Source organism: Nelumbo lutea, chromosome 4 (genome assembly GCF_056320005.1).
Source record: "Nelumbo lutea isolate HS-2025 chromosome 4, American lotus-T2T, whole genome shotgun sequence".
In the NCBI taxonomy this organism is placed as follows: domain Eukaryota; kingdom Viridiplantae; phylum Streptophyta; class Magnoliopsida; order Proteales; family Nelumbonaceae; genus Nelumbo; species Nelumbo lutea.
Window position 1 is genome coordinate 36,007,088 of NC_142687.1, and position 60,948 is coordinate 36,068,035.

General features: G+C 37.3%; 2 protein-coding genes and 1 pseudogene across 3 annotated transcripts in view; 1 reads left to right on the top strand and 2 right to left on the bottom strand.

Annotated features, from left to right (window-relative positions):
* The window catches only part of PUX2 (plant UBX domain-containing protein 2), an 18,072-nt gene extending 15,927 nt beyond the window's left edge, over positions 1-2,145 (bottom strand). The window contains exon 1 of the mRNA XM_088986390.1: positions 787-2,145. Coding sequence (XP_088842516.1) covers positions 787-1,674 — 888 coding nt within the window. The 5' untranslated portion in view covers positions 1,675-2,145. The remainder of the gene's footprint in view (positions 1-786) is intronic.
* Positions 2,146-13,890: 11,745 nt separating this feature from the next.
* Positions 13,891-14,893, bottom strand: LOC148855193 (tetraspanin-8 pseudogene; annotated as a pseudogene).
* Positions 14,894-17,505: 2,612 nt separating this feature from the next.
* On the top strand, positions 17,506-60,513 carry LOC148855194 (putative serine/threonine protein kinase IREH1). Of its 2 annotated transcripts, none has more exons than XM_088982503.1 (18): positions 17,506-18,560; positions 28,104-28,174; positions 28,296-28,478; positions 28,649-30,019; positions 40,517-40,689; positions 40,951-41,197; positions 41,450-41,542; positions 41,628-41,768; positions 41,871-41,963; positions 53,841-54,051; positions 54,176-54,261; positions 54,582-54,670; positions 56,562-56,613; positions 56,711-56,767; positions 56,884-57,057; positions 57,147-57,224; positions 59,904-60,096; positions 60,183-60,513. In XM_088982503.1, exons 1-17 carry the CDS (start codon positions 17,828-17,830, stop codon positions 59,985-59,987), a joined length of 3,936 nt encoding a protein of 1,311 aa, XP_088838629.1. In that variant the 5' UTR covers positions 17,506-17,827; the 3' UTR covers positions 59,988-60,096; positions 60,183-60,513. The 2 variants fall into 2 exon arrangements, with proteins under 2 accessions (XP_088838629.1, XP_088838630.1); XM_088982504.1 differs by having other exon boundaries at positions 17,529-18,560; positions 28,104-28,168.
* Positions 60,514-60,948: the final 435 nt, after the last annotated feature.

The following is a 60,948-nucleotide window of genomic DNA, read 5'->3' on the forward strand; positions in this document are numbered from 1 at the left end:
ATTGTAAGAAGCAAGTAATGATTTAAAAGGGAAAAATAAAAGAAAGAAAGCAAAGAGATGATAAATCTATTCATGTAGCAAATAATACAACACAATCTAGTGATCAAAAAAATAATATAACACATTAAACTAAACGATAAGTCAAGAAATCTATGAACTTAATGCATATATAGATTAAAAGAAATTTTTGGAAGCCTATTGTGAACTATACAACAGCATATAACTGGATATAATGAAAGCCAGAAATATTAGAAAACAACAGTAATAATTGTGACAACTGAGAATTAACAGAAAAAATGATAAATCCAATAAACAATCAAAAGAGACAGTCTGGTAAGGGACCAAGCATTAAATAAAAGGGAAATAAGAAGAGGACCAAAATGGCAAGAAATCAGAAAACATGAAAATCATAGAGGAATGTAAAGCAACTATGCTGTATTGTTGCAGTAAGAGAGTAAATAAAAAAGAACATGATATAGAAGAAAGATTTATCAAAAAAAAAAACATGATATAGAAGAAAGACTATGTATAACTACAGATAACAAAAGCTGGAACAACTAAACAACAGCAACAACCATGACCACCAGAAATTAACCAAAAACTGGTCAACAAGAGTAAAATTGATGTAATAGGTCAAAATATTGAAAGAAAATGGAGATAAATATATAACCAAAAAATTGAAAAATTAATATACCGTACAACATGATAACGTAAAAAGCGTATAATGACAAAACGAATCAGGACTTGGTGAAAATATTACAGCAGATAGTTCTAGCATTATTATACCTGTCTATCAACTTTCTTCGAGTCAACTGAACTGTCTCCCTCAGTTGAATTTGCACAAGGCAAATCTTCTGTCTTCCGTGTTTCCAGTAATGATATTGCCTCTTTGATCAAAAAGATCTGCTGCTCCAAAGGAGCTTCCATCACTGCCCACATTTCTTCACCTTCTGCTTGGAGTGCAAAGCCAACATACTCCATCAACTCAACACCTCCTACCACATCACCGATAGCCTCCTTTATCTTTGGATTGCCCATTCGAATTCTTCGAAACTTGGCATTTTGAGGTTCCTGAACAATATTCCTAAAAAGCTTAAGAACAACCTCCACAGATCCTTCAGATGGCCGTCCAGAAAGAAAGGCACCAATCCGACCCGCCAACTCATTTCTTGACTCCATCTGAGTCCCATCATCCTGTAATTCCCCAACAACCTGAGCATTCTCAACTGAGCTACTGAGGCATCTCTCAATATGTGTGGACACCTCCTCTTCAGACCTATACGGTTGACCACAAACTGGGCACTCAACAACATTTAGCGAATACCCATTTTGAGAACGTTTCCCGGAAGTGATTAGAGAGTCAAAGGGATCGAACCCATTCGCCGGTATGCGATCGGAACTGGGGATACTCTGAGGAGTTGGCTCATTCTTTAGTCTACCATCAGAATTCACATTGGTATTGGGTATCGACGGCCTCGGTTTTATGTTCGACGGAGGTAAGTTCTGCCTTAAATCACCATTCTGGGATGGACGCGTAAGGATTGGATTAGCCGGTCCGGACGAAGACGAGCCCAATACTCTCCCCCGTCCCCTGAATTTATCAGAAGATGACGATGAGAATTGATTGTTCACCTTCTTCATGAAGCCCTTGAATTTGTCCTTCACATCGTCCATGGCCGAGCTCTGAATGAAGAAATGAGAAACTCAAGATAACGAATCCCAATCAGCTCAGTCAAGAAACTATCTGCAACCTTTAGACGTTTTAGATTGGAATTGAGGACGGTTCCTTTTCGAGAAACCGACAAAGGAGAGAGCTAACGAGCAGAAGCAAACAAGGAGCAGCTTTGTAATTTGTAAATGGACTAGGGTTTCTTCCGAGTTTTAACGATCTGTTAGCCCTGGGAGAGGAATTAGAACAGAAAACTGTCGAGAACTGCGTAGACTTTTCAGGAATAGCGTGTCGCGTTTTTTAACTAACGGTTGAAGATTCCAGGAAAGTGGGGTTTACGCGGCCGACGTCGACCATGCGATTTTCCGACCGTCTGATCAGTTACGGTTAGCGTCGTTTACATCTCTTTACACTGTCGCATCAGCAATCACCTAGCGACAGGTGTCGCGTCCAGAGAGTAATGACTGATCTTGGACACTTGTTACACATTGATTGGTTTATATAAAATGTTGTAAAGAATAAAAGGTGTAGGAGATTGGGACGGATTCGTTGTTTACCGGCTGGATATTTTGTTTAATGACGAGAATACCCTCATCGTTTTGTACACGCTCGCGTTTTTACTTGACTGTCCTGTCGCTGAGACGAATCCACCCGTTCATTACTTGTGAGATTGCATCATGACAATTCCTCTCATGATTGATGAACGGGCGGGAGCACTCACACGGAATAAAATGGAGTATTTGCCCCTTGTGTGGATTGGGCTGGCGTGTTCATTGGGAATCCGGATCAGGATTCAGCGTAGGGTCCCAACAAGGGGTGATGGTGACAACATCCGAACAGGAAAAGGGAGATGTTCTCAATGCACGGTTATAAAGGCTTTTATAATTCGTTCATTTTATATCTGGTCATATGAGATCGGCTTCAGTCAGTGCAAGCCCGTGTTCTTACGAGACTGGATTTGTTCCTCACACCGATCTCACACACACATTCTATAATGCATTAGTAACATCTCATGTACTTATAAGTTATTCATGGAAGATGTTCAAAATGCACGATGGATATGCCTATGGGGCACCCATTATTTTATTTTGCAAAAAACTGTTCATTTATTCAATCATGTATACATTAGTTAACCTTTATTTTTGTTAATTTCAAAATATCCTTGTTCGCCCTAAAACATTATTGAATATCTCTCTCTTACTCCAACGATTGAACCTCCATATCTACTTCCTTTTAATCATTATCATTTTAAACTCCCATGTGCAACACATGTACACTTTTACTAGTAAAACAAAGTATGAAAATATTCCCAATGCAAAGCTATAAAGATTGTTTGAATGGTATTTGTTGATAGCTAGACACATCATTAGACACTACATAAGTGAAACATTAAATAAACACTTTTGTGTTAGGGGAAACATTAAAATGAAACTTCCCCAAATGGCCGACTAACATGTAAACCAATAAAAACATTTATAAGAAAATAGGTGTATGAAATAACATGATGGGATAAATGCCCACATGGCATGACCTAACACCATTTATCAAACAAATAGAAGTCATACCAAACACCCTAATAGTTAGGTTCGGATATTTATACTTACTAGATATGGATTCAACTCGAATCGGATAAGGAAAACAATTCATTTGGGGAGGAGAGAGTGGGAGAGACCCCTTCTTAATTGTTTTATTGTAGATATGGCTGACTACATCGTGATAACTACTATTTTTCCCCTCATTTTCTTCCCCATTTTGAAGATTTGTCCAACATTTTAAAGACTTAGGTTGCATTTGACATTCCTTGTTTTAAAGACTTGTCTATTTTTTCTCCTATTAAAGTGCCCTTTTAAGCAATAAATTTCTAAAACAAAAAAGAGTTACGTCCTTAAAATAAGGAATGTCCTTAAAATAGTGTGGCTCGTTTCTTGGAATCAGAAGGTATACAAGAAGATGCATTGGAAATAGCTATAAATCCTAATTATGGATTTTTTTTTTTTTTTTGCCTTTTTAATAATGATAAATGGCCAAATGATTTATTCACAAAATCTGAGAATAAACATAAATGTTATTCTTGCTTCTAGTCTATGGGCACAATGTATTTTTTTCCTTGTTATAAAAAAAAATGCTGGGAAATAGTTGTTTCTTTAACAATAGGTCATTTTAAGGTGATTAGCAACCATTAATGCTATGTTTGGTTTGAAGGAAAAAAGTAGGGAAAGGGAGGGAAAGTTAGGAAAACCTTTGCAAACCTTGTATAGGTTTCCCTCACTTTTCATACCTTTTTCCTTCAAACCAAACATAGTCTAAAGGATTAGGCATAGTAGCTACTTTAACCATATTTGCTTTAAAGGAGATTTGCTTTAACCGCACCAGTTGTTTGGGAAGACTTGTAAGTGCACATGTGATTTGTATATGGCAATTCTATATGATGATAATGATAGTAATAAAGTATCCAAAATTTTATATAATTTATATTTATATATTGTTTCTATACTTGTTTTTTTGTTTTTTATCACTAATCGGATGTAAATTGCAAAATCAAAATCTGATTACATAAACACCCCATCCAAATATATGATAATCAGATCAAGCTACAAAGTTTCAGTTATCATTGACAAGCCTTTGGTTACTCTTCTTTTTTGTTAATGTTTTTTACCTTTATTATGTATCTTTTTTGTTCATTTTTCAAAAAAAAAATGTAAGATTTTGAATAATGGGAATTGAATGAGGTGAAAATTAGTAGTTCAATTTACAAGTTAAACCTCGCAACTAAATAGGGACTAAATTCAAAAATCGAGGGCTGGTATGTTCCAGCATTGACCCGGAATCAAACACTACAACCATCATTTTGGGGAAAAAGGGGTCAAGGGGAAGTTATAATACAAAAAAAATGAGTATATTATTCAAAATAAAGTTCCACAATCTTATTCATATTTTCAATAGTAGTTTAAATATAGAATTGTGGATGTGTTCAATTTTTTTTATATTTTTTTATATTTTTATGTATAAAAATAATTTAGATATGTCACATATACTTTTTGTTTAATATGATAAATATGTGATATTATACATGTGCCTAATTTTTTTGCAAATTTTATGTATATTTTTTTCATTTTTGTATTGTTATATTATATTAATTTTTATTATTTATTTATGACATTAAAGGTTAATACATTTGACCCAAAAGTTGAACTATTGATCTTTGACAAAGAGTGAAATAATTTTATCTTTGGTTAGTTCTAAATTATGTATTTAATTTTCAATATCAATAAAAATAATTATTGTTTATTACACTTATTTTTTTAATTTAATTAATAAAAATATCATAAATGTGTCATTTTCTTACACTTTTATAATTTTCTATATTTATTTCTATTTTAAAATTCTATTATCTAATTATAGCTTCATAGGTTAATCAATTTGATTCATATTGTTGAATTGCATAGGCACCACTTGGATAAATAATGGTTTTTTTAGTCTATTTAAAATATATAGGTTTATATTGTTAAAAATATTGACATAGATCTAATTAGTAGCATTTATTAGTGAAAAATAACTTAAATATATGGTTTAATAAGAAAAATGTGAGTTAATAACTTAAGTATAAGACTTAATGATAGGGGATTAAATGAGGTGGAAACTAATAATTGAAGTTACATTTTCAACCCTTACAATTAGAGATTAGCTAAATACATAAATATGGGCGTTTTAGTAGCCATTAAGTTGGCATTAAAGCTGTAATAAAATAACTTTTATATCATTTCTCAAACAAGGAAAGAGAGGACAATTTAGTCCAAAAAAACTTGCACTCTGCATCCACACTTTTATATATATTATAGATTTTCAATAACCACTATTAAATCTTGCTTTAAGCATGGTATAGTCAGGTCTTCCTTCACCTTTTGAAGATTTGTTCAATTACTATCTTTAACTATTTCTATATGGTTGAATATATTTCTATCTTTTTTAATAGGATTATAAATTTTATCTATTTATTTTAATTTTTAAATGAAATAAAAAAAGTAAAAACAAAACAATTGACATCATAAAAAGTCACGGGGAATGGAGATCCATGTGGGGATAGTGATAGGGATAAGTGGATAACTTTGTCCCCATTGGTGGAGACGAGGATACCCATGTACTTATGACCAAAATGTCTAAAATACTCATCCCCATGTAATTATGACCAAAATGTTCATTTTACAAATTTTCTCTACATATGAATTGTTACACCAAATCCTTCCAATCTATTTTTTTATATTAACTAATTTTACAAATTTGCCCCTCATATCAATCACTCAAAGGTAAAGCTACAATTTTAAATTCTTTTTTTTTTAGTTTTCATAAAGTTTGTATTGTTCTATTTCTTTTTTGTAGAAACCAACCTCAAAAGTAATTATGTTGGTATTTTTTACACAATTTTATGCTTATTTTTAAATGACTAGTAAGTATGCACGTACTTTGCACATGGCAATTATAGATGATGATAATTATGATAATAATTTATCTATTTTTTTTACTTTATATATATATATATTTATTTATATTTATATATATTATTAATCAGATGTAGATTAATCAAAACCTGATTTCATAAACACCTCATCCAAATATGTGATAAATAGAGCAAATTGTGAAGTTTCAAGAATCTTTGAGAAGCCTACTTCCTTGGCTATACTCTTCTCTTTGTAATGTTTTATCTTTTTTCTTTTGATCATTTAACAAAAATATATATAAGATTTAAATAGAGGGAATTAAATGAGGTGAAAAGTAGTAATTCAATTTACAATTTAAACATTATAATTAAATAGAGACTAGATTAAAAAATGACTATTTTAGTCAATGTTTCAAAAACTAGACCATAATGAATGATCGAACCTTTTGGCCTTGGAACCAATCAAGTCACTGGTTCCATTTTGGCCCTATACCACTATTTTACAAAAAAAAAGAAAAATGTTGAAATGGTTAGAGAACCATTGACCCAATTGGCTTAGCCATTAAAATGTTCAACCCAGTTAATGGTTATCATGCTGCTTTCAAACTAATTCCAATTTTTTTATTTATTTTAAAATAGAAATTAAAAAAATGAAAAAAATAATTCCATATCTCATAATCTTGTTTGATTATTCCCAATGGCCAAAATTAGTTAGGGTTTTTAGTTTTTCCATTTTGATTTTGAGTTTCTCATTCTTTTAATTCTTTTTAAGTTGTAACAACAAAAAAAAATTACAATTCTAATAGAGAAATAAAAAAATCAATTCAAGAGATGAGAGATTAAACATCGATTTTTATATTAAAACATGAGATACACCAATGAAGTAAATGATCTAAGGTTTTAGAGAGATTTAAAGAGATGAGATAACGTAAGAAGAGAGCAAATGGTGTAGTAGTGGCGGTGATGATGAACATAGAGATAGCCGCCAATGGCGGTTCCTCCTCCTCCTCTTTATTCTTCTCAAGGCAAATGGCTCTACTTTATAGCAACGATTGGTGAACATGGTGACAACCACCTTTGACGACACTTCCTTCTCTTCTTTTTCTTCATCTTCTTCCTTTTTCTCAATTCTTAGCTTTAACCAATCACCTCATCCTCAAAGTCTAACAATCCCCTTGCATAATGATATATTACCAACGTTTTAAAAAATGACAAGGAAACGGAATCGTTCTATCAATCAGCTTTTGGGTTGACGGTCTGATTGTCCGGTTTGAACAAATGGCCAGCAATAACAAACAAATTAAAAATAAAAAATGATCAAAAACCATTGAACGGGTCGATGGTTCGATCACCCGGGTCAACGAGTTGTTGACTTTTTCAACGGTTTTGATCAAAAACTGGGTTTTGAGTAAAACGGAACCGATTGCTTGAATGGTTCCCAGGCCAAACGGTCTAACCGTCCAGGTTGATGGCAGTTCAAAAACCTTGATATATACAATGGACTTTAACCCACTAAAACTGAATGGTTAAACCATTGGCCCAGAAACTGAAAGCCAAAGTGGTTCCATTTCTAGGTCATTTTTAAAACCTTTTTTTGTCAAAAGAAAGTTTCACAATTTTATTCATATTTTTAGTAGTAGTATAAATATAGAATTATAGGTGTGTTCAATTTTTTATATATTACAGTTTTAATATTTGGTTTAATATGATAAATGCATGATATTATACATGTGCTTGAATGCTTTTTTTTTGCAAAATTTATGTTTTTTTTTTGTATTAATGAATTTTATTATTTATTTATGATATTAAAGGTTAACACATTTAACCCAAAAGTTGAACAATTTACTATTAGTTTTATATATCATTTTTGGTTAATTCTAAATTATGTATTTCATTTTCATTATCAATAAAAATAATTATTGTTTATTACACTTATTTTTTAAATTGATTAATAAAAAGTATCTTAAATGTGACTATTTTTTTATTTTATATGTTTATTTTTATTTTAAAAATTTTACTACCAAACTATGACTTCATAGGTTGATCAATTTGATTCATATTATTGAATTTCTTAGCCACCACTTGGATAAATAATTATTTTGGAGGCGTTTGGCATGTCTTTTTAAGAATATCTTCAAAAAGCTCAAGACCTCAAAAGACTGATGAGCTTTTGCAAGTAGATCTTTAAAGACCAAAGACTCATTGGTAGCAATTTTTTTAAAGATCTTTTCAAAAGATAGAAAGATTGAAAGATTGTTTGGCAAGCATACATGTCGGTCCCTCTTACATACATGTTAACGTTATGTGCAGGACCTAATAACACATTCAAACATGCAAATATTACTTTGAGTCCCACTTACGCATTTATCTACACAAAATATTAAGGGGCCATTTGGCAAGTCTTTTTTGAAAGACCATCTGAGAGCACTTGCAATCAAAAGATGATGTGAGTTTTTGCATCAAGATCTTAATAGTTTGAAGACTGTTTGGTTAATGCGCGTCTGTCCGTGCAAAGATGAGTTAAAAAAAAAAGACAAAAAGCTACATTTAAAGCTTCGCAAAAATAGTTGAAATGGGCTTCCCACTTCTTTTTGGGGCTATGGCTTTCGACAGCTAGATCTTTTCCCTACCAAAGGGAAAAGACCAAAATGAGCGCTTCCAGGCTTCTAAAAGTCGACAGCTCGCGCGAAAAGACGCGCCAAATGGGGCATTTGTTTTTGAGCTAGTTTTAAAATATATGAGTTTATATTGTCAAAAATATTGACATAGATCTAGTTAGTATCATTTATTAGTTAAAATAACTTAAAATATAGGATTTAATAATAGAAAATGAGATTTAATACCTTAAGTATAAGACTTAATGAGAGGGGATTAAATGAGTTGAAAAGCAATAAGACTTTATAAATGGATTAAATACACAAATATGGCCATTATAGTAGCCATTAAAACTGACATAAAAGCTATAATGAAATGCCTTTTATACCCTTTATCAAACAAGGAAATAAAGGATAATTTTAGTTAAAAAAAAACATCACACTACACCCACACATGTATAGTATAGATTCTACCAGAGGGGGTCTATTTGCAATTGTCATAAAGTTCAGGGAAGGTAATTGCAAATACCAAATTTTAAAAATTGTTTTAGCAATGGTCTAAAACTTAAGGGAGTTTTTAGCAATGGTCTAAAACTTAAGGGAGGTTTCAGCAATTTATGCTTAAAAACCCTTGAAAATGATAGTTGCTATTTCTTTATTGGATTGTTTCAACAAACTACGTATAACACGCTTTCTTAAGGATAACTTAAACCACTCACGTTTTCTACATTCTAAAAAAAAAAAAAAACTTCAAATTAACAGTTCATGGATGTCTAACACACTTCTTAAAGATAGTTGAATTTGTCTAAAAGTCAGTCCAGATCAAGTAGGCACGGTGTCATTGTAAGCATGCTAAATGGGCACTTTTAATTTTTTTTTTGCACCTGTCCCATGAAATACCCCCAACCTACCCTTGAAAATGATTAAAGTCAACTTTTAACAGTTAGAATATTTATAAAGTACCCGCTGAATGTGTTTCCTATATTGTGCCTATTGGATCTAGTCCCTTTAAAAGTGCCAAAGAAATAATAATTTGCGACGATTCAGTAGTTGAGATGGTTACTCAGCAGATAACAACTTCGGTGCTCACACCGTTCACACAACCTTTTACAGCCATGCATTGGAAATATCTCTATACTTCAATGCTTTTTTCTCATGGGGAAATATTCCTAATACAAGGCTACAAGGGATCGTGCAAACAATGTAAGCACCGTCTTGTGAGCACTGGAGCTGAATTCTACTTAGTATCCCTCCAAATAAGGATGACTAAAAATGCAAAAAAAATAATTAAAAACAATAATTCACAGATGATTCAGTAGTTAAGATGGTTATTGGGCATCCCTGCATATAAGATGGTGCATAATCAAGCCTGCAGGAACACCGTGATGAGACAGGGTTTGGCCAGTGCAAGCCTATGCTCACACCATTCGAACAACCTCTTGCAACATTGCATTGATAATATCTCCCATGAAGTAAATCACATACATATGGAGATATTCTTAATGGAAGACTGTTTAAACAAATTTTGCATTGGCTGAAGCCCAACTCCTCCATGATTTGATAGTGGGTCTCACTCTCACATGCACTTTGTTCTGTCCTCACCTTCCATTCTCCCCAAGTCCCTTGTAATAATGTATACCATGTAAATTTAGTATGACCTCCCATTCTCCTCAAGTCTCTTGTAATGTATACCATGTAAATTTAGTGTGAATTTGTACGATTCGTTGAGGCAAATTTTGCCAAAAACCATGGAGGAATTTCACAAGTAATCTCTCCAATTCCTTGAAATCACATGAAAAATGTGCATATAACCAATTTAATGGGTTTAGTTGCTTTTGATCAAACCTAATTTGGAAGCTGATGTTACCAAAAAATACATGGCATCTATTGTTTGTGAATTTCATCTCAATGGTAACTCAAGCAATCAATTTTTCTAATAAAATTACAATCTCTTATTCAATTAAAAATTGAACCTCTTTTGAACTCTAAATTCATTGAACCACACACATAACTACTAAAATTACAACTCTTTTATCTTGTTATGTGGATGATTCATGAGTGCTTTACATCATTATAGTTTTTTAATGGGTCCATGCGTAGTGATATATGCTTAGGAAAGGTCCTTGAAGTTGGCCATAAGATAACAATGTCGATAATTAAGTGGATAGGGTTTCACTTCAAATTCCATAAAATGAGAGCAATAACTACCTCAAAAGACATCAACCAATTGTTGTTTGTTGAGGTTTCATATGTTGATCTTGCAAAGAAATTTGGGTTTTAAAATAACATTCTAAGCATTGTTGCCAAATTAGAGAATAAGATTAGTAAACCTTTAATCTTCCAACAACAACAAAATGAGTATCTCATCTCTCCTCTATTTTCAGAAGTAGAAGCCTACAACAGCCTAACCCATAATTATGGGTCAGACCCCTAATGGCACATATGGTTTTGGGCTTGAAATCTAGGGCCCAAATTGTTGTACCCACATGCCACAATGCCATCCTAAATTGGAGGCCCAAAATTAATTGTCTTGGGAAAAATAAAAAGAAAGGTGATCCTCAGTGCAACTCCATGATGATATAAAATGCAAAGTGTTTCTTGAACACCTTTAGGCTTAAGCCTTTTATTGCATGCATGCTAAATGCATAAGCACCTCACATGATCATAGACACATGAAAAAGGCATAAACAAAGTAAAAGAGGCAACCAAATTTGTTAGGTCTTCCAAAGTATTGTGGAAATTACAAGCCATAAATGGGTTATGGGTGGATGTTTAGACAAAAGAGAGGTCTCTTCTTGGAATTATTCAAAGAGTTAGAGAGGAGATCCTCAATTAATGTTTTGGAAAAGTAATAGAACCCTTTTTAATATAGTCAAACATATTGAATACATGAAAAAGCTTATAATTTTCTACCCCAAAAAGAAAGAAACAAAGAAGCTTATAGCAATATCACATTCAATTTAAGTTAAATAAAGTTGAAAGCTTAAAATTGTTGAAGTTTGAAACAACTCACAACAAATTTGTTAATATTATTGATGATTAGGCCTATCAATGATACTTGAAAACCCATGGCCAAATCTAACGTTTGTTGTGATTATATTGAATTCACATTATGTGTTTATGTAATTGGATCGGATTTGGATTTTGCAATATGCATTCGATTAATAACCGAATCAGCTTCATATTCGACTCTATCTGATCTGACCAAAATTCAAATCCAATTATATTATAATATTTATTGATTTTAATATATAAGTTTTATATACATGTATTTAAAATTATAAATAATAAATATATTCTTACATTAATTTATTTTATATAAAGTTGAAAAATGGAAAGTAATTAACTTTTTGATTTTTTGTATTAAAAAAAATAAAAGCAAAGCCGTATCAAATCCGAATATGATCCGAGTCTATTAGGATTCAAATTTGAATTTAAGGTCTTCAAATCTGATTGGATTTCATATTAGATTCGAATGCAAATTTTCAATTATTGGATAATATTCGTTCCAATACAACCCTATTACCACTAGGGCTGTAGTTGAATTGGATTCGAATTGAATGGGCAAAATTTGCATTCGATCCAATTATTGGGAATATATATCAAAGTCTAAAATCTGATTGAATTTAAATACTCATATTCAAATTCAAATCCTAATAGATTCGGATCATATTCGGATTTAATCAGACTCGGATCATATTCAGATTGATCAAGTTATTCCCTTTTTTCTTTTGGTAGAAGGTCAAAGATATTCTAATAATCTAATATCACATTTTTTTGGCAGCATAGGTTTTTTGCCTTGATATATAAATGTCATACATGCCTTGACGTCATGTCAAAATGACCATTCCAAAATTTTGGTCCATTTATTTATTTTATTAATTTTTGTCCCTTACTTTCCAATCAACTAATGTTGGGAACGTAATTAATCCATAGTTTGAATTAATCCATAGATTGATAAATAGTTTGAATGGAGACCATACATTGTTTGAATTGATAATTTAAAAATGAGAAAATTTATGATACAGAAAAGATATGATTGGGAAGAGTTTTGAATTAATAAACTGAATGATTTGGACATTAAATCACACATTTGATTTGGCTTTATTGATCATAACTTTAGAAGTAGGTAAAATTAGTGTAAAGAGTTTTCTACACCATCCCGAGTGATCATAAATAAATCCTAAATCTTGCACAACTACTATCATGCTTTTTAAATATTTGTCACTAAAGAATAAAACATGGAAAAAAGTTTCTTTATATTCTTTCTTCCTAATATTACCCCATTATGAATAAAATTTAGCTTTTAAGAATCATGTTGTCCAAAATAAAATCTATACATTTTTTTGATACCATGTCTATCTAGCACCAGCATAAATCCATTTGCCTTAAAAATGATAAATCATATTTTTGACATTTAAAAATACAAAAGTAAAAGACAAATATAGAAGAAAACCACTCCATTTTTTGGGTGAGGCTCTCATAAACAATAATAGCAACCAGTAGAAAAACAATTAAGATGTCTAAAAGTCATTAATAGTTGTATAGCATAGGCTGAATATAAAGATAACCTGCCATAGCAAAGTTAGTCATTTTATTGGTACTAGTAAGCAAATACGTGCATTTGCACGTGGTAGTATCTCTAAGACAAAATTATTTATAATTCATGAGTAGTTTTGAACGATAATTTCTGAATAGTTTATGAAGTGAGAGTAAATGACATATATGACCGTTGTGTGCTTAGACAAGAGGGATAGAAAATTGATGGCTCATATCATGAGCCATTTTCATGGCAAAACACTAAAAGCAAATAACAACGTTATGGCAAAGTGAATTGTAGAAAACTGAACTTATAATCTAAATGGGATCTCAGGAAAGATTGAGATATCAAAATTGAAATAGCAAGAGAAATAAAAAAACCAATATTTTACCAACCCAATGTTGAGCAATTAGTCAAAAAGAATATTCATGTTTCAATCAATAGTTTTCTAATAAAATCCAATTATAAAATGCAGTGAAAATCCAATCATACTGTCGTGGTGATAGATGGTAGATACCCAAACCACTGTAATTTGTACCAAGGAGTGAAGGAAATTTTCTCAAATGTCTGTTTCAAGGAATAATGCTATCAAACAGGAAGATAGAGGTAGGAAATCCAAAAATGGGAGGGGATTTACCAAAAAGTTTCATGATCAAAATCCCTAAAGTTGATAAAGAAAAGGGAAGAAAAAAAAGCTGATATAGATGAAATAAATTTTGAAAAAAAAAAAGTACTCACATTCAGATTTGTACACAATGAATAAATAAAATGATTTCAACAAGGGAATGATGTTACACACCTGAATTGATGACAAGTGTCGAGCATAAAACTGTTCAACTGTGTCGGTGGCATCGCTAAGGCTATTGTAGACGTAACTATTCATCAAGCAACTCTTGATCTTGTTCCAAGTTTTGTTGTTGTTAACCCTCTTCTGCAACCAATTTGAATAGTCCCCTAATTTATACTCCTTATACCCTTTATACGACATAACATCTCCTACACTCTTGTTAGTCACCACGAAAGCAAGGATCATGAAGCAGAAAAGAAGAACAATGAGGAGGAACATCATACAGAGGTAAATCCAGAGAAGCCATAAGACCTGTATCATGCACCTATGAGTCTGGCGAGAGACATCAACAAGAGAAACACCCCTGAGCAATAATGGATTTCTCGAGGAACTTCTCACAGTCAGTGCTTGCTCTGTTTTCCGGCCATATTCCACCTCCCAAGATCAGAATCAAGAACAAAAAGACTGCGAACTTCATAATTCATATTAAGTTGTTACTCACTCGGAACAACTTCCCTCGTTCTCGAAATATCAATCAATCTACTATAATAGCAGCTAAGATTAGGAAAATATATATATATATATATATATATATATATATATATATAGAGAGAGAGAGAGAGAGAGAGAGAGAGAGAGAGAGAGAGAGAGAGAGAGAAGAGACGATGGATTGAAAGGAATACATATAGTTACTTTTCGGGACTTGAGACTTTTGTCGATTCAACACTTATTCATACAGTGATTTCATTGAAGGATGTGGAATACCTTCGGTGTGTCTGCTACAACAGTGGTTGGCATCGGACTTCTCTCCAACTCCAAGCTCAAATGGAGAGTAGCGAGAATGGGGAGAGATTTTGGTTCTGAGCATTACCTAATTTATGGGTGGTTATATGTGCGCATTTGTAGACAGGTGATTTGAACCTCATATGTAGAGAGTATGTCGATAAACCACTTCAGTTAATTAGAGTGGTTAACACAGCTTCTAATTAAAGTGGGTCACTTTTTATAATGTGCATACCCACTATCATGTTCTTGAAACTGGGTTGACAGGTGTCCAAATGGTTGGAAAAAATGTTTTGAAATTGGAATGATAAATACTATTGAGCTTTTTCTTTCCTAAAATTGAGGAACCTATCTAACCCATGTATAACAAACTAGACATAACTAAATTTGAACTTTACATGCAATTGAAATTCTTTTTCATGCATGATTAGAATGCCACGTGTTTGATTAGAATGACAAATATACCCTCAATATTGTTCATCAAATGCTAGACAAATGGGGGTAGAATTAGTCCAATGAAAGTCTAGAAAAAAATGGATTTGTGCTTTTATTAATAGTATAGATATAGATTTTAACGATATATCCGAATCCCCTATAGGGGTGTTTTAAAGGTGACTGGATTTGCTCCTCACACATTGTGCATAGGGAACATCTTCCGTACTTATGTATTATTATTTACGAGAAATGTTCCCAATGCATGGTGGGATGTGCCTGTGATATTGTTGTGAGGTGCCCTGTGTGAGTAGCAGATCCCAATTCATTTTAAATACGCAACAACACACTAATAATCTCTCTCACCAAAGCTAGTGGTTATGGCTTGTGGGAATCGAATCCCAGTGAAACAAGTCAACTAATGTATCGATTGACATGGTGTTCGACACCGTGTTCATCTCATGGACAAGACCGTATTGGGACCATCCACGGGATGAATAGTCGTTCAGTTGGTCCACACCCCAATTTTTCATCCATGACGAAAACTCGTGGTTAGTGCTCGCCCACACTATTTTTGATCCCTTGCTTCACACTCTCCCTTAAAGGCTGAAACCCTATTGTCTATTTCACATTTTAATATTTGTGTAAAAAAATATTAATTATTTTAATTTATAATGTTTTTATCAATAAAATAATATTTTTAAATATTTAAAATATATTTTTTAAAATTTTAATTATTTTACTATTGTTTTCATAAAAAAATAATATTTTATTGGTTAATATAAACTCATTGATGCATTTTCAATATATTTATCATATAAAATAAAAAAAATAGATATTTATGATTAACTGTGTAAATCGAGGTTTTCGAACCGCCGTTGACTTGGACGGTCATACTATTCGGCCAAGGAACCGTACAGGCAAGTGGTTTTGTTTTACCCCAAATCCAGTTTTTGGCCAAAAACTGTTGAAAAAGTCAACAACTGATTGACTTGAGTGCTCAAACCATCGACTCGTTCAACTATTATTGACCGTTTTTTTTATTTGTAATTTGTTTGTCAGAATGGGTCGTCCGTTCGAATCGGAAGGTCAGGTCGTCAACCCGGAAATTGGTGGCCAGAATGATTATGTTTCTGAGTCATTTTTTAAAACATTAGTGTAGATAATTCATGAATGTATATAAGATACATGAAATCAAAAAGTGTGGTGCATATTCGTCCACACTATGCCTACAGAACACCACTATGGGTGTGAACTAGTCCATTCCACATAGTTTGTCCATAGTTTATAACAGTTATGAACTGTGATGTGGTGTGGATTGATCCTTATTACAGAATGTAATGTAAAACAGTTTACACCCACCAATTTCTCACCCACACCATAGAACATCCCGTAACTATTTCAGCCACCATTACTTGGCATTGGAGAAAAGTATTTGGAAAGAAGTGTGGATTTACAAATACCCATGCCAATAGTTTACAAATTGCCCGAATTGAAAAACTTTTATGGGTTTGGGCTTAGGTTAGTATGCAAGCCCATTGAACAAATGCTTAAATGCTCAACCCAACCCAAGTTGAGAGAGAGAGAGGGATTAAACTTCAAAGAAAAAGCTTAGGTCGAAGGCTAAAACTTAAACGAACAAGATTGATAAAAGAAAATGATTCACAAATTCACCATTGCGCATCTTCATGTTTTTGCTTCCTATATTTGTATAATTGTATTCTCCACTAGCCATGTTTGGATTAGTGTAGAAGCAAAATTACTTAATTCTCCCCGTAAGAGAAATGCTCAACGGGGTTTGAATTTTGAAAACCGAGAGAGTTTCAACGTACCTTCACTTTTCAAGAATTAAACGATTTTAACCCTATAGGCTATATCTACTCACGAGCGCGGGATCAAAATGGGCGGTAGGTCCTCTTTCACCGACTTTTGCCACGTGGCAAGTTAAAATTTCCAACAGCCTCAGGCCGCAACCATGCGTCACGAAAGAAGAAACCAAGGTGTGAATGGCCTGACCGAGCTACCGGACCCAACCACCTAGAGAAGTTGAGAGTTGAATTTGAGACTTGAGGATCCATCCTAATTACCTAATTATCTAACTAACCAGTAACTAATCACAAAGAAAATCAAGTAATTAACGACGACTCAGGGACATGTCAGACAGTTCACACTAAACCAAGGACATCAGGGTCAATTCAGGAAGAAGAAAAAAATTTCCGATATTGTAAATTTATACATGAATTAATAGTTCCACCGGTCATTTTTAAGGCAGTATATCCAGTCATACCGTATTCTTTGGCACATCTACAGCCCATATCTCTTCTAATTTTTTCATTATCTCTGCTCTGGTAAGAGAGAAATTCCTTGGACTTTCAGAGTTCAGAGCTACCCCCCCAGTTCCACACTTCCACCCGGTTTCCCCCTCTTTCTTTGTTCTAAATGTTTTATCTTCTTGTTGTTGATCTCTGGAATTAGGGGAGATTTGATTTCTCTGACTAGGAACTCAAGTGGGTTTCCATGATTCATTCAGCAGCCCTGCATCTCTGCTAGGGCTGCAGGATTGTCTAAAAAAGGGGAGGAGGCAAAAATGGTTTTCAAGGGGAGATTTTTCTCCTCTAAGAAATCAGATTCTTCAAGCCCCGATGGATCGAACAGTCCCAAAACCCTAAGTTCAGATTCGCCCAACAGATCCGAGAAGAAGAAGGTCAAATCCACGAAGGATGATCAGCAGATCGGTCTCAGTGGCGGGAACTTTGGTGTTGGGTGTCGTCAAACGCATGTCAAAGATGGCAGGAAGCAGCCGCAGCCGGAGCAGCAGCAGCAGAAGAAGAAGGAGATCAAGGGCAAGGAAGTTCAAGCTTCATTGAAGTCGACTTCGGCGGCAGTTTCTAGTAATGCTTCCAGTTCGGTTTCGAAATTGCGGAAAATGCCTGAGGTGAAAGAGGGGCCTTCGGCGGTCGCGCCACTTCTGGCATCGTCGCTTGGGTTGAATAGGATAAAGACGAGATCAGGGCCGTTGCCACAGGAGAGCTTCTTTGGGTTCCGCGGGGACAAGGGGTTGAATGGTGCGAGCAATTTATCGAGGCCTGCTACCGATGGGTCTTCGCCTTCGACTTCCTCATCGGCAGCTTCCGGGAAGAACATTGGCAAGAAGAAAGATGTTCAGAAACTTAATAAGGACAATGCTTCACCTGGTAGTTGGATTGGCAATGGCAGCAATTGCGATAGCATGTCGACTGGGAGTACACAATCAAGGGATCAGAGTCCGAGTGTCCAGGTCAGGTCCTGTCTACAGAATGGTGACTCATCAGCCGAAATGGGTATGGATCTTTTACAACTATTTATTTCTCTACTGTCGTTCATTGTCATAGTAATTATCTTATCTCTTCCGCTGTATTTAAAATGTGTAATAGTTGCCTATACAACGAAAACAATAAGAACCAATGGAAATTTTATTCGATTGTCCATATCGTATTCAAATATGTCCAACGCGTAAGTAGTTAGATGGCTATGCAACTTTTTTTCTGGATCAGAAACACTAAGAAGTATTGCATTGAGTTAAGAGTTTAAAAAGCTGGTTTGATTATTTTTTGTTGCACCCTTTGGCCTAGCAAGAATTGAGTGGAAAAGCTTTTGGCTAAATATCGCTGACCCTCCCTTTACTCGAAATCTTGAAAATATTTTGTTTGAAATCATTTTACCTTTTTCCTATTCTCTTCTACGACCAGTTCATGAAGTTCCTTTTGGTGGAGGTGGCTATTATTTATTTATTTATTTATTTAGTTTTTGATTTTTGTGGAGGTGGATATTTTCTCACCAGTCTACAATAGCAGCAGGAGAAAAAAGGAACAGAAACTTCCTCTGGTTAAATGTGACTCCCCTGCTTTTCAGACTTAAGCAATATATAACTCAAGCAGTGTTAAGCACAAAGAGGCGTGATCTTCTACATAGGGGTTTCTTGTGCTTTTTTGTTGTTTGCCCTTTTCTGAAAACTGCCATCTGGTGATTATTCAAGTTTATTGAGCTTTAGAGGCTTTGGCAGGTTATCTTTTTCTGTGAGATTAAGATCACTTGCAAATACACAAGAACTTGGAATTCTGTCACAGTTTCTGTTGAGATGTTTGCGTCATTAAAAAGTTGCAGGGGGATGCATCTGACTTGGTTGTGGCTTTAGGGAAATTTGGTTGTGGGCCATTTCTTGGTTGTGAATAGATAGCTTAATGAGGACTTGGAATTCTGTGGGAGTTGTCCCATATCCTGTTCTAATGGATATCTTGATCAACTGAAAAAAATTACTGATGATTAATCTAATAGTGAGGCTTCTAGACAGTCTGTGATTGGATAGCTTGTTGGTGGGAGTGAAGTTCTGTGGCAGTTCCCCCTATCACTGGAAAGACTTCAGCTATTGTGTGGGGCCAATCAGATGATTAATGAGTAATGATGAGCTAAATGAGTGACCTCTCATTAAGTTGCATAGAAGGAATGCATTCCTCAATGTAAATTTCCTCCTGTATCAGTGTTGGTGCTTGTCCCTTGTTCATACTGAAACTGTATTTCTTATCCCCTTTTCTTTTTTCTCATAGAGTTTTATCTTTGCATGCAAGAAGAGAAAATCAAGAAAGGTCTATCAATAAAAAGAAAATCAAGGAAGTGCCATAGTAACAACAAAAAATTAATGAGGTGCTGTAAACAGATCTTGAACAGTTGAACTGCAAAAAACAAGGAAGTTATCAAGAGCAGCAAGATACTCAAGAAAAAAAATGAGAAGGGGAAAATAAAGATCTCACACCTTAACTTAGACAACATGGGTTTATACCTTAATACACTATGGGATAATGGAGCATGGGCTCATACATGAAAAATTTCTTCTACTACTCAGGAACCATATCTTTATTACATGTTTAGCTCACTTGTAGAGATCAGAGGTGGAACAAAAGGAACTAGTTCTTATATAAATTTACCTTTGTAAATTGGAAAGCTGTAAAACTATTGCATGCCTACCTTATTTAAAAGGGATAGTTCGATTGCCTTTTTTTTCAAAAGGTAAGGCTGTTAGGAACTGCCTAACTCAGGGACTCTTTCGAGGAAGCTGAGAGATACTTCTGTTACAATTCTGCTATACCAGCCTCTCCACTTGTCCAGTTTGTTATTTAGTTATAGATAGATAGATAGATAGAGGGATAATCAATAATTCCCCTCCTAGCTTCCTTTCCTTATTTATATACTTCTGTTACAATTCTGTTATACCAGCCTCTCCACTTGTCCAATTTGTTATTTAGTTTGTTCTAGTGGTTGGCTGTTAGTTACATTCCTTAAAGGCTGGCATGGCCTTTTCTTGTACACTTGTATTCCCTTTATTTGTGTCTCAACAAAGGCATTATACTAAAAACAAAAGGATTAAGTGATTACATCTGAACTTGTTAGACCTGATCAGACTATAGATGATTTACACCCATTTGTGTATAGACTATACAAAATGTTAGCAAGATACCAACATGAGAACAAAATATCCCTGTCAAAAGATCCATTGCAGCCAATCCTTTGAATTCCTTATGGGCTGATCATGAGCACAACATTCCTTTAATTCTGTTCAGCAAAGTTTGCTTGCTTGAGAGTTGAGAGGCAGATTTCAAAGATCTGATCATTCCCCTCCTTCCATATGCACCAAAACACAGCCCTTGGTGTCAAATCCCACACCAATCTGCCTCTTTTCCTTAGACCTTTAATATTCTGACTGAGCAAAAAAGACTGAATGGACTGAGGGAGGCAGCCAGCCCATCTAAATGTGTCTAAGATAACACTCATCTTATAAGAAGATGGGCAGTGCAAGAAAAGGTGGTTGGCTGTTTCCAACTCATCAGAGCATAAAATACAGCACAACTGATCCAAAACTATTCCTCGGGCTAAAACTTGTCTTGGACTAAACACTTTCCATCACTGCTGGCCAGACAAAGTATATTTTTTTTTGATCAATAAGACCAGACAAAGAATTTAACTTTGAAGTTTGGACAGGGCAAAACTCTTCTGTCAGCTGGAACTTATCAACATCTTCTATGCACAGATTTCTGTACAGGGATTTCATCGAAAACGTGCCACTGCTTTCCCAACACCAGTAGCATGAATCAGACACCCGCACCTATGGATTATGATTCTGAATCAGTTGGAGCATCTCCATTAAATGATCTAGCTCCAAGTTGTTTATATTCTTTCTAAAACTTGGGGTCCAAGAGACTATACAGTAACAATCCATGATCAGGGCTTCTCTATCTTGAGCTATCAGAAACAAAGAAGGGAAAAGTTCTGTAAGAGCTTGTTCCCTTTTGGTTGGAAAATTCTCCTCCCAGCTTAACCCTTAAACTTTTGTTTGTTTCTTTCCATGCTCTCTCTCTCTCTCTATGTGATAACAAAAATTAATGATCAATTATAAAACAATAAGCTTCCTAAAATTAAAAGTAAAATCTGGCTCACAAAATCATGTGTACATTAACAATTTTTTTTGGTTTTCTTGTAAAAAAATCATGAGTTGTGCAATTTACTTGAAGAGTGGATATTTCTCTAGGGCCGGAAATTATGTGGTTCGTTTGTTGAGTTTATTCATTGGCCTGCCAATAGTTGATAATTTCTTGATGCATTTGAAGTCCCATATGATGTTGTTATAACTATGGAGAGGGCTGGCTAACAGATGCACACCTCATTGCCTACCTGAAGGAAGAGGAAGTTTCACTTGATATTCCAATATTCCATTTCTTATTTTACTAGATGAAGAAATGAGGATACCATGACAAAGGTTCTTGCTTCTCATTTGTCATGTTCTGGTTCCTTGGCTCAGTAATCTGAATTTGGGATTTATTAGGCTTGGAAACTCGTTTTTGCTAGGAAAATGGCTCTGGAGGTTCTCTTTGGACTCACACATATTGTGGCATAATAATCAACAGCATTCATGGGTTATTTGGTCAATGGTTGGGATAGTCTTGAATACTAGAGCTTCCGTGGATTCTCTTAGATGTTTTAAAAAAGTTCATTTTTTGTTGTTTTTCAACTTTGATGCCAGAATTTGGACGGCTAATTCTTCAGGTCTTTTCTCATGTGCCTCTTTCTTTTCTTGCCTATATATGGACCTCAATCTTAGAGGGTTTTTCTTTGCGAGCACTATCTGGGGTGAACCAATACCACCTAAGATTAGGTGTGCTTTTTTTTATTTTTATTTTTTTGTTGATAGGTAGTTCATTTGAAAATCGGTACTTGTAAAATTTTCAAAAGAGAAGGCTCAAGAGTTAGTTCACTTGCTTATTTTCTGTCTCCTTGCATCCAGAATTTGGGAATTTTCCTTTCCTTGTATGGTGGCAGGTGAATTCGCCCAGCCCTTGGTGATATGGGAATTCTTTTCATTCCTTCATTTTTCTCGCTAGTCAAGAAGGGAGAAAAGATTCTATATAGATGCACTAAAGCAGTAATTTTGTGGTGTATTCGGAAGGAATGGGATCCTATAATCTTTAAAAAAGAACCATATTTGCTTGTGATTATAGCTGTCCAATGAGCATTGGATTCGATAGAGAACCTCCATAGGGAAGGGGAGGGAATGGCCATTCCCTCAAATGGTGGAACGACATTCCACCAGGATTGGGAATGGGATTCCGATTCCGTCCAACCAAACAGTTGGAATCGGAATGGCCCATTCCTATTCTGATTCTGATTCCAGACCCCTATTCCCGTGAATCAAACGTGCCCATACTTGTCAAAAAAATTGTCAAATACAATGGACTTACAAGATTCTGGCTCCATTGGATAGGTAACTGAATAAACCATCTAATGACACTAAAATCATGTAAAATGGACAAGTTTTGACTCTGAAAAATAGCTGAAAGAAAACTGAAAAGTTTGCAAATTTAACTCCTCAAAAATCTAATAACTCTTTAAGAAATACTTAAATTTTGCCACTACTGGAGGAATTTGAAGAAACTTGATTAGTTTTTTCATGCTTTCTTTGCCTTTTTCCATGCTTGCATCACTTGGTTCCCAGTTTATCAATGCATTGAGGTAAATAGACTCAATAGGAATATTGTGCTATCATCTTCCATAGACAATCTCTACTGTCAGGCCTGATCAGAAAATGAATACCCTTTGCAATAATTGATGGAGGGAGGGTCTTCTGGTGGATTTCAGATTCTGCAAGACCCTTAAGAGACCACTCTATCTATGTTCCATTGGGTTTCCAGATTGGCCACTCTATCTATGTTGTTATCTTAACTCGTGTCAAAAACTGTTTGTGAAGGCATAGATTTACAAGTATAGTTAAATTCTGTATTGTTCATTTTTTGGACAACAACGTAGAAAAAAATTATTAAGGTAGAAGAGAACTTCTGTGTTTTGTTCTTGTCAAACTTTGATGACAAGGGAATCTGTAGTGTGGACCCCTCCGCCTGAAGGATGGGTAAAGCTGAACTTTGATGGCAGCAGCCAAGGAAACCCAGGTCCATCGGGGATAGGAGGGGTGCTGAGAGACATGGAGAGCAACATATTAGCCTTGTTTTCAGGCCCTGTGGGAATTGGAGACTCTAATAGAGCTAAGATTTTAGCTGCGGTACAAGGTATTCAGATTGCAGAACAATTAGGAGTTCAGCGCTTGGTAGTTGAAGGAGACTCTCAAATTGTTGTGGGATGGTTGAAAGACCCAGCTTTAGCCATGTGGCAACACAGATTTATTAAGGAGAGTAAATTGGCTTACAAGAAATATGACTGTTACCTCTCTATGGGTGGGAAGATCAGCAAACACCTTAGCGGATGGGTTAGCTAAGCAGGGCTACAAGGGAGCAGTTATTTTGGGCTGCTTTGTAATTTTATTTATGGTTAACTCTGTTTTACTTTGATGTAATACTTCTCTGAAGAGGTAACAGCTCATGCCTCTTCAGTGGTGTTATTTTCTGATTAAATAAGTTTCTTCATTCATCAAACAAAATTCCTATTTCTAATATTTCCACTTCTTGAATGGAAAGGATGTTTCCATTTAACTGTTTTTTTTAATCAGAAAAGCAGAATTTTATTTAATTACGATAATCTGTTACATAATTACAGCAAATACAAAGCAGACATTGCACAACAGAGGGTTACATTAAAGCCCAGAACAGCTGCTGCCTATGAACTCCCTGTTTGGCTAATGAATCAGCCATCCCATTTGTAGTTCTCCTGATCCATGTGAATGAGGCATTGAGTTCCCTTGCTAGGCTTTCAATTTCTGTAAGGGGATGTCTATAAATCCAAGGTGTATTACCCCTTGAATTGGTCCATAATATCACTACTTTTGAGTCCCCTTCTACCTCCAAATTCTTAAGATCTGCTTGCTTGGAAATTTTTAAACCCTGTAGTATAGCTAAATCAGCCTTTAGAGAATCACCTTCCCCTAGAGTCCTGAAAACATAGCTAATACTTTTCTCGAGGAGTCTCTGATCACACCGCCAATTCCTACCAGTCCCTGCCCCAAGCTTTCTATAGAGCTAGCTCCCTCCAAAATCAAGCTTGACTTTGTTGAGACCTGGGGTCTTCCACTCCACCTTTCTTTAATTCTTTCTTTCTTTCTTCTTAGAAAGAGCTCAAGTGTTCTCACCCATTATGCAACTTTTATCTTTATGGCCTCCACTAATTCTTCATTTGACCTGAACTTCTCATTGAAAATTCTTGCATTCCATTCCTCCCATACAGTCTACACCATCGCTGCCCTAATTGATTTCCACATGACCATTCTTCTTTTTGTTGGTTGCCTTGGGAAACCTTGGTTTAAGAGGCTTACTACATCCTAGGGAGTACTCCACCTGCAACCAAAGAGAGAACAGAGAGATTCCTAAACAGAGAGCACAAACGGGCAATGGATCAGTAAATGGGGTAGGGGTTCACCATCTGTAAAACAAAGAATACACATGAGGGGAGAGGCATTTATTTGGCCTTTTTTTTTTGAAGCATGTCACAGGTGTTCAGCCTCCTAGTAAAAACCTCCCAACACAGAGCTTGAATTTTTGGTGGAATGGGCTTGCTCCAAATCTCTTATTCTATTTCACTGGGAAGTTCTCACTCCCAACAGGATTTTGCACAAGAGTATTAAAAAAGGAAGCACAGGTAAAGGTGCCATTCAATGAAGTAGACCAAACTCTAGTGTCCTCCAAAGATTGAACCAAAAAGGCTGATTTAAGTTTGTCAAGCAAACAAATAAGGGACTTACACTCGTTATCCCTCAAATCCCTTTTGAAACCAAAATCCCAACTCAGACCAGAGTGAGAAAAAGTGACAAAATTTGATATAGGTTGTAACTTGTAGTGTAAAATTGAATTAAGTTCAGGGAAATAAGAATAAAAAGGAATATCATCCAACCATAGGTCTTTCCAAAAGAGCACCCTAGAACCACAACCCACATCAAATCTAATGAGATTAAAAAAGATTGGATATACCTCTTGTATTGCTTTCTACGTAGAGCTCGAGGATGATGTGGGAGCAACTTATACATCCGAACTATTGTTCATCAGCCCATGAATGCTTTTTATAATCTTGTGCCACAGCTTGTCTCTTTCCAATGGAAACCTCCAAAGCCACTTGACTAACAGAGAAGTATTTCTGTGAACTAAGTTCCCCAAACCTAGGCCTCCCTTCTCTTTTGTTTTGCTAACTGGTTCCTACTTTACTAGGTGGTCCCTCTTTTCTTCCCTAGGTTCCTAGAGAAAATTCTTCATAAGTTTTTCTAATTCTCCTGCTATTGTAGTTGGAATTCTAAAGGTGGACAGGAAGTAGACTGGTAGGTTTGCTAGAGTTGGTCTAATCAGGGTTATTCTCCTACCTTTGGATAAGTAATTTCTCTTCCACAGTGCCAACTTCCTTGTAAACCTCTTTACCACTGCCTTCCAAAAGATTTCTGATCTTGGATTCCCTTGCAAAGGTAACCCTAAGTACTCCAATGGCCATTGTTTAACTTCACACCCCAGAATCTCAGATAGCACTCAAACTTTCATCTTCCAAGTTAATCCCTGCTATACAACTCTTTCCCCAATTTATCTTCAACTTAGAAATTGATTCAAAGGAACTAGTGAGCCATTGCAGATTTCTTATACTCTATTCATCAAAAAGAAAAAAAAAAATAGTCTTCCTGTCCTCCATCATCTAAATGTGTTATCTCTGATCAGCCTCCACGATCATCCTACCTACTTAGAACATCAGCAATAAGTGAAAAGGAAGGGAGAAAGGGGATCCCCTTGCTTCAACCCTCTTTTTGCTGGAAAGTAATCCCTAGCGATACCATTGATCATGATTGAATATTGCACTGAGCTTAGGCATTCCTTCATCCACATACTCCATTACTCCCCTAACCCAATTCTCCCCATCTTTTCTAGAAGAAAAGATCAGTCCACGAAGTCATAGACCTTCTCTAAATCCAACTTGCACACCAAACCCCTCCCTCTCCTCCTTTTCTCCGCTACACATTCATTTGCCACTAATACCTTGTCTATAATTTGTCTCCCTTCAACAAAAGCACCTTAATGTTGTGAAATGACCAAAGCTAGTACCTGTTTTAGTCTCCCAGCTAAGACTTTTGCTATGATCTTGTAAAGTCTTCCCACTTGAGTTTATTTCCATTTAACTTGTTATTCTTCCAAATGTTTCTGTGCGTGATTTTTTGTGATGGTGGTTAGGGGTGGTATATATGGTTTTGTTTTTTTTTTTTTTTTTGTTATGTTTGGGCTTAGTGTGTGCTATTTGATTTTTTTTCTTTTTTTCTTTTTTGTTTATAGGGGATATGACTGCCATAATTGTAAAGGTGTCTAAGCAATTGTGATTTGTGAGTGCCTTCTTATCTAAGCTACATAATTTTGCCAACTAAGTTCTAGGCCAGTTCCCTAATAATCCAATCAGCATGCATATAAATTGAAAAAAATATCAATACTCTTTACCAATAACATTAATTTTCTCTCAAAATGTAGCAAATTATCATATTAAAGGACAATGGCATTTTAAATCAATTAATTTCAAGAGTAAGAGTAAAGGACAAGGGGCAGAGCCATTTTTCTATTTAATGTAAGAGAGCTTATAAAAAAAAGAAGAAAGCTTTTTATCCTTCTGTTTTTTTTTCTTATTCTCTTATCAAACCCTTGCATCTTGCATCTTTTATATTTTAATGATAAAGTGCTTACAGAAAGCATAAATAATATAAATAATATATGATACGATGCAATCATACAGTAATAATATGTAGTCATAGTACTAACATTACAATAAGGCTGATTTTTGTCACCTAGATGAGGGTTGGTGCCTAGTTGCCCAGACGGGCCTTTTTTATATGAGCTATGGTGTTTTAGGCGATAGCATGACAACTATGGTGGCCACAATGTTGTGTTTTTGTGTTGACTCGGCCTCCTGCTTCTGTTTATTTTACTCCTTTCTCCTTTTCTGTATCTTCTTCCCTCTTTATTTTTTTGATCAGTATATCTTCTTCCCTCTTTAATCTCTCTCTTTCTCTTTCTCTCAGTCTCTCTCAAGTATCTTTTTTTTTCCCTTCAATCTTTCTCCTTTCTTTCCCTGTCAATCTTGAATGTGAGTTTTCTGTTGACAAAAAAAAAAAGTTATTTTGACCTTTTATGTGATGCTTATTTGATCAATTTGGAATCTCTGAAGCGGTGATCAGTAGAGAACCCACCACCCCTTTTATGTGATGTTTTTGCTTGCCCTGTTTCCTTTTCCTTGATCTCAGACTTCTTTTTTGCATTGAGGATGCCTGTTTTTGCTCATTGTAGCTTGTTATACATTGTCTATGCAATCATATGAAGTAGCTGACATACTTTAAGTAAATTAACAAAGGCTCCACTTAATTCCTTGACACTCTCTTCCAGGGCGATATAATTCATCTTGGGGACAAACTAGTGGCTTAAGAAGTTCAGATGCTCATACTCCAGAGGTACAGGTAATTGAAGGTTCTCTATTGTTGTTTTTATGATCACTACAAAATTTTGACTGGATTGTTTTATTTTGTTTAAATTTTCCTTAAATAATGTGATGAGAGAGTGGATTTTTTGCTTTTGTAGACTTCATATGATTGCGATATGCCAAAGGAGTCCGAATCTCCTCGTTTTCAAGCATTACTTCGAGTTACAAGTGCTCCTAGGAAAAGGTTTCCTGCTGATATTAAGAGCTTCTCCCATGAATTGAACTCCAAAGGTGTTCGACCTTTTCCATTTTGGAAGCCTCGGGGCTTAAATAATTTGGAGGTAGTTTTATGACCACCTAGTTTCTAAATACTGATTAGAGAATATATTACCTTTTCTTCTACCATCTCATCTCAGATTTGCTTCTATGATGTATGTATCTGTCTTAATTTATATTGGTTGATGGTTCTTCTAATGTTCTCTTTTGTTTCTGGCATTGTATATTACTACAGGAGGTTTTGGTTGTCATACGGGCAAAATTTGACAAAGCAAAGGAAGAAGTGGACTCTGATCTGGCAATTTTTGCAGGAGATCTGGTCGGTGTTTTAGAAAAAAATGCAGAAACCCATCCTGAATGGCAAGAGACCATTGAGGATTTGTTGGTTTTGGCTCGACGTTGTGCTGTAATGTCACCTGGTGAGTTTTGGCTTCAGTGTGAGGGCATAGTTCAGGATTTGGATGATCGGCGTCAGGAACTTCCCATGGGTATGCAGAAGCAGCTGCACACTCGCATGCTTTTCATCCTCACCAGATGTACCCGGTTGGTGCAATTTCATAAGGAAAGTGGGTTTGCTGAGGATGAACCTGTTCTTAGTCTTCATCAATCTAAAATTATCCATTCTGCTGATAAACGAGTTATATCAGGCCCAGTAAGGGAAGGGAAAAATTTTAATGCTGCAAAGGGCTCAAAGGCAGCATCAGCAAGGAAATCTTATAGCCAGGAGCAACATGGCTTGGATTGGAGAAGAGGGCATACAATACAGCCCATGAATTTAGTCTTGCCTCCTGATGCAGAAGCTCAAAAGAACATTGAATCACCTGCAAGCAGGGACCGAATAGCTTCTTGGAAGAAACTCCCATCTCCTGCAGCAAAAAATCAGAAGGATCCAGCGCCAGTGAAGGATGATTCCTTACAGGTATTAAGCAACAGGAAAGAAAGTTATGATGCAGATATGGCTGCTATTAAGTCTCCTGAACTTCCTCCTACCAAAGATCTACATTCTTCTGCTCCTTCCAAGCATCGGCATAAAGTTTCTTGGGGTTACTGGGGGGATCAGCAGAATATTACTGATGAAAATTCGATAATTTGTCGCATTTGTGAGGAGGAGGTACCAACTTCTCATGTGGAAGACCATTCAAGAATCTGTGCTATTGCTGATAGATGTGATCAGAAAGGCTTAAGTGTCAATGAGCGTCTTATCAGGATTGCTGAAACTCTTGAGAAGATGATGGAGTCCTTTGCACAAAAGGACATGCAGAATGCAATGGGCAGCCCAGATATTGCAAAAGTTTCAAACTCAAGTATCACTGAAGATTCTGATATTCAATCTCCAAAACTCAGTGATTGGTCCCGCAGGGGCTCTGAGGACATGCTTGATTGCCTCCCAGAGTCTGATGATTCTGTTTTTATGGATGACCTAAAGGGTGGTCTACCCTCTATGTCATGTAAAACTCGTTTTGGTCCAAAATCTGACCAAGGAATGACAACATCATCGGCAGGTAGCATGACTCCTCGATCTCCATTATTGACTCCAAGAATCAGCCAAATAGACATGCTATTGGCCGGAAAGGGTGCATACTCTGAACATGAAGATCTTCCACAGGTATCCTCTTGTCTATTCATTTAATTACTTACTCTACTTCTTTTGCATGGAACTTGCTAGAGTATGAGTTTTTTCTTTGGGGGGTGGGGGGGGGGTACTGTATAGAACATTACCCTAGTGCATGGCATGTGCCAGGTATTCGGGTGTCTAAAGATGTTTGGCACATCAAGAAATAATGGCATGGGGATGCATCCATAAATAATTTTTTTTTCTGAAGATAAATAAAAAATAAATTTATTATGAAAGAAGAGAAGAGGATTACAAAATGGCGAAAAGACATCACTCATCCGGAACAACAAAAAACAAACACCAAATTATCTCACCACACCCCAAAAACCACACTCAAATCCCAATTGAAAAAAAAACCTCAAAACAACTCACAACCAGACTTGTAGGGATCAATTAGAGTAAGGTTCTGTTTGTTTTCTCTGAAATCTGACATCTGAAAGTGGTCCACTTTCTGCACTCCTCCCCATACACTCCTCACACCCCTAGAGTCCCCTCAACAAGAAGGGCAAGAACTTGGGCTCTAAATTTTGATGGAAGTGCCCTGGGTAACCCTGGAGTTGTCGGTATAGGGGTAATCCTAAGAGGTGAAAATGGACTCGTTTGCTGGGTTTACAGTGGACCAATTGGATTAGCTGACTCCACAAAGGCTGAAGTATTAGCAGCTCTAACAGGGGTTTGCCTAGTCAGCAAACTGGGTATTCAGAACTTCTCCATCGAAGGCGACTCAGCAAACATCATAAAATGGTTAGGACAACAGGAAGCTGGACCGTGGAGATTTAGTCACATCTTATCAGAGGCGAGAGATCTATTGTCTCTTATGAATGCTTCTTTGTACTGGATTCCAAGGGAGTTAAATGCTACTGCAGATGGTTTAGCAAAACTAGGTGCTAATCTGGAGTCCTTGTATTGTGACAAATTTCCTCCTGTATAACTCTCAGGGGTCTGTCCCCTGTTATGTATCTGTATACCTCCTTGTATACTTCCTTCTCTTTTTAATGAAATCAGTTAATTTTTCTCAAAAAAAAAATTACATTAAGAGGTATATTGGTATTGGTGAACTTTTCTTTCCTCTGAACTCTGAATGTAGAGAATGCTGTTTTGAACTTTGAATTCTGAAAATGATCAAATATCCATTTTGACCCCATATATGAGAGTTTTTGTTTGTCTTTTTTGGGGGTATTGTTGGAAAACAAAAAACTTGTATGATTGCACTTTAAGAGATAAGAGATAGGAGGAAACGAACAACCATTTTTCTCTTAAAAGTTAAAATATTCCTCTTAAGAGATAAGAGTTAAGAGGAAACGAACAGGTCCTAAGAGTTACTTTGATTAAGTCTACTTTTAGCAAACCTTCCTGTTTTCTTCCTCTCATTCTTTAAGATGCCACAAAGGGAGATGCTGAAAGTAGAGAAGATCAGGAAGGAGTTCTTATGGGAGCCTGGTGAAGGAAGAAAGGATCACCTGGTGAGATGGAATTTAGTATGCAAAAGTAAGGAGAAAGGGGTTTTGGGGATAGGCCGTATAGGGAAAAAGAATGTTGCTTTGTTGGGTAAATGGCTACAAAGATGGCCTTTAGAGAGAGAGAGAGAGGCTTTGGCATAAGGTTGTAGGAAGTATTCATGGATGTGCAGGTAATGGTTGGGATGCTGGAGTGTCTCAGCGGGTCACTTTGAGCTCTCTTTGGAAGGCTATTCATGGTATCCTTCTCCAATTCCTCAGCCTTGTCAGGTATGATGTGTGTATTGGAGATAGGGTTCTCTTTCGGGAAGACACCTGGATTGGTACTCCATCCTTGAGGACCTTTATCCATCTTTGTATTCCCTTTCCCTCTTTAAAAATGAACCCACTCAAAGGTTTGTTTTTTTCTCCCAGTTCTCTGGATACAATTGGAATTTGGGGTTCAGAAAAGACTTAGAGACTGTGAGCTTGATCAAGCTGCTCTGATACTCAAAACCCTTGACACAGTTTGTTTGGATTACTCTAAACTTGATACTAGAATTTGAACTCCCAATTCTCTGGGTCTTTTTTCTTGTGCCTCTTTTTTCTCTCAGTTGTGTTCTATCCCTAACTCTCAACCTTTATTTTGTAAGGAAATCTGGTCTAAGCCCATCCTCCCAAAGGTGGGAGCCCTTTGTTGGGAAGTCTCTCATTGGGAAATTAAACACCTTGGATAACTTGCCAAAGAAAAGACCCAACATTTGTAAATCCCCAAGCTAGTGTATCCTTTACAAATCTAATGGAGAAAGCTGTTACCGTCTACTAAATCTCCTGCCCCTTTGTTGTGGAACTTTGAGAAAGGAAATTTGGTCTTTTTGGGTGTAGGTGGATGATGCCTTTGCAAATTGACAGCTTTTCGAAATCCCTAAGCTAGTGTATCCTTTGCAAAGCTAATGGAGAAAGCTGTTACTGTCTACTAAATCTCCTGCCCTTTTGTTGTGGAACTTTGAGAAAGGAAATTTGGTCTTTTTGGGTGTAGGTGGATGATGCCTTTGCAAATTGGCAGCTTTTTGACCATACAAATGTGTGTGTGTGTACACACACAAATGTGTATGTATGTATGTAAATATGTATGCAGAATTTACAAATATACTCATATGTATGTATAAATGTGCATGGTTAGGCTGAGCTCGGGCTACCTAAGGGCTAAACCCGAGCCTAGCCCGAAAAATAAAAAAGCCTGACTTCTTGGTTCCTAGCCCAACCCAAGTTGCACCCTTATCTGGTATTGGAGGTGTATTCGGGAATGTAGAGGGTTAGATTGTTGCTTATTCTCTTGTCCAATTGGAGTGGGGGATGCAATTAGTGCAGAGGTCCAAGTAGTTTTATAGGGAGCACAAATTGCTCTAGAGTCAAGAGTTGAACTTTGGGAGTTTGGTTAATGAAGGAGGCTCTAAATTGGTAAATTGGGTGGCTGAAAGAACTTGAGACAGTAACTTGGTCTTTCAGGGGGTGATGAGAAGATTCAAGTGGCTAACTTCCAATTTAATGGTTAGAGTTTAGTAGGAGAGGAGATCGGTTAATGGGCTGGTAGACCTACTATCTAAGAGTGAGAAACTTGAAGATGTTGATTGACAGTTTTGTGGGCTTGATTGGGTTGGAGATTAATTGGCTTAAGAGTGAAATTGTAGGGATCAATTTGGAAGAAGGGGAACTACTGCGGTTTGTTAAGTTACTGGGTTTGTGAGGGTAGAAATTGGCTTGTAATAGACATAGAAATCTGCTGAATTAAAAATATGAAAGAAAGTAGTTTCTTGAAGAGAGAAGGAGGAGAGAAGGAGAAGAAGAGAAGAGAAGTTGAAAGAAAAGAGAGCAATAATCTGGCCGCCCCCTTCACTTATTATTTATACTAAAATAATAGAACAGTACGAAGACAACTATGCCATTTTAGGGTAGCAAAACATAAAGCAGCATAAATAACACTCAAAAAACATAATAAAATTTGGACTCACATAACTACTATGGTCCCCGCCTCCTATCTAACGACTAATATAAAACATCTACTCAGAAAAACATCATAAAACTAATTAATTTTCAACACTCCCCCTCAAGTTGGGAGTAAATATCACACATTCCCAATTTGCGTAGATCATGTTCAAGCTTGTTCCTTTCCACCCCTTTAGTGAGAACATCAACCAGCTGCAATTTTGAAGAGACATAAGGCAAACAAACTTCTTTGGTTGTTACCCTTTCTCTTATAAAGTGTCTATCAAGTTCAATGTGTTTTTCCTATCATGCTGAATTGGATTTTGGGCAATATTTATTGCAACCTGATTGTCACAGTATAACATCATGGGTTCCTCTACTTTCACCCCCGTCTCACTCAAAAGAGATCTAACCCAAAGAAGTTCTGAGACACCATGAGCCATGGATCTATACTCAGCCTCTGCACTTGAACTTGCCACAACCGCTTGCTTCTTACTCTTCCAGTATATCAAGTTTCCACCTACAAAGGTACACACTCCTGATGTAAACCTCCTGTCATCTAAGCATCCTGCCCAGTTTGCATCTGTATAGGATTCTAGCTTCAGATTCTCATGATTTGAGAAAAGAATGCCTCTGCTAGGGTGCTTTTTCAGATATGCAAGTATTCTCTCAATAGCTTCCCAGTGCTGAACCTGATGTGCATGCATGTACCGGCTCACAACACTGACAGCATAAGAAATATCTGGTCGTGTTATACACAGATACAACAGTCGACCCACTATTCTTTGATATCTTCCCACATCCTTTACCAATTCACCATCCACACCTTTAATTATGTGATTTGGATCAATAGGAGTGTCTATTGGTTTGGTCCCCAACTTCCTAGTCTCTCGCAGTAGGTCAAGTACATACTTTCTCTGTGAAATGAAGATCCCATGTTTGGATCTTGCCACTTCTATCCCTAAGAAGTATTTGAGCTCACCAAGATCTTTGATCTCAAATTCTTGCTGCAATGATTTTTTGAGACCATCAATCTTCTCCAGATCATTTCCTGTCACCACTATATCATCCACATACACAATCAGAATTGACACCAAAGCATCTCTCCTCTTCACAAAGAGGGTTTGATCATACTGTGTCTGTGTGTATCCAAAACGGATGAATGCCCCTTTGAACCTGTCAAACCAAGCCCTAGGTGACTGTTTCAATCCATACAGAGATTTTTTGAGTCTGCACACCTTTCCTTTACCAACATTTTCATAAAAGCCTGCTGGAATGTCCATATATACCTTCTCCTGTAAGTCACCATTGAGGAAAGCATTTTTGACATCAAGCTGGAACAAGGGCCATGAATAGGTGGCTGCTAGAAATAAAAGAAAACGAACTGAACTCATCTTAGCTATTGGTACAAATGTTTCCAAATAATCAACACCATAGGTTTGAGTATACCCTTTTGTTACCAACCTTGCCTTGTACCTCTCTATCTTGCCATCGGCCTTATACTTCACTGCGAATACCCATTGACATCTGACTGTCTCCTTGTCTGGGGGGAGATCAACTATTTCCCAAGTTTGGTTTTTGACCAAAGCATCCATCTCACCTTGTATGGCTGTTTTCCACTTAGGTTTGGAGAGAGCCTCAGTAACATTCTTGGGTATAGACACAGAATCCAAGGAAGAAAGAAAAGCACGGTAGGAGGGTGATAAGGCATTATAGGAAAGATGGTGTGAAATGCAGTGGGCTGTACACTTTCTCTTCCCCTTACGAAGTGCAATGGGAAGATCAAGGTCAATGTGATCAGCTGCAACAATGGTGTTAGGGATAGAAACATTATCATCAGAAAACATGACAAGCTCAAGAGGAATACCTAGAACTGTATCCGCTGAATCTGGAGTTTCAGAAGGACTGATAGAGAGTGGTGTGGGTCGAGGATGTGTGGAGTCAACCATCATTTGTCGGCGCTGATATTGCTGTGAGGATGCCCGTAGTGGCTCGGTAATGAAATTGGAGGTGCAGGTGCTGGCTGAACTGATGGTGCAAGTGGTGGCTGAACTATGGAGGGGAGGCACCACAGAAACAAGAAGAGGAACAGATTGTGAGCTCTCCTCCCCAAAACTCTCTTCCTGAGGAGAACCGCTCGAGAAGAAGAATGCGGATTCAAAAAAGATAACATTCATAGTGACAAATCTGCTCCTCAACACTGGGTCATAATAGCAATACCCCTTTTGATTTTGAGCATACCCAAGAAAAACACATTTTTTGGTCTTAGGATCCAATTTCTTGCGATGAGGGCCAAGAATGAACAAAAGAAACACAACCAAAAACCCTCAGAGGTATATGAAATATCTCTCCGTCTGGAAAAAGGAGGCTAAATGGCACCTTAAACCCCAAAGTTCGTGAAGGAACACAATTAATCACATGTACGGCTGTAAGAACTTCATCTCCCCAGAACTGCACAGGGATTGAAGCACACACCATAAGACTCCTTGCCACCTCCACAATGTGTCTGTTTTTCCTCCCAGCAACTCCATTTTGTTGCGGTGTACATGCACAACTGTTTTGATGAACTACACCATGTTCTAAGAGATACGTGGTTAGGTCCTTCTTAAAGTACTCTCTAGCATTATCTGATCTAAAAACCTTAGTTCTCATTCCAAATTGTGTGAGAACCATTTGGTGGAATTGTTGTACTAAGTTAGGAACCTCATCACTTGATCTCATCAAATATATCCAAGAATATCGTGTATAATCATCCACAAACAAGAAAAAGTAACGGAATCCTCCCATGGAAGGGATTTGATATGGCCCCCATACATCAGTGTGAACAATATTAAAAGCAGAAGTACTTTTATTACTTGGTTTAAAAGACTGTCTACAATGCTTTTGTAACTAACAACTCTCACACTCCAAAGTAGATAATTGAACAGACTCAAACAACTTTGGGAAAAGACATTTCAAAGAATTAAAAGAAAGATGTTCCAAGCGATTGTGCCAAAGCATAATCTGGTTTACTAACTCTGACCCACTACTATTGCTGCTGCTAACATGATGACCCTGATGTCTCAGAATCTCATTCAGAAGGTAGACTCCATTCACCTCACAACCACTCCCAATCATCTTCTTTGACTCCAGATCCTGCAAAACACAATTACCAAGAAGAAAGGTCATAGAACAATTCAAATTTTTTGTCAATGAACTAACAGACAGTAGGTTGGTATGAAGTCTAGGGACATTTAAAACAGAGGACAGAGTTATTATCATTGGCTACTCTAACCGTCCCCTTCCCAGCAATGGGCATATGTGAACCATTTGCTGTAGAGACTTTGTCTCTACCAGAGCACAATTGATAGGAACTAAAAATGGTAGGGGCATTAGTCATATGCTCTGATGCTCCTGAGTCTATAATCCAGGGAGGTCCCTCTTTACTTGAAGTGGATGCAAGATTCGCAGTTGCATATGAACTACCTGTATGTGCAAAGGAAGTGGTGTAGTTTTCTCTTGCATTCTGCTATCCATCTGGAAGGCTAGAGTTGGGTGAATCTTTCTTACTCATAAGATTTGGATGAAGCTTCCAATAAGTGTCCCTGGTATGCTTAGGCTTTTTGCAATAATCACACACCAAGTCCTTATCTTCCCTTCTAGTCTCGCTACTCCCCCGGTCTCCATTTGGCTTAAGTTTTGTTGTACCATCCATAGCCGACTGGTCAATCCCAGACTGTCTCAGCATTACATTCTTCCTACTCTCCTCTCCATAGACAAAAGCATATGCCTGAGAGAGTGTCGCACCCTCCCTAAAAAGAATATGCTGCCTAGCAATGTCAAATTCAGGTTCAACCCTACCAAGAACTCAAAAACCCTATTCCTCTCTACCAGTTTGTGATAAGTTGCTGCATCATTTACACTTTCCCAAACCACAGTTTCTAAGTGATCTATTTCCTGCCATGGGGTTTTCAGCATGGAGAAATACACAACAAGAGGTTTTTATCCCTGTTTTATACTTATCACCTGATTTCTTAATTGATAGGCTCTGACTTCATTTTGCTTCTAAGAGTAGGTTTCAGTCACTCAATCCCAAATCTCCTTAGCAGTATTAGCCCATAGGAGTTTTTTTGTAATATGAGGTAACATAGAATTACACAGCCAAGACATTACCATGTAATTCTCTTGCACCCATCGGGAAGAGTTTGTATCTGGTTTCTTTTCCTCCCTAGTGAGATACCCTAATTTTCCACGGGCACCAATAGCCATTTTAGCTGATTGTGCCCACTCCAAATAATTTGTACCATCAAGTTTTGCTGTAGTAATGATCACAGACCCAAAAATATCACTACTACCTCCAACCCCCAGTCTCACAGTACCGGTAGAGTTCATCTCGGTATTCCAACTCTCCATTTTACTTCAAACAGTTCAATAGCAAGAAAAAATAGATTGGAGACCTTTCAAAAATAATTTAATACCACACACACAAAAACCAGCCCTTCCGGAAGAAGAAAATCCCTAACTAGAGGGAAATCTCTCTCCCCACGCCTCCCAACAGAGAGAAAAGTGAATCGATCACTTCAGGAGGCCTAGAAATTTTCAAAGACCAAATCGCCGTCTTCAGAAAATCAAAAGAAAACTAACAATACCTAGGCGCCCAAGATCAGATAAAAAACAAAGAGTCCAGCTTTTCTGGGACTCTTCCCCGTACTCTAGTTCCTGATTTTGATGCCGAACAGTAGATCACCTTCCTGATGTCTAGATCCCACTAAAAACTCCAAGAACTGGGCAATCTATAGCAGATCGATCAACCCTTTACTACTTCATGCAGTCGGTTGATCTAGGGCTGCATGAGAATGCTTCAAGAAACCCTAGCCAATGCTCTGATATCAAGTAGAAATCTGCTGAATTAAAAAATATGAAAGAAAATAGTTTTTTGAAGAGAGAAGGAAGAGAGAAGGAGAAGAAGAGAAGAAGAGAAGTTGAAAGAAAAGAGAGCAATAATCTGGTCGCCCCCTTCACTTATTACTTATACTAAAATAATAGAACAGTGCAAAGACAACTATGCCCTTATAGGGTGGCAAAACATAAACCAACATATATAACACTCAAAAAACATAGTAAAATTTGGACTCACATAACTACTGTGGTCCCCACCTCCTATCTAACGACTAACATAAAACATCTACTCAGAAAAACATCATAAAACTAATTTATCTTCAACTAGACTTAGGCTTGCCTTTGGGAGGGGACCCTAAGTTTGACGGGTTTTGAAAGCCAATAGTGGAGAGGTTTGCTAGGAAATGCGCCCTTTGGAAATGGAATTACATCTCTTTAGATGGAAGAATAACATTGATTAGAGCTAGATTGAAAAAAAATCTTTCCAATTTTTTTTGATAAATAATCTTTCTTTCCATTTATTTATTTTTGATAAATAATCGTTCCATTTATTTCCTCTCCACTTTTTACATCCCGATTAGGATAGCAAGACAACTATAGAAATACACGAGGGGATTTCTTTGGGCACTAGGAGAGGATAAAAAGGATCACTTGATAAAATGGGAACATGTTAGTAAACCCAAGGAAAAGGGGGGGGTTTAGGGTTAGGAAACATTGCCATTAGAAACACTGCATTACTAGGTAAGTGGTTTATGGAGGTTCCCCTTTGAGATTGACAGGCTGTGGCACAAAGTAATAGCAAGCATTCTTGGGTTGGATGATAATGGCTGGGGTCCCTCCCGTACACACACACACACACACTCTTCTTTACCTTCCCCTTGGAAAGCAATTTACAAATTACAAAGTTTACTCAATCCTTTTTAATTGTTCTGGGAAGATCTGTGGCTAGGAGGAACTCCACTCAAAGACCAATTTTCTGAACTCTATGCTCTCTCTATAATTAAGGGTGGGACTGTGTCTAGAACATAGTTTTCAAGGCGTGGCTGGGCATCAGGGGGCACCTTGTAGTATATAAAAACAAATAAGAAAATAATAATATAATAAAAACAAATAAGAAAATAATAAAAACAAATTAGTATATAAACACACAAAATGAATATTTTAGTTTAATAGTGCCTATTTTATAATTATAATGTCAAAAAATAAAGAATAAAAAAGTATTTTACAATACATAGTACAAAACTACTTGGCGATTAGGCGAGGCGAGCCTCAAAGGGCGCCTTGTTGCCTAGGCGTCACCTTGACAACTATGGTCCAGAATTGGGACACCTTCAACTGGTTTAAATAAGAACTTGGGCTTTAGAAGAGGTTTAAGGGAAAATGAATGTTCTGCCTTGGTCCACCTACTCAACATTTTGAGGCAAGTCTCTTTAGACCCTTCACTTGATGACTCTTGAATTTGATTAGTTTCACTAACCTTGCCCCCATTCTCGTGGGGATTAGGGATTCCCGAATTTGCCCTGCTTTTGCCTTGGTCTTTCCTACTTGTATAAATTTATTTATTTTTTATTTTTTTGAAACCTACCTGGAACTATTGTATATTATGTAATATAATATATAATATTATAATATAGTTAACATATATTAGCACATATTAACAATTATATATATTATCTTATATAATATAGTCGGGGCGGGTTTAGAGTTTTGGACTTTTGGGTTTCCCTGAACCCACCCTAAACCCTGATCCATGGTAAAAAAATCCACCCCGACTGGGACAGGGCGGGGCCCAACGGGGACAGGTCAAATTGCCATCTCTAGGTATCTCTCTTTTTAGTTAACAAGTCATTTCTTGTTACTCATCTAAAAAAATCATAGCAGATTGGAGGTTGATTTGGATTGAAAATAAATCTTCTCCACTCAATGTACTATACAATAAACAAGAAATATATTTGAAGTTGGTCTTTATCATGCAAAATGGTAAATATTGGTAAAAGTTGGTTCTTGGTTGTTACGAGGAATGGTTACTATGGTTATAATTGATCACTTTTTTTTTTTTAAATAGAAAAATGTAATAAAAAACCATATCTAGAAGTTATGCTATCAATAATCCTTGAGTGTTATATTGATCTGTAAATTGAATTTTGCTATTGATGATCTTAGAGTTATCAAAAATCTTACGACGCAGATGAATGAACTTGCCGATATTGCTCGATGTGCGACAAATACACCCATGGATGATGATCAATCCATGCAATATCTGGTCTCCTGCCTTGAAGACTTAAAGGTTGTAGTTAACCATAGAAAGCTAGATGCACTTACAGTGGAGACGTTTGGAGCACGCATAGAGAAATTAATAAGGTCAGATTTTAGCTACATAAATTGCTTATATGTAGGTGGATAAAATGTGGTAGGATATAATATTTCAGAATGCCTTAATTAAATTGTAGTTTGATGGTAGGGTAGTAGAAACCTTACCACTGCAATGTTGCTGCTATTCTCTTTTTTCTCAGATTTGTTTCATAAGATTTTTTATTAGCAACCTTGCATTTTTCTGACATTTTCTTGCTTTTGTTGACTGTAACTTGTGCTTTTCTTCAAATGGCAATTGCAATGCTCCAGGGAGAAATACTTACAGCTTTGCGAACTAGTTGATGATGATAAAGTGGATATAACAAGTACCACAATAGATGAAGATTCCCCTTTAGAAGATGATGTTGTCCGAAGCTTGAGGACGAGTCCTATTCACTCTATGAAGGACCGAACTTCTATAGATGACTTTGAAATAATAAAACCAATCAGCCGTGGGGCATTTGGGCGGGTTTTCTTGGCAAAGAAAAGAACAACTGGTGACCTTTTCGCTATAAAGGTGCTTATATTTAATGCTTGTGTTTGAATGTTCTTTTTATGACTTGATGCTTGGAGAAAAATTACTTTTTCTTGTTTTGTTTGTAAGTTTTACTTATTTAGCATATCTTATGCGACTATTTTATTGCATCCTCTTCTCCTTTTGTACTTAAATCATCTTGTTTCATGTGGTACCTGTGCTATCTTTTAGCCTTTTAGGAACAATATGGAGATTTTAAATGTTGATCATTACATACATTTATAATATACACAGGTTCTTAAAAAGGCGGACATGATTCGTAAAAATGCTGTTGAGAGCATCTTGGCTGAGCGTGACATTTTAATTTCAGTTCGCTATCCTTTTGTGGTGAGCAGGTCTAGTGAGCGTAGTTTTTTGTTCTCAAGTAAAATCTAATTCGTTCACAGTCTAACTGGAATTTGATTTCTTTTAGGTTCGTTTTTTCTATTCTTTTACATGTCGCGAGAATTTATATCTTGTGATGGAGTACTTGAATGGAGGAGATCTATATTCTTTGTTGAGAAATTTAGGATGCTTGGATGAAGATGTTGCTCGTATATACATAGCAGAAGTTGTAAGTCTAAGTCTATTCTTTCTGGATTTTTTTGGTCTTCTTCTGGTTTATTTTTTTCCATCCAGTACAGCTTTATAACTTCTGAAAATAATTGTTGTCCAGGTGCTTGCTTTGGAATACTTGCATTCATTACGTGTGGTTCATCGTGATTTGAAGCCTGATAATCTATTGATTGCACATGATGGTCATATCAAGGTTAATCTGGTTATTTTGTTTCCCCTGCTGCTCCCCTAATGAGGGGTTGGTAGGGCATTATTGGAAGTTTCCAAAATTACATTATGATTTTTGCACCTTGTTTTATTGTTAGTAAGATATTCTGCATTATCAGAAAGTGTTTTAAATTAGAAGGATGTAAACCTCTATGGATAACCTTTTTCTGAGGGTTCTAGATGCAATCGTGCTTGGGGTTGATGAGGAGGGATCTATTGGGAAAAATGACAATTCTTCATAGGTAATTGTTTTAGTAGAAGGGGTTTCTAAAAGAGAAGTGTTTTTTTGGTGCTGAGATGGTATGATTCCAGAACTGAGAGAAGAGAAGGAGAAGAGAGAAGAAAGAAAAGAGAGGAGAGAGACAGAATTGGGAGAGACAAAAGTCAACTGGCGGCGCTAGTTTAATTGGTATTTATACTAGGGCGACCATATAGAAAAAAGAAAGGATAAAATTACAAAGGTGCCCTTGCGGCTTTAAACTTAATTAAACTAAGTTATTTCAGTACTCCTCAAGTTGGGACGTAGATGTCAATCATGCCCAACTTGTCACATAAATCCTCGTGCCGCGAGTGATGTGAGCCTTTTGTAAATATATATGCCAATTGCTCTTTGGAACTCACATGTGGGGTGCACATTTCTCTATTAACAAATTTCTCTCTAATGAAGTGTTTGTCAACCTCTATATGTTTAGTTCTATTATGAAGAATTAGGTTGGCTGCAATATTGATAGCAACCTTGTTATCACAATACAATGACATAGGGCCATCAACAGGAAAACCCAATTCGTTCAACAGACTCTTTATCTACATGCCTTCAGCCACCTCATGGGACATTGCTCTATATTCAACTTCAGCACTAGACCTAGCCACCACATTTTGTTTCTTGCTTCTCCATGTGATTAGGTTTCCTCCCACAAAGGAACAATACCCATTAGTAGACTTTCTGTCATCAATTGGTCCAGCCCAATTAGCATCTGTATAGACTTAAATCTTCAAATGACCATTCTTTTGGTATAACAAACTAGCTCCAGGAAACATCTTTAGGTATCTAAGTATTATTTCTTCTGCCTCTAAGTGTGTGGTCTTAGGAGCGTGCATGAATTGACTAAGAACACTAACTGCATAAGCAATGTTTGGCCTGGTTATGGAAGGAGTACAGAAAGCTAAGGAGTTGAACATCAGGAAACTCTTAATTGAAGGGGATTTGGAGGTGGTGATAGGGTGGCTGATTAAAGATCACAATGGCTTATGGAAATACAATAATGAGAGGAGGAAATTCAAGTGGCTGGTGCGGGAGATGGAAGTTAAGATACTTTGGGTTAAAAGATCGGCTAATTTCCTAGTTGACGGTTTAACTAAACAAGGGGCAGAAAGGGATTCACTTTTTTGGGCTAAGCTGTAACTATAGTGTGTTTTCTTTTTTTTTTTTTTTCTTTTCTTGAGTGAGGTTCTTTGTTGCTCTTGGAAGATAAGCGTGTTTGTCTTCCTATTGTAAATCTTCTTTTGATGAGTTAATGAAAGTGTTATTAATAAAAAAAAAATGTCTGACCTGGTCATGGATAAATACAGGAGCCTTCCTACAAGTCTCTGGAATTGTTTTACATCTTTGACAATTTCACCACAATAGTCACCTAGTATGTGATTTGGATCAATGGGAGAGTCGATTGGCTTAACCCCTAGTTTTCCTGTATCCTGTAACAGATCTAGGATGTATTTCCTCTAAGAAATGAAGATCCCCTTTTGAGAACGGGCCACTTCAATTCCAAGGAAATATCGAAGGGGACCTAGATCCTTCACTTCAAATTTAGTGGCTAAGAAATCTTTCAGTGTCTGAATTTCAACCTTCTAGTCACTTGTGATCACTATGTCATCAAAATACACTATCAAGGCTGCAATCTTTCCTTCCCCTCTTTTCACAAATAGAGTATGGTCAGTCTGCCATTGTTTGTAGCCAACCTGTTGTATAGCCAGATGAAACTTGCTATACCAGGCTCTCGGAGATTGCTTCAGACCATACAAAGACTTTTTTAGTCTACACACTTTCTGCTCTTTGCCTTGGGCACTAAAGCCAGGAGGTTGGACCATGTACACCTCTTCCTCAAGGTCTCCATTTAGGAAGGCGTTTTTAATGTCTAGCTGATAAAGATCCCAATCAAGATTTGCGGCAAGGGAGAAAAGGACTCTAATGGAGTTCATCTTGGCTATTGGGGCAAAAGTCTCTACATAATCTACACCATATACCTGTGTAAACCCTTTTTCCACCAACCTAGCGTTGTACCTTTCTATTGTGCCATTAGCCTTGTGCTTTACTGTGAACACCTACTTGCACCTTACAGGTTCCTTACCTTCAAGAAGATCCACTAATTCCCACGTACCATTTTTATGTAGGGCATTTATCTCTTCTTTCATTGCATCTGTCCATTCAGGTACCAAGAGATCTTTTGCCACATTTTTTGGGATAGGGACGCTGTCAATGGAAGAAATGAATGCATGAAAGGAGGGTGAGATGTTCTCATAGGTAACAAAATGGGTAATAGGATACTTGGTGGTACAAGACCTAACTCCCTTTTTGCAATGAGAATGTCAAGGTCATCACCAAAAGGAATATCTATGGCAAGAGGATCAAAAACATCAATAGGAATGATAGTACCTGGTTGGATATGATCTGTCCCCGGTGAATTTGATGGTGTTGGCGGTACAGTTTCAAGTTGCTCCACAACTCTTGAATTTAGCTGGCTCTTGTGACGATGAAAAACACGGAATGGAGGAAGGTTAGGTAAAGAAGGGAGAACCTGAACCTGAGCTGGTTTCTCCTCCACTTTACTCTCCCCTGAGGAGAAATCGAGAAAAAAAGGGTCATTTTCAAAGAAAGACACATTCGTAGAGACATAGTACTTCTTGGAAACAGGATCCAAATATCAATAGCCCTTTCGGGAAGAAGGATAACCCAAGAAGACACAAGGAATGGTACGAGGATCAAGTTTTCCACGAGTAGGAGAAAGGTCCTGGATGAAACAACGACGACCAAATACACGGATAGGAATAGAGAAGAGGGGAGCTTTGGGAAAAAGGAGTCGATGTGGGGCCTTGTACCCTAACAAGCGGGATGGCATATGGTTGATGAGATAGGTAGCACACAACGCAACATCCAACCAGAAAAGTTTAGGGACATTCATGTGTATAAGTAACCCGCGAGCAAGATGGTGATTCTTTCTTTCGACCACACCATTTTGCTGGGGGGTTCTAGCGCAAGAGCTACGGTGTATGGATCCACACGAAGCAAAAATCTCCGTGAGATTACTATGTAAATATTCTTTGGCATTGTCTGATTGGAAAATTTGGATTTCCGTTTGAAGCTGAGTGAATATCAAGCGTTGGAAATCATTAATGATTTTTGGTACTTCATCTCTGGACTGCATAGGGTACACCCATGTATATCGGGAGTAGTCATCAATAAGTGCAATGAAATATTTATAGCTAGACTTGGATGTTAAAGTGATAGGGCCCCAGACATCGGAATACACAATATGGAAAGGAAAATCAAATTTATTATTTTTTGAAGTAAAGTGATTTCTACTATGTTTGCTCAACTGACAAGTTTGACATGTGAAATCCGACATTGACGTTGATTTAAATAAATGTGGTAGCAAAACTTTCAATGACTCAAAAGATAAATAACCCAAATGACTGTGCCATAAAAGGACTTAACTCTTATTAGACAGACTCTTAGACTCAATAGCCACAAGACAAACTTAACTCTCTAGCATGTAAAGACCATGTACCATACGACCTCTACCAATCGTCTTCCCCGAGGCCAAATCCTGTATCATGCAAGAGGAAGGAAAAAAGGTTATTAAGCAGTTCATCGAATTTGTTATACTACTAACAAAGAACAAATTTATGGGCAGTTTAGGAACATGTAGAACATCAGAGAGGGTGAGTCCAAGTGGAAGGGAGATGGTTCCTTGACCAACTATAGTGGAAAGAGAACCATCGGCAAGTCTCACCTTGTCCCGTCCAGATAGTAGATGATAAGATTGAAAACAATTGGACTTACCTGTCATATGGTCGAGGCTCCGGAATCTATTATCCAAGGGGAGTCTGTGGGATGAGAGGACACATGGAAAGCTATGGTAGAGTTACCATTACCTGATGCAATTGCAAAGGAAGTTGAGGGTGGAGAGGCAGAGTCCATCTGGGAGATTGCCTTCCCATACAATTCCAGATGGTCACGGAAAGAATTAATGATATCTTCCCTTCGATTAGTCCTGAAAGGACTCATAGTAGTGGTAGATGATTGAGGCTCTTGAGAGGCTAAATTTGTTGCATTAAACTTTCTCTGACCTTGCTGTCTTGGCTTTTTATTCTGATCCGGCTTTTTACTCATTTCCTGAGCCCACTTTGGCTTCCCGTGAAGCTCCCAACATGTCTCCCGAGTATGCCAAGTCTTTTGACAGTGTGTACACCATAGCTTTTTTTTTTTTTTTTGATCAATAACACTTAACTCATCAATATAAGATTTACAATAGGAAGACAAACACGCTTATCTTCCAAGAGCAACAAAGAACTTCAAGAAAAGGCAAAAAAGAAAGAAAACACACTATAGTTACAGCTTAGCCCAAAAAAGTGAATCCCTTTTTGCCCCTTGTTTAACTAAACCGTCAGCTAGGGAATTGGCAGATCTTTTAACCCAACGTATCTTAACTTCCATCTCCCGCACCAGCCACTTGAATTTCCTCTTCTCATTATTGTACTTCCATAAGCCATTGTGATCTTTAATCAGCCACCCTATCACCACCTTTGAATCCCCTTCAATTAAGAGTTTCCTGATGTTCAACTCCTTAGCTTTCTTGACTCCTTCCATAACTGCAAAGATCTTAGCTCTAAGGGAGTCATCCACTCTAATTGGGCCTGAGAACATGGCAGAAATGACCCCATTTTCATCCCTAAAAACACCCCCAATCCCCGATTGTCCCGGATTTCCCCTGCTACACCCATCAAAGTTTAGTTTCACGAATCCACTAGGTGGAGGGGTCCAAGCCACACTCATTACTGACTTAGTCTGTGTGCAACTTGCACTTTCACCCCACTTCCTCAACATGTCATCCACAGTTTAATCTGTGAAAAGCTCGAAAGATTTCAGCCACTGTACCGCCCTAATATGAATGATAGCCCTCAGATCTACTGCTCCTCTTTGAACTTCTGAGAATATCCTGGAGTTTCTTTCTTCCCAAAGTGTCCAACATACTGCAACCCTTAGTCCTCTCCACATTCTCCTTCCCCTTTTTATCCCCCACCTGAAAAGAGAAGGGGAAAAAAGGCCTTGCAAGTCTGATGGGGTACTCCAACTACATCCAAATAGGGAAAAAGCCCATTCCCAAATTGACCTCGCAAAATGGCAAGACACCAGTAGGTGAAAACCAGTCTCCCCATCCGCTTTACAAAGAATACACCACTGAGGTGACAATCAAGTATTGGGTCTCTTCTTTTGGAGTAGATCACCAGTGTTGATTCTTTCCAGATAGGCTTCCCAACAAAAACTACCAACCCTAGGAGATATTGCTCTGCACCAATTCTTAAGTTAGTCCACCAGTCCTACCTTCCTTCAAATCCCTTCTTAGACCCAAGTTCCACCCAATCTCAGAAGTGGAAGAGGAAGGGGTGGTAAAAGACGATATTGGCTCATTTTTCAGATCAGAAAGAGCATACAAAGAAGGAAACTGATTCTTTAGAGGGGCACTCCCCACCCAGGTTTGTTCCCAGAATTTTATGGAGTTACCGGAATTCAAGTCATACCTAATATTAGGGGAGAAAACTGGTAATAGGTCATGAATGGCTTTCCAAGGAGAATTGCTTGTGGTCCTAGCTCTGATTCCAACGTCCCATCCATTATGCTCCAGCCCATGAATACTTGCCACTATTCTAGCCCATAGCTTCTCCTCCAAGGGGAATCTTCACAACCACTTTCCCAATAGAGTCATATTCCTTCTCCTAATATTCCCAAGCCCTAAACCACCACAAGTCTTACTCCTACAAACTATCTCCCAACTAACTCTATGATCCCTCATTAACTTCTCCAATCTATTAGCAGCATTCACTGGGATTTTAAACACTAACAGGAAATAGATAGGTAAATTAGCAAGCGTGGCCTTAATAAGAGTAATTCTCCCACCAAGAGAGAGGTAGTTCTTTTTCCACGACACGTGTACACCATAGCTTATCGTTGTCATCAACTTTCTTCTGGGAGTCACTCTTCTTGAAGGAGTTTTCACCACCTATAGCAACACCCCCTTTAGCTGCTAAAGCAACATGCTCCCCCTCAGGATTATTCATCACATTCTGTTTGTTCTCTTCTAACTGTACTAGAGCATATACTTCTTGTATGGATGGGAGGTCTTTACCCCCCAATATCTGAACCCTGATAGATTCATATATAGGATTCAGCCCTAGGAGAAAGGCAAACACTCTTTGCTGTGAAACCAGGGACTTGTATGCTTTGGCATCTGCATCACACTTCTGGTCTATATTTTGATAGTGATCGAGTTCCTTCCAAACAGAAGTCAGGTCTGAATAGTAGATGGAGAGACTCCTCTCCCCCTATTTACAAGTTGAGGAGGCAGCCTGCAACTGATATATTTTAGCATAATGCCGTTGTTCGGAGTATGTAGACTGTGCCTGCTCCTATATCTCATGAGCTGTTTCAGCACACATGAAGGTCTTTCTCACTTGTGGCAGCATAGACAATAACAGCCATGACATCACCATGCTGTTTTCCTGGTTCCACCTATCATGTTCCAGACCACTCGACTGGGGTTCTCTAATTCTGCCATTGATATACCCCGCTTTTCCCCTTGCAGTAATGTAGAGCTTGATTCCCCTTGACCATTCTAGGTAATTGAGTCATCAAAGGGAATCACAGCCATGGGAAAACTCATGTCAAAACCTCTGCTCATCCCACTCTGACTAGAAATAACACCAGATATACCAGAAACTTCAGAAGACATAGATGCTGAATCTGATCAGTCACAATCCAGCTAGAGAACGAGCTTTTTTTTAATTCAGTTCAGACTCACAGTACAGTCAAAAAACAGGTTGCTGTCTCAGTTCAGTCACACTTCTGGACACAAGAAACTTGTTCTCACATAAAGAGATCAAAGCTGGTCACACACCATTACTATTCTCAGAATTTTTTTTCTTTACTGAACCATTTTAGACTGATCACACATCACACTTCTGGACACAAGAAACTTGTTCTCACACAAAGAGATCAAAGCTGGTCACACACCATTACTATTCTCAGATTTTTTTTTCTTTACTGAACCATTTTAGACTGATCACACACCATTTCAGATGTGTAAGGTATATCAAAGAAACAGATCTGACCATTCCCTCTGGCAATAAATCAACTTTCACACAGTAACTTAAGTTCAATGTAAATAGAAGGAAATAAACTGCTGTCGCAGCAGTTACAGATCTGCAGTCTTGAAGAAAACACACCTTTCAGGGCATAGGAAGGATCACTGATCCACTTACATTGAGAGAAGAAACTCTCACACCAGCCGCAGGTCATTAGACCCACATAACCCACTGATCTGGGTACAAAAGGATCAGTTCGATCCACAGAACTGATGAAGAAAAATTAAAAAAAAACTCACAGTATTCGAAGCTGATTCACAGCATTTGATTTTTCTTTCCCCTGATAATTTCTGGGCTCTCGACCAAGAGGAAAGAACTGTCTTACAGTGAGCTTCCTCACACGTCCACCAGAGATCTTGTTCTTTGGTTCAATCAGCAATAGACAAAAAAGGAAAGAGGAGATTGGATCTGCCGCTCTGATACCATGTTTTCTTGGTGCTGAGATGGTATGATTCCAGAACAGAGAGAAGAGAAGAAGGAGAAGAGAGAAGAGAGAGGAGAGAGACAGAATTGGGAGAGACAAAAGTCAACTGGCGGCGCCAGTTTAATTGGTCTTTATACTAAGGCGACTATACAGAAAAAAGAAAGGATAAAATTACAAAGGTGCCCTTGCAGCACCAAAGTTAAATATGCTAAGTTATTTCAACAAGAAGGATTGTTTCTGTCAGTGTCTTGTTGGATGCTTCTTTTATGCATATCCAGAATTAAATTTGTGGAGGTGGGTTTGGACTGGGTAGATTTTTTTTTTTCAAAAACCACAACTGTTGGTCTGTCTTCTCTTTTTGGAATAAGGTAATCTGTGCTTTAAGCAAGACATACATCTTTTAATTGTTTGGATCGGATTGATTGTCCCTTCCTACACTTTAGTTTGCAGTTGAAGGGGAGGACTCTCCCTTTAAAGGTGAAGATTTACATGGTGGTGGTTATGGTAAAGTAGAGAGGTCTCAACATGATCATTCTTGAGATATGATCAATCAAGGGAGATTTTGGTCTTCATGGATTTTGTTTTGAGCCAAATTACCTAACTTCAGTTTCTGGTCAATCGAAGTTCAGCAGGAAGAAGGCCAGATGTACTATGAGAGAATTTTATAGAGGTAGCGAATATTAAGTAACCAAAAAGTATTCCCAGAATCACCAAATTGCCCTAAAATATGGCCTATTAGACAGTGTAGCACATTTAAGTGGTGCATGGGAGTCTTAAGCCTGATTAAACTATCACGTTGGAGTTGTTGAGGGGTATTTTTGTGATTATTTAAGTTTTAACATGTTAAAAGAATAAATGAAATATTTATCTGCATCACTAATAAGTGATAAGTGTTGACCTAATCACTTATTAATTAGGGCAAAACTTCAGGCATCAGTGGGCCTTTTGGAGCTAACCAAATGCACTGAAAGGGTGATGATGGCTAGTTAGATCTGAAAACATATCTCTAATCATCTTGTTTCTTGTTAAAACCAGTAATGAGGTAATCTAAAATCTACTGGAGTCAGTTTTCAATAGTTAAATATCAACAAGATGCATGGTTTGACCCTATTTGGTCCACTGAAAATTCCAAGACCAACAAAAACACTCTTGAAATCTTGTCCAAAATTCCTAGAAAAACTCCTAGGCCTTTGAAATAAATTCATTAAATGATACAAGAGTTTTTAGAGTTTACAGGTCTCCAAGTACTTTGTTATTTTTAACATGATAAGAGCTATTTTCAATCTTTGAAATCCTTGAAACTTCTGTTAGCAAAACTTAAGCAAGCCTTATTTGGATAATTTTTAGACATTTATTGGAGTTCTATAGCTGGTTTATTGGTGGTCTTTCTAGTAATGATAAATTCATATGGAGTATGTCAGACCTCAAAAACGAACCTATCTCTTCTTTCTTAGTTCCTTTAGATTCAACTTCTGGTTTTGGGTGGAAGTTGGGCCTAAGAAGGGCCATCAGGGATACAGATTTGGGTTGCATTTTGACTTTGTTAAACATCATTGAAAATGTTTTCCTGGACCCTACTAAGGAAAATACCAGAATTTGAAACCCCTCCTCCTTGGGTACCTTCTCTTGTGCCTCGTTCTTTGAAACCTTAACTCAACCTCCTGCTCCTCTTGGGTTGCCCTTCCCTGTTAAAGAGGTCTGGAGCAAGCCTATTCCTCCTCGGGTTGGTAGTTTTTGCTGGGAAACTTTCGTAGAAAGAATCAACGCAAGTGACGTGCTTCAAAGAAAGAGACCTAATTCTTGTTTATCCCCAAATAGGTGCTCTCTCTGTCTTTGTAGGGTTGATGGGGAAACTGGCCACCACCTTGTGGTTACTTTGCTTGTTTGCTAAAACTATTTGGGAGTGGGCTTTCTCCCTTTTTTGTCATAATTGGAATCCCCCTTTGAATGTGCAAAGTTTGTTCTCTCCTTCCTATTTCAGCTGGCCTAAGAAAAGAGGGAGGATTATGTGGAGATGCATCAGGGCAGCAGTTTGTTGATCCTTACAGGAAGAAAGAAACTCATGTATATTTTCAGACAAGGAAAGAACCTCTGAGAGCTTAATAGAACTGATACACTTAAGGGTGGTTCACTGGCTGAGATCATTGGACCTTTTTACAGATTTTTCCATGACTGACTTGCTGAGAAATTGGAAAGAGGTAGTTAGCTCTGTTCAGATTAAGAGGATTTCTAGCCCCTCTTGGACTTCCCCACCCTTTAGATTCATAAAACTAAATTTTGATGCAAGTAGTTTAAGGAATCCAGGGCCTTTTGGGATTGGGGTGTGTTCAGGAATGAGGAAGGGATTATTCTAGCCTTGTTTTCAGGCCCAATTGGAGAAGGTGATTCTCTCAGGGCTGAGATCTTTGCAGCTCTGGAAGAAATCAAAAAGCAAGAGAGTTGAACATCAGAAGATTGGTCCTTGAAGGTGATTCGGAGATGGTGGTTAGATGGCTAAAGAAAGAAAACAGTAGCATGTGGAGCTATAGAAATGAAAGGAAAAAATTCAAATGGCTTGCTAGGGACATTGAGGTGAAGTACAGTTGGGTGAAAAAAATGCCAACTCACTTGCTGATGGGTTAGCCAAGTAAGGGGTGAATAGGGTGTCTTTGCTTTGGAGTAATTTCTAATTCCTCTTTCTTTGTAATTTGATGGTGGGGAGTTAAGATATTTTACCTCCCCCCTCTCTTGTAATGAATTATTCCAATCTTTAATAAAGCTTATTGTTATTGATAAAAAAAAAGAAAAAACTCATATGGAGTATGCTGCCTGCAGCTGTCTTTGGTCTATTTGGTTTGACAGGAATGACAGAATTTTTGAATGCAAAATCCTCTCAATTAGATGAAATGATTTATAACTAAACAGCAAAGATTCATTCTTGGGCTAAGGTTTCTAAGCTATCAACTGAAGCCCTCATTTTTGTAATTTTCTCTATACTTGTATATGTTAGGGGTTTTTCCCTCCCCATGTACAGAATACACTCTTGTACAACAATATGATATACTTTACTTTTTCTCAAAAAAATCTGTAGGAGTTCTCTCTTCAAGTCTGATACCTTGCTAACAGAAGTGCAAACAGGAGGTTGTACAGGAAGTTCAGAGCACTAAAACATGAAAAAATAGTCAACATAAAAAACAAAGAGTCAAGATTTGCAATCTTGGTAGCCTACATTGATGAGAGAGAGATTCTTAACTATTTTAGAAAATAGTGAATAGTATAAACAATAGAAAAGAGGGACAAGTGCGATGGAATCTGGAAAAACATACTCATATCCTTCTTAGAGTCAACCCATATCGCTCCAATCTCCTCTATAATCACAGACAACTGATGGCTTATATAAGCCTTAACATACAGTTACCTGAAATTACATAGAGAGTAGAGATCTCATATAGACACAGAATTACAATATAAAATTCCAGACACTAAACTTTCAGAAATGCCCTTCCAACTCCGTTCCTATATTTAAACCCAGAACAACGTAATCTCTGAACACTTAACTATTTAAGCTTTCCAATCCAGAAAGCACCTGGCATTCTGGTTTGACAGTCAGTTGATTTTAAAAACACTGGTTTTTGGTTTCTTTCTCCTGTGTTTGTTCCTTTGTATACAATTGCTGTATATGTTGTGCTATCATCAAAAGAAAGATTTTGTATTTGATGCTCCTTCATATTATTTTGATTTGAATCTCTTATAGCATTTATTTTCCATTTGTTCTACTGCCATTCATATATCATATTATTCTTGTAGATTTTGATCATCAATTTTATCTTATTGTGAAAAGGAATGTCTTATAACATGTGTTTTATGTTAAGAGTCAAGTTCTTTGCACTTCTGTTTTTCCATTGCAGTGGTCTCCCTTCATAAAACCCATCTCCAATTGGTGGTGGTTCTTATTCCAAATCTATGCCCACTGAGTTACTAGTTTTATTGAAATATTATGTCTTTTCATAAACCTTACACAATTCTGGCCTTGTTTCTGAACAGTTGACAGACTTTGGGCTTTCGAAGGTTGGTCTCATCAACAGTACCGATGATTTGTCTGGTCCAGCTGTTAGTGGGACATCTCTACTTGGAGAGGATGAACCTCAGTTATCTGTTTCTGAGCAATTGCATCAGCGGGAAAGGCGGCAGAAACGTTCTGCTGTTGGCACACCTGATTATTTGGCACCAGAGATACTCTTGGGAACAGGACATGGTTTGTGTAGCTTTTTCCTGTTTGTAACACAACTAGTTGGTGGCCTAATAGAGCCATCATGTCTTAGGATCTATTACTTTCTTTGTTTTAAAACTCACTATTATGTGATGCATTTGTATCTCAGGCGCAACAGCAGATTGGTGGTCTGTGGGTGTTATTCTTTTTGAATTGATTGTTGGCATTCCACCCTTTAATGCCGAACATCCACAGGTTATTATCTTTCCCCTGTCTTTGCACTTCAGAAAATAATGTCTTCCCATCAATTTTTAGGTAGGCTAGGTGGGGCGTTCACTCTTTCCTATTGTGAAAATTGCTAAAGATTAGCATGTCTTAGGCTAGGCCTTCAATCTGATTTTATCAGTTGTATGCCCCCCAAAGCCTACTCCAATTATTGTAACAAAAATCCACAAAATCCTTATTTAAAATGTATTTGGTTTGTTTTGTTAGTTTTCTTGTGCTTTTTTTTTTAAACTGTTGCTATTTTTATATATCAAGTTTGATTCTTATTTACTTCCTTGGTTTGCTTCTAGACAATTTTTGACAATATACTCAATCGGAAAATACCTTGGCCCCAAGTGCCTGAAGAAATGAGCCCTGAAGCACAAGATCTAATTGATCGGTAAGATACTCTAAGATGCCTTTACTTGTACTGAGATCAAAATGAGTAAAGGTGGTTAACATGAGTTATGCTGTCATTTGTTTTCTTAGTTTCTTGTGGTTCTTATAAAGAAACGTACTTCATGTTCTTTGATTTGATTTATTGTCATGTTAGGGATCCAGGTCTGACACATCTGATGCTGATGCTGTTATTTGTACAATATCTTACCTAATCAAATATCTTCAAATATTTCTGTACTTATTTACACATTTCATGTATGTGAATTTACATGATAAATTCACCGTTTTGTCACTTTTAGCAGCTGTGATTTAAAGGGTCCCTAGATGCACAGGTGAGGCACATCTTAAGGTATGGGCCTTTTCTAGGTCCTAAGCACAACACTTTCAACAGGTGTGTGCCTGGTGTGCCTTGCGCTTCAGCCTAGGCATGCACCTTTTCGAGATTTGCACATTTTGCTCTTTTTTGAGTCTAGTGGTTGGGCTGGGGGCTTTGGCCCCCGACCCCTGACCAGGTCTATTGAGGCAAGCCCAAACAAGTCAATGTTTTTTTTTTATCAGAAGAAAATAAATTTATTTTGTTAGATTCAATTAAAGAGGTAGTTAATGCATCTTGATGACCAGAAAGTCATGAGTCATCCCCATTTTTCAAACCCTGATTACATAGAAGCCCAAAGCAATTGCTGCCTCATAATCCCTTGTTTTGCAAGGGAATCAGCTAATCGATTTGATAGAGTTCATATGGTGTTCATTGATCTAGAAAAGGCATATGATAGAGTTCCTATATGGGGATGGCAATTTTCCACATTTCCCTGATCGGCTGATCCCCACGGGGACCTGCCCCGAATTGCAATTTTCCCCATTCTTCATTCTTCTTAATATAAAAGCTTTTCTTTAAAAATAAAGAAAAATGAGATCCTCCTTCCTCTTCTTTCTCCTTCCTCCTCATCTCCCTTAAGGAGGCTTACGCCTCTTACGTTCTAAACTACGTTTCATGCCTCTAGGTAGTGGAACGCCTTGCATCATGCCTCCATGTTTTAAAACATTGTTTCTGAATGTGTTTCAAGAGCTACAGAATGGTCTCTGAGATGTGCTTGAGTAAACATTTGAAGGATTACCTCTTATGGTGTCATTCTTTCATTTAATAGATTAAAAAGCTTATTTGAAGCTTATGGTGTCATTCTTCTGGATGCATCTTATTTGATCCTATGGTTTTGTGGCTTTTTTGTCCATAAGTAATTGTACCTTTGGACTACTTGTTCATCATCCTAGGGTTCCCAATCAACTTACATGCCCAAGTGTTTTTTTTTTTTTTTTCATAGTAACTGTTCAGCTTTATTAATTGGAGTCATGGAGTGGAAGGAATGTAGTATCTGCATAGTAGTAGCCCCCTCTGAAATGGGTTAGCATTTGCTGCCCCACCCCCAAAGCCTTCACATTTATATATTTCTCAACCCATCACTTGGGTTTGTAACACCTTGATGCAGCTGATTTTTATCCACTCCTTGCCTGGCCATAGTAGCTGTGAAGCTGTATGCCAATATCTCAGCCCACTTGAATGATGCTCTCGACTCCCTCATTAGATTTCTATCCTTTACCGAATCCCCTTCCTCTCTAATGTCTTTCTTGTTTTGAGTTTTCCCTAACTTCAGTCCTTGGAGAACAGCAAAAATTCTGCTCTAGTTGAATCATTGTGTGTGATAGGCCCTGAATAGATTGCCATGATGTTTCTAAGATGGTCCTTGAACATATGTTATCTATCCCTGAATCTCCTGGTTTGCCTCTACTGCAGCCATCAAAATTCTGCTTTATAGTGTTCATAATCTGGAGGGGTCCATTGTTACTGAGTTGATTTCTATTTTTACTAACCTGAAGTTGTTGGTTCCATTTTCCAGACTTTTGACAGAGGATCCTAGTCAGAGACTTGGAGCTAAAGGAGCATCAGAGGTAATGCCATCTATTAGATGTCTAAGGTGACACTAAACAACCTATCTTATTTTAAAATAGCATTGAAATTCATATGTGAAGAAAAATTATGATCCAGGTGAAGCAGCATGTGTTCTTCAAAGACATCAACTGGGACACACTTGCCAGGCAGAAGGTGACACTTTGAACAGCCTGTTTTATTTTAAAACTGTATTTATGTACTTGCCACGTCAAAAGCACCCTTGAGTGTGAGATTAACCAAGTTATCCTGGATCGCCATGGTTATCATAGGCTGCATTTGTTCCTGCTTCAGAGAGTGCCCTTGATACGAGTTACTTCACAAGTCGTTACTCCTGGAATCCCTCAGATGGTCATGTTTATGCAGCAAGCGAATTTGAGGATTCTAGTGACAGTGGCAGTGTAAGTGGCAGCAGCAGTTGTTTAAGCAACCGTCAGGATGAACAGGTATTTTAACCAGTGCAAAACACAGTTATTTTTCTTTAATGTTTCATGAGATTAACTTGTTTTGGCACCTAATTGGTAATGACAAACAGGGTGATGAATGTGGAGGTCTTGCTGAGTTTGAATCTAGCTCATCTGTGAAGTACTCATTTAGTAACTTTTCATTCAAGGTACGTGCATTTGTCAAGATAATATTTTGTGTGTGTTTTTACTATTCTGGAATGTTTAACTTGCAACAACTCCCTCTTGGGGATTTTTCTATTCATAAGTTAATCTAATTAGACAGCTTCCTTACCTAGGTGATTGGATCCTTTTCTACTTATCAGAAAACAAGGGCACTATTACCTAGGAAGAAAGGTTGCATTTGTCTGATGTAGGCAATTGGATAAGCTAATCATTTTGCTAGGTAGATTTGTTATATGAAATCTACTCTACCTGCTTTCGCAGTTAGCATCATCAAAACAATCCTCTACGAATCATCTCACATATAACTAGGTTCAAATGTTGAAAGTGAGGAGGCATGATGCGAGGTGCCAGGAAATTTAGATTTGTTAGGTGTGAGACCCAAGAATTACATCATCAGAGCAACTCATGAGGTTTACCATTTTTTTAAAGAAAAACTTGAAACTAAAATGATAAGTGTGCAGAAGCATGAACAAGAGGTTTATGATGTTATGTTGGAAGAGTAAATAAATGAAAAACTGTCCACACAAGAAATATAAAATACTAGGACTTCAGAGAAAGTAGTCACATTTTTACAAACCATTTGATAACAATTGAAAAGCTTGAAATGTAAAAATAATACCTCTTTAATATGTTCAAGCTCATAACATATGTGAAGAAGTGTTTATAGGTATTCACACGTTTCTTTATACATGCACAAGGCATCTCAAAATGACTGGAAGGCATGAGCTTCAAGGTGTAGACATCATGTAGTTATGGTGTATAGGATTGTAATTTCTAATTTTACATAGAAATTCCTTTATTTGTATATGAGGGGCCATTGTTTGGTGTGAATGGGGGTTTGAGTGAGAGTGACCACTTTGTGCAAAAAACTGCTGAAGTTTAGGACCGTATCTAGTCTACTGCTCCCAAGATTCCAGATAGCTGGGATCAGCACTGGTTAATGGCCTTTTTTATCATGATTTGCTGATATTCAATATTTATTAGTAGATATTGGAGATTATTAATTGTAAACCATGGAATCAAACTTAATTCCTTCTAAATTGGGAGTTGTGAAGGGAAGGCTATATCATTTAACTTCTCTCTCGTTAGGTCACTGTCACTGTAATGGAAAAGAAATTCAGCGGCTCAACAATCCTCCTATGCAGCTGTGATTGTCTTTACTGACTTGTCCATTGAGATACCTTCTAATTTATGTAATAGATTATTTTACCCTCCAATTTATCCTTATTGCTGATAACCCAATGAGCAAGAAACATCCCCATTTTATTTCTCCCATTCTAGTCAAAGCAATGCAATCATATTTACTTTAAGGAATCAGATTGCAGGAGGCATCATTTAAGAGACATTTGGCATTGTCACTTTCAACTTAGCTCAACTCAACACGATTTGGACCAGTATGGTTGGTCAAGCTCTCTCTACTCCTTTGTTTTTCTTGCCATATCCGTGATGGATGGTTGATTAATCTAGAGGGGCAATGGTTGGTGAGACTGCATTTGGAATTCTGGCAGCTAAAGCATGCACTAAATAATCATACTAGAGCAATCTCCAGGTTATAGAGGACCAATAAAATAATCTCTAGGTTATAGAGGCTTGGGATGATTACAATGATGATGGCTTAGAGTGCAGTGGCTGTAGTGCGTTAAAGGTGAGACTTGGAAGGAGAAACCAGTGGGGAGAGAAACAAACCTGTGTGTATATAGTATATATTTAAAGAATTTGAATAGTATATTTAGAAAACTGGCAGCAGGTAGTTAATTTGCCCACCTTAAGAACCTTGGCAGCCAGCACGTTGTCTCCCCCTCCACCAATTTATATGCAATGAATTAATGGTTGCAGCTTGGGCAATCCAGGTTTGGCAGGAGTAGGGGTCATTTTCACACACCATAGAGTGGAAGTTTTATTAATTCATTCAAGACCTATAAGTCAAGTCTTGATCAAGGCAGAGTTGATGACAATACTAAATGGAAGACACTAAGAGAGAGGGAGGGAGGGAGAGGGACAGGGGCTTTAATTAGAATGGATTGGCAAATCGAGATTCATGTAGCCGACCCAATTATAGTTGGGATATGGCATGGATGATGATGACTGAACTACAACAATCTATTGGTGTTAAGGAGACTCTTGCACAATCATAGGGTGGATGGCTAGTAACAGAAAATGACCTTTGGTGCTATAGGCAACAAGTTTACCAAGGCAAATAAGAGCCATATTTAGCTGGGCAAAGAAGATCAGCAAATGGGATGGAAGTTGCATTAGCTAGACAAGGGGTCCACAGGGACCAAATGTCTCGGGGATGTATTAATGGGGAGCATGCGAACCAGTTGACCCGTTCAACAGTTTTGGCTGTTTTTTATTTTTAATTATTTTTAATTTTTTAATTTTTGTTGTCAAAATGGGCTCTGTTCAAACCGGATGGTCGAACCATTGACCTGGAAACCGGTGGCCAGAACGGTTCCATTTCCGGGTTGTTTTTTAAAATCATGCCTTGATTGGGCGTTTACATAAATGAGTTCTGATCCAGCCTGGCCTTATTATTTTGAGGAGTTTTCCTCGTGGTTCCGAAGGATTATCAGCATGCTTTAATTCACCCTTTCTTTTTTCTTTTATTTATCTTCTATATTAGTTTAACTTTTCTCATTTAATTTTTTACACTTGGTTATCAGAATCTCTCCCAGCTTGCATCAATCAATTATGATTTGCTTACCAAGGGTCTGAAGGATGAACCATCAATGAATCATGATGCATAATTTTGCCAACTTCTCCACTGAGAAAGGGGAGCAGTGTTTTGATGTTTGATTGATAAGGCAGCAGTGAGGACCCCACCAACCTCGGTGGTTGTTTGTACAGTCTGTAAATGTAAGATCCTACGCACGGATTTATACATCAATTTTTGTTGATGCCATTCTATGCTTGTTAATTTTGCTTGCTTTTTGGTTCTGCAGAGATAGAAGCTACTACTGCCGGGATGCGCTCTTTCCTTATATAGGCTAAGGCTCCACATTGTGGGGCTCCAATTTTAGTCCTGAGTCATTTGTTTGGTTTTAAGGACCACTCTGTACATTAATTACCTTCCCTGGAAATGGGCCCTTTTGATGGAAACGTGTGGTTGACATCCCCCATGGCAATGAGATCGCATCCCATGTTGTTTACATTTATGTGTAATTAGCTTCTCAGTTTTCACAAGTTTCTTGTTATCCTTAACCCCCAGATAACCTCATTTTCGAGGCATTTGTGGGGGAATCTCGAGTAAAAAAATTTGGTTGGCAGTGGCAATTCTCAGTTTTCACAAGTTTCTTGTTATCCTTAACCCCCGGATAACCTCATTTTCGAGGCATTTGTGGGGGAATCTCGAGTAAAAAAATTTGGTTGGCAGTGGCAATTTTTTTTAATTAATATCCTGGGTATTGCTTGATGCCTTGTTGTAGCCCTGAGGAGGGAGGTCCTGTTGGGTTGGGTATTCGGGTGAGAGCAGTGAGTGATATGCAGCTGATTTGACCGTTGGACCCGAAAAGGATTTGTGTATTTGGTCCGTCTATGGTTAAAAAAAGGGTTGGTGATGATTGAATGGCTCCAAAACCCCTCATGGTTTTCTGGGAGCTATATGATGAATTTAGATTAAATATTGAATGGGTATATGTAGGCCCACATCTCTAGGGAAAGGTTGAGGGCCTTGAGGCTCAAGAGGTAGAGATAAGTATGATATAATGA

Coding starts and splice junctions, on each gene's coding strand:
- LOC148855194 (XM_088982503.1), top strand. CDS start 17,828: ATGGTTTTCAAGGGGAGATTTTTCTCCTCTAAGAAATCAGATTCTTCA. Junction 28,479..28,648: donor GGGGCTTAAATAATTTGGAG/GTAGTTTTATGA, acceptor ATATTACTACAG/GAGGTTTTGGTTGTCATACG. Junction 41,964..53,840: donor CACATGATGGTCATATCAAG/GTTAATCTGGTT, acceptor GTTTCTGAACAG/TTGACAGACTTTGGGCTTTC.